This window comes from Phascolarctos cinereus, unplaced genomic scaffold, assembly GCF_003287225.1.
Source record: "Phascolarctos cinereus isolate Bilbo 61053 unplaced genomic scaffold, phaCin_HiC Scaffold_4;HRSCAF=312, whole genome shotgun sequence".
Taxonomy (NCBI): Eukaryota; Metazoa; Chordata; class Mammalia; order Diprotodontia; family Phascolarctidae; genus Phascolarctos; species Phascolarctos cinereus.
The window spans coordinates 646,504,934-646,577,022 of NW_027555847.1; the positions used below are offsets into that span (position 1 = coordinate 646,504,934).

General features: G+C 44.1%; 1 protein-coding gene across 2 annotated transcripts; it reads right to left on the reverse strand.

The window, feature by feature from the left end:
• Positions 1 to 7,889: 7,889 nt before the first annotated feature.
• On the reverse strand, positions 7,890 to 52,244 carry GPR20 (G protein-coupled receptor 20). Of its 2 annotated transcripts, none has more exons than XM_020980143.2 (2): positions 52,063 to 52,244; positions 7,890 to 14,843 (listed from the first exon to the last, which is right to left on the reverse strand). In XM_020980143.2, the coding sequence occupies exon 2, from the start codon at positions 14,841 to 14,843 to the stop codon at positions 13,776 to 13,778; it is 1,068 nt and encodes a 355-aa protein (XP_020835802.1). In that variant the 5' UTR covers positions 52,063 to 52,244; the 3' UTR covers positions 7,890 to 13,775. The 2 variants fall into 2 exon arrangements, with proteins under 2 accessions (XP_020835802.1, XP_020835803.1); XM_020980144.2 differs by having other exon boundaries at positions 52,059 to 52,244.
• Between the last annotated feature and the right edge of the window lie 19,845 nt (positions 52,245 to 72,089).

Sequence of the window (72,089 nt, forward strand, 5' to 3'; positions counted from 1 at the left end):
CTTCATTGGAGGAAATCTGGATGACTCCTCTTGGTGGTGATTTGGGTGGGAGGATGGATTGGACCAGATGGAAGCCTGTTCTGATTGTTAATGAGCTCTCTCTGTCCTCAGGTTACATTGTATTCATTTGTTTGTTTAAATAGCACAGCGCTCCAGTGGAATACAAGCTCCCTGAGAGCAGATAACTGGCTTTTATTGCTAGCACCTCCTATGCTGTCTTGTACATAGTGGGCAGGTAGTTAGCTGGTCAACAAGCATTTATTAAATGTTTACTCTTTGCTAGAAACTGTGCTAAACTCCAGGATACAAAGCAAGGGCAAGAAGGTGGCCCCTGCCCTTGAGGAGCTCACAGTCTAATAGGGGTGACAACAGGTAAATGTTTAGGTGCACACAAGATCTATGTAGATGAGAATTATAGAAGGTGGCTGTTGTTTGTCTTTCGTTCTGGAAGAGGACCGTGACATCAGGAAGGTGACTCCATGACTTGCAAGTGAATTGGATTTAAGGTGAGGCAGGGCTGTGCAGAGTCACCAGCCTCAGTCTCTCCCCTGGAGCCATGTTGGGGTCCAGCATCAAGATCTAGATCAGGACAACTGGAGATGGCCCCCTTATAGAAAGTAACCTCAGAGGGAAGACACTACCAGCTTGAAGGGATGGGAAAAGGCCCTGGTAGGAGTTTGGATTTGAGCTAAGTCTTGAAAGAAGCTAGAAGGCAGAGAGGTGAAGGGGGAGGGGTATTTCAGGTATGGGATTCAGCTCTTACAAAGGCATGGAGTCAGGGGAGGGAGTGTCCTGATTGAGGAATGGTGAGTAGGTGCATGAGACTGGATCATAGAATACTCGAGGGAACCTAAAATGTAAAAGACTGGAAACGTAAGAAGGGGCCAGGGTGTGAAGGGCTTTAAGCCAAACAGAGAACTTTTATATTTGCTCCTGGAGGTAACAGGGAGCCACTGGAGTGTATTGGGTAAGGGGGGATGGCCAGACCTGTACTTCAGGAAAACACTTTGGCAGCTGAGTGGATAAATTGAAGAAGGAAGAGACTGAGGCAGGGAGTCCAATTAGGAGATTCTCGTCCAGACAAGTGATGATGAGGGCCTGTATTAGGGTGTGAAGAAGAGGTGCGTGGGGCAGCTAGGTGGCGCAGTGGATAGAGCTCTGGACTTGGGGTCAAAAAGACCTGACTTCAAATCCGGCCTCAGACACTTGACACTTACTAGCTGTGTGACTCTGGGCAAGTCACTTAGCCCCACTGCCTCACCAAAAAAGAAAAAAAAAGAGGCACATTTTCAAGACATATTATAATGGTAGAACTGACAAGATTGGACAACAGACTGATACATGGAGTGAGTAAGAAGCTAAGAAAGATTTTGAGTCTGCAGGTCTAGGTGACTAGGAGGATGCTGGTGCCCTCTGGGAAGAGGGGAGGGTTAGAGTGGGGGGTAGTCAATGAGTTCTGTTTTGCACATGTTGAGGACTTAATGAATGCCATTTCCATAATTCCTTCAGATGCGTCTTCCTGATTACAGGCCAGGCACTCTATCCACTGCACCCCCTCACTGACCATACCGTGACCACTTGTACCATTGTCATAGCGACAGTTCTGGGCCACCTTTCTATTTGAAGGCTTGGGTAGGGTCTTGACTAGATTGATAGAAAGGGGCAGGATCAAGGTGGGGGCCCAGGGAGCAAGGAGGGCAGACAACATGGGACAACATTCTTTTCTACGGTTTTCTGGTACCCTTCAATGCCTCCCCCCTTCTTCCACTGTGCCCTCATTGTATCTTTTACCACTCCCCGCCTTCCATCTTTATTCATTCCGTCTCCCCTCTTTCCCACTCTCTATGGCTCCTCCTTTTACTCTCTACCCTTGCTTTTCTTTTTCTTGCTGCCTATCTATTTCATTTTGTTTTGCTTTTTTCTGTGAGGCCGTTGGGGTTAAGTGACTTGCCCCAAGTCACACAGCTAGTGAGTGTCATGTGTCTGAGGCCGGATTTGAACTCAGGTCCTCCTGACTCCAGGGCTGGTGCTCTGTCCGCTGAGCCGCTTAGCGGGCACAGCCTATCTATTTCTTCCCCCAGATCTCTGTGCCACTCTGCCCTCTCTCCTCCCTCTCTGAGATGTGCTATGGCGGAGAGGCAGGGGTACGAGCCAGGGAGTCACGAGCAGGGTTCTGCCCCTAGATGATGCTGACTACGTACGTGAACTTGGGCGAATTCCTCGCCCTTTCTGGGCCTTAGTTTCCTCACTGGTCAAATGAAGGACTTGCACTAAATGATTTCTAAGAGCCTTTCTAAGTCTGGCAATCTGTGACTAGAAAACTCTGAGATCCAAGGCTATGGAACAGCAAGATGAGAACCTGTCTCTTCCTCTCTGCCTCCACTCTCCTCTTCCTCCTCTGGACTTGCTCATTGTCCTTCATTCTCCAGGCCCCCTGCCAGCTCTAGTCTCAGGGTGTCAGAATCCTACAGAAAGCAGGAACTTCCCCCAAGGGGGTTGACCCTGTAATTTCCTGCTCTTAATTTCCTGCTCTCTATCTAAACACCCTCCAGCAAATATTTACCTCTGGCTCTGACAGGTGCTGGTGAATGGCAGGCTCTGGGATTGCTGCCCTTCCTGCCCCATCCTATGCTGAACAGGGTAACTAAGGCCAAGAGGAAGCATCTTCTTCTCTGACATCCTTCCAAGGGGACCTGGGAACCTTCAGTGACTCCTCATTGTCTAGAGGAAGGAGAAAAGAAGGGAAAGGAACAAGCATTTATTAAGGACCTACTATGTGCCAGGCACTGTGCTAAGCACTTTATAAATGTCATTTCATTTGATCTGCATACCAACTCTGTGAGGAGGGTAGATGTCCAGGAACAGCCTGATGTATTAGCATGCACACTCAACTGCTAGTCAGGAGGCCTGGGTCCCAGCTTTTCCAAAGGAGGTTTTCAATAAATGTTTGCTGACTGAGACTGGGCCAGAGAGAGTCAGTAACCTTCAGAAAAAGGCAGAGTAATGGAGACTTAGCCTTGTCTGTGGAGTAATTAATAGGGTGAATCAGAAAAACTAGAGTGCTGTTGAGTCATTTCAGTCCTGTCTGACTCTTCGTGACCCCATTTGGGGTTTTCTTGGCAAAGATACTGGAGTGGTCTGCCATTTCCTTCCCCAGCTCATTTTTACAGATGAGGAAACTGAGGTAAACAGGGTTAAGTGACTTGTCCAAGGTCACACAGCTAGTAAGTGTCAAGACTGAAAACTGAGGAAGGATGAGTATATGTTTGTAGAGGTTGCTTGGATGAGGATTCCCAGACTATTTAAGGGTGTATTTTGGCCAAAGATCCCCAGATGTTTGTGGGTGTCTTCAGATAGGCTTTAGGGTTCTCCTTTCAATTTAGGAAAGGGGGAAAGTAAAGTAGAATGTGGAGATCAAGGTCCTCATCCTGTCTATCCAGCCAGCAATATTGAGTGTACTCTGGGTCTTAGTGCAAATCTTCATGGAGTGGTACCAGTGGTTGGGACAGCGATGACAGAGCCCTGGCAGATGTTAGATGTCTAAATGGGAGTGGTTCTGAGCCTGAGGAGGAGTGGGGTGGGGACAGAATCAGAGCCAGGGCATGTGAGTATGAAAATCAATCAATCAATCAATAAACATATATTAAGCACCTATTATGTGCTCAGCACTGTGCTAAATACTGAGAATACAAAAAGAGGCAAAAGACCTGTCCTCAAAAAGCTTACAGTCTGATAGGGGAAACAACACGCAAACAAATATATACAAAGCAAACTATCTATCAACAGGATAAGTAGGGGAAGGCACTGCAATGAAGAAGGGTTGGGGAAGGCTTCCTGTAGAAGGTGAGCTTTTTTTTCCTGTTTGTTTTTTAGGCAATTGGGGTTAAGTGACTTGCCCAGGGTCACACAGCTAGTGAGTGTCAAGTGTTTGGTCTGAGACTGGATTTGAACTCAGGTCCTCCTGACTTCAGGGCCGGTGCTCTATCCACTGTGTCACCTAGCTACCCCAGAAGATAAGGTTTTAATTGAGACTTAAAAGAAGTCAGGGAGGTCAGTAGCTGGAGCAGAGGATGCCAGGCATGGGGGACAGCAAGAGACATCACCTAGAGTAGAAAGGGAGTGTCTTGTTCCTGGCACAGCCAGCAGGCCAGAGTCACTGGACTGAAGAGTACAAGGTGGGGAGTAAGATGTAAGAAGCTTGGAAAGGTAGGAGGGGACTAGGTTATGAAGGTCTTTGAATGCCAAATAGAGCAGCCAGAGTTTATTGAGTGGGGTTGGGGGTGTGTGTGTTTTTCTGACCTGAGTGTTAAGAAAATCACTTTAGTGGCTGAATAGAGGATAGACCAGAGTGGGAAGAGAGTTGAGGCAGGAAGGCCCACCATTGGGCTATTGCAGTAACAAATTGTGAGGTGATGAGGGCTTGTACCTCAGTGGTGGTGGCAGGGGGAGGAGAGAAGGGTATTTGAAAGATGGTGCAAAGGTAAAATCCAGAGGCCTTGGCAACAGCTTGGATATGGGAAGTGAGAGATAGTGAGGGATGCAGAATGACTCCCAAGTTGTGAGCCTGAGGGACTGGGAGAATGGTGTTTTCCTCTACAGTAATCCAGGAGGTAGGAGGCAGGGTACATATAGGGGAAAATTAATGAGTATGTCCCTGACAGTATACCTAGAACTACATCCGAGACAGTATCCCATCCTCCTTATCACATTGGACGTATGAATGGAGGTGGTGAAGAATTGGAGGGGGGGGCGGAGCCAGAGAGGGATCATTTCAGTAGCTTCAGGTACTCTTTGAGGATTTAGCAAGCAGCAGATTTTCTGGAAAAGAAAGTGTGGAATATTTCACTGTCCATGATCTGGGAAGGGGAGAAGACCATTGTATGTTTGTGGGACAAATATCCTCATTTTGGTCCCAAGGTGGGGGGGTAGGTGGTTGTGGTGGTGTAAATAGATGGGTGTCCCATGTCAGGTACTATAAGGCATAAGATGGCCAGGGTTTCTTTTATGAAGTGCAGGGTCATCTAGCCAGTAGGTGTTTTGGAGGCTGAGCTCTGGATAGGGGATAGGAAGGGTAAAGATCTCTAGGGAGGCTCATATGAGGTCTCAAATCATCAAGGTAAAGCCCTTTGAGTCTGCCCATGTCTCCACGGCTCCTTTTTTCTTTTTGATACAAGGGGCTGGGTTGTCTACCTTACTAGATCAGGCCGTGGTTTTCCTGTTCCCCATGTCCTCCACCACTATGGAGAACTTTTAAAATTTCTTTTTTTCTGAGACCAGGCCTGAAGCATTGAGGCCTGAGATGACATTCTGGGTTCTTTCAAGTCCAATATATGACCAGGGGAGAAAAGGAGAGGTAAAGTATTCTGTCTGCCAGAGGGGAGGGATACACTTCCCAATGTCAGGTGATGCTATAGAGAAATCTCATTAGGAAGGAAGTGTTAGAGGAGAGGCTGGGATTTTTTCATGAGCTTAAAGAAGGATTGTTTTATATTTTTATTTAAATAAATATTTTTCTTGAATCACTGTCCTTTCCAATTAGTCTCTGCCCCGTACCCTCACTGCACCCTTTCTCTAAACAAAGAAATACAGAAATTTTCCCTGTCTGACAATGTATGCCTCATTCTTTACCTATAGTCTACCATCTCTCTGCTAAGAGGAGAGAATTCAAACAGAAGTTGAAGAAGAGTTGAAGAAGAAATCTTCAAAGGCAAAGACTTGGGGCGGCTTGGTGGTGCAGTGGATAGAGCTCTGGCATGCCAGTCAGGAGGAACTGAGTTCAAATCTGGCCTCAGACAGTTACTAGCTGTGTGACTCTAGGCAAGTCACTCAACTCCCGATTGCCTCTAAAAGACAAAGAAAACACTTAGGATTTGAAGGAGAAACTTCATCTATTCCTGCGTTCTTTGTGTGTGTGTGCATGGATCTCTTTGGCAGTCTGGGGAGAACTATGAACCCCTTCTCAGAATAATGGTTTGTTACCTATATTTATAATCAAAGGAAATGATAAATTTCCATTAGAGGCTGGTAAAATTAAGGATGGAATTTTTCCTTCACCAACCACAGGAAATCTATACAAATCTATACAATCCATTGGGGTTATCATGGACCCCAGGTTAAGAACCCCTCATCTAGTCAAGCTATAGTGGATAGAATAAAAGGGGCGGGAAAGATATATCAAAAGCATACCATAAGATGTAGGATGCTTAACATCAAAAAATAATAGAAGGATGTGGAAGAGAGAAGCCAGAGTAAGAAGAGATAAAAATTCAAGAGTTGACTGAGAAGATATATGATGCCCAAAGTGGAGTCCACCTATATAAACATGTGGAATATGGGAAACTTTCTGAGGGAACGTCATAAAGTTCATTATGGTGGGTGGTGGTGGGGAGATGGGGAGAGGGAATTCTGGATGGTCCTTTCTCTGAAGAGGCATCAGACATAGATGACTATAGTTGTGATCACTCCTCAGGCTTAACAAGTCAATAAGTCAAGGCAACAAGCACTTATTAAGCACCTACTGTGTGCTGGGTACCGTGCCATTGGGGATGTTCTGGATCCGGTCGCCAGATGAGTAGGCAGGACCAGCCTTGGAGGTAAAGTACTTGGGATACAGAGTGTGGATAGAGAGATAGCCTTGTTCTAGGAGTGAATAGACGGGAAGGTGATTCGCAGGCAAAGCAGAAAGTGAGGAGATTACATGAAAGCTAAAGGAGTCTGAGTGACTGCATATGTGTTTGTGGGGATTGTCTGGGCATGGACCTCTGGGAACCTGAGGGTGTTTCTGATTTGGATACCCAGGTGCTTGTGGGATCCCCTGTCTTCCAGGAGGAAGTAGATCCCTGAAAGACTTGGGTTGCCCATTAGAACAGACCTAAACCTAAGAAGCTTTGGGAGAATGAGAATTAATGAAGCTTGGGCAGGCAGGAACTCCAGCACACCCTTAGACGGTGCATCCAGCCAGCAAGAATGAATGGGCTAGCTGTGTGACCCTGGGCAAGTCACTTAACCCCACTGCCTAGCCACAAAATAAAATTGAATTAAAAAATGAAATAAAGAATGAGTGCGCACTGGGTCCTACAGAGTAATTCCAATTTTGGGGACAGTAATGCCAGAGCCCTGGCAGATGTGAAATAAGTGGCACAATTCTGAGATCCCACTAGTCTCCAGATAGGGAAAGAGATCACTTACTGGACTGGGAAGGGGGACAATGGCTACACCACAAGAAAATCCAGAGCCAAAGCATCTAAGGATGTATGAGAGTGAGTCTGTGATGGCAATGATTCTCCCTGATCTAGCATTCTGTATTCGAAGGTCCCTTTCAGCTGACATTCGTATGGCATTGCATATGCTAAGGCGTGAGTGTTCTAACTGTGACACTGTAGAAACAGCCCTGGATTTGAGGTCAGAGGACCTGGGTCCAAACCCTGGTTCTGCTACTTATGTGACCTAATCTCAGATTTACCTTCTGTAAACTGAGGCGTTTGGACTATCCCTTCTAAACTCTAAATCTATGATGTCTTCTAGTTCTGACATCCTATGTTCTAAAGTCTTTCCTATCTATGACACGTGCCATGTATATGCAATTATGTCTGACTGCGCGTCTCTAAAAGCATTTAAGCATGCATGTATGTATGTATGCATGCACGTTTGTGGGTATATGTGAGGGTATGAGTCCCAGGACATAGGCAGATGTGTAGGAATGTTTGTGTGCCCACACCTATTTTGGAGTGTGTCCCATTGTGGGCTGCTCTCCTCTCTCTTCCACCTAGGGCCTCTCTGGGTCACCTCGACCTGGTCACATTCCAGGAACAACCTGCCGCTCTCCTGCCCGGTGGACCTGTCCAGAGCCCCAGAAGCAGAGGCCACTCAGTCAGAATAAACAGCTTTAATTCAGGACATCTCATTACAGGAATTGCTTACATCTGATATAAATATACATGACATTTTCTTCTACCAAAAAAAAAAGTTTGGGGATGGGGGGAGGGGTAGTGGTTTGCAGATAACTTACCACCTTCTGGCCTAGTGGACAGAGCACTGGCTGGCCTGGGCCTCTGGAGACCTGGGTTCTAGTTCTGACTATGCCACTGTGCTTGCTGTGATGCCCTCTAAAAATCACTTCCCTTTCTAGGCATCTGTTTCCTCTTTGGTAAAATGAAGTGTTTGATTCAACTCAACCAACATGACTTACTATGCTTACCATGGTGAGGGACTGTGCTAGGCACTGGGCACACACAGACAGGAACAAAATAGCCTTTGCTCTCAAGGAGATTACATTCTCCTAGGGGATAGAACCTGTACACAAATAGGTAAATACTACATATATACCAAGAAATGTAAAGCATTTTCAATAGGGAGAGAACACTAGGGCCTTCTATGGGACTTGGAGCTAGGGCCAAGCTTGGAAGGGAAGCAATGCAGGTATTCTACCAGCTGCAGGTTGGACTAGAATTCATATCTATTCATTGTCAGGATGTTTAGAGTGAGGTTCTTAGCCCCATTTTTGAGTGTCATGGAGCCTTTGGGAAGTCTGGTGACTTCCCAAATAATGGGTTTCAATGCATAAAATAAAATACATGGGAAACCAATTATATTGGAATAGGTATTAAATATCTATATCTATATCTATATCTATATCTATATCTATATCTATATCTATATCTATATCTATATCTATATCTATATCTATATCTATATCTATATCTATATCTATATCTATATCTATATCTATATCTATATCTATCTATCTATCTATCTATCTATTTATTTATTTAAACAGTTGATGGGCCCCAGATCAAGAATCCCTGGTTGATAACTTCTAGGGTTTCTTATAATTCTAATATTCTATGTTCTAATGTACTTTCCAGCTCCAAGCTTTTATATTCTATCATTCCATGTTTAATATCTCTTTTAGTTCCAATATTCTATGTTCTAAAATTCTATATTTTAAGGTTCTTCCCAAGTAAAAAAAAAAACCCAAAAAACTACTATCTAATATCCTGTGCTCTAAAGTTCTTTCCAGCTATATGATTATATATACATATACACAAGCACGCACACACATGTATATACACGTGCATACATATGTGGGTATGCATATGCATGTATATACATATACATGTATACATACATATGTATGTGTATGTTTGTGTATTTGATCTTCCATTCTATGTTCTAAAGTTACTACCAATTCTGATATTACCTGAATCTACAAGATTCCAGGTCCCAGAGTTATGGGGCTTTCACCTTGGACATCATAACCAACTTTGTCACATAGCCTCACCAACTTAGCTCCTTTGTCCCCCCCACCCCCTTGTCAATATATCTCAGCTAAACCCATTCACCAACAAGAATGGCCTTGCTCTGCGGAGGTGGGGGAGGTGGGGGACCCACATGAGGTAATGATAGAGACTAAACTTGGGGAAGGAATACCTAAAGCCTGAGTTCCTGGACTCTCATGAGGCCTGTGATCTGGCCTCCTAGAGAAAGCCCTAGTCAGCAGAGGAAAGGCTGTCTCACCCAGTCCAGACCTCATGTCCTAGCAAACTCTTTATCCTTACCCAGGCTCATATCATGGACCAGGAAGCAGATGCTCTTGATACTGAACTAGGACAGGTTTAAAGAGTCCTGATATTGGTCATGTAAGAGACCAGCCTGGAAGATATGAAGCAATCCAGGAGTACTGCTTGGAGGAGAAAGTGGAAGGTCACAAGGTAGAAGAATTTCCCCCTCTCCCTCTTTGTCCCAAAGTGCTCTTCCTCCACCTTCATTGATGGTCACTCTTCGGAAGGATCTAATACAGCACCCTCACTTACGTAAGAAGGGCCTGAAGCCCCAAAGGGAGGTGTGACTTGCCTGAGGTCACATGACAAATCACAAGCAGAGCCAGGCCTGGATGGGAGGAGCTCTCTGGGTCTTTTACTAGGGCAGATTCCTGCTCTTGGGCTCCTCCTCCTCCATCATCATCAATATCACCACTTTTCCTCATTCCTATGGAGTTGAGTCTTAGAGCTCAGGGAGCATTCAGCTCAGTGGCAGCATCTTTCCAGTTCAAAAGGCAATGCAGGTCCCACTCCCAACTCAGGATTCTCCTGGGGGCTCATTTTAGGTCTCAGGGACCCCCTAAATAAACATATCCAGGAGGATTCTCTGCTGCAGGGTCTGCTTGGGCAGTACTTCCATCAATGGAGAGCAGGAGAGTAAACTGTTGGCCAGGGTCACTTCCCTGATTCTGGCTCTGGATAGCTCTCCATTGTCTCTGACGTTCTTCTCCTGAAGACTGGAACACCAGGAGGAATCATCTCTCAGTGCCTCGAGTCACAGGGCTTTTCCAGGGAGGAAATGCAGGGTTAGACAGCCCCTCAAAGGCAGAGTCAGCTTTACAAGGAGAAGGAGTAGGTAGCCACCCTTCTGGTGTGAAGTGGGGGCTACTGGGGAAATCTCCCAGCCTCAGTGCAGGGAGAACATTCTGATCTGAGCACCTCAGGTGAAAAAGGATTCTTAGACACTTAAGATACTGGAATAGCCTTGAAGTCTTTAGACGGTCAGTCAACAAGCATTCGTGAAGTTGTTACTATGTGCCAGGCACTGTACTCAGTGCTCCAGGTACAAATAAAGGCAAAAACATGGTCCCTGCCTTCAAGGAGCTCCCATTCTAATGGAAGAAACTACATGCAAATAATCGTATATACAAGATAGATACAGTGCCAAGGAAGGTAATCTCAGAGGGTAAGCACCGCCAGTGGAGGAGGGGGCAAGCAGGGGCTGAGAAAGACCTCCTGCAGAAGGTGGGGTTTGAACCGAGTCTTAATGGAAAGCAGGAATGAAGGTGAGAAGAGGGAGCACTCCAGACACGGTGGACAGCCATCGCAAAGGCTTTGAGTTGGGAGGTGGGCTGTCCCATTTGAAGAAGAGCAAAGCACCTGAGCGCCCTGAGATGCAGGGGTGGGTATGGGGTAGACACCAAAACTAGGGAAGCAGGAACTGAAGAGGAGACACGGGTATTTCTAAATATGAACTCTGCGATGTCTCCATTTTGTCAAGGTCCAACCTTGCTCAGGAACTCAGAGGAAGAACACAGGATCACGGAACTTCAGTGCAGGAAGGGGTCCTAGACATTGTCTAGTCCGGTGTCCTCATTCTGCAGATGGGGAAGCTGAGGCCCTAATTTATGACATGCTGGTAGTAATTAGGACAGCCTGGATTTGAACCCAGGTCCTCTGTACCTCATACATGGTGTTATTTCCAATGCACAACACTACAAAGTCCGTTTCTGACCCAGGAGAAACTTCTAGAGAGGTCACCAAGTGAGTAGGATTTCTGGAGTAAGCTCCTAGGGCAAGACATTAGAACTCTCAAGAAATAGCTTTCGATAAACAGAACCATTGGTTTTTAGCGGGTAGGGCTGTGGCAAATTTAGGGGGGTTCAGCTGATGACCAATTCACTCCATAGTTTGAGTTTTGCTCCCAGGATTCTCTAGAGAGGCTACACAGACTAGGAGAGGGGTTTTGATCTTTTTGTTTTCTTTTGTCCTGGACCCTTGTGGAAGTCTGATGAAGCCTAATGACCCCATTACAAAATAACATAAAATGAATAAATTAAAATACACAGGATTACAAAAGAAACCAATTATATTAAAATAAAGATATAATTCTTCTCCCCATCCATATTCACCAGCCCTCTGAAGTCCACCCCTGTGGACTCCTTCAGGGTGAATATCTTTGGTCTGGATGTAGTAAAATGAGTATTAGATTCAGCGTCAGAAGACCTGGGTTTGTATTCTGGCTCTGACCTTTTAGCTGTGTGGCTGTGATACACAAGTCCCTCTACCTTGTTAAGCCTATGTTTCCTTGTCTGTAAAATGAAAGGGTTTGACTAAATCATCCTTAAGGTCCTTTCCAGCTCTAAATTCTATAAAAGACACATTTAGTGAGTGTGTCCCACGGCACTTCTTCCCTTCATCAAAGAAACGTGATTTTTTTGGGGGGCGGGGGTGGGGACAGAGTTCATAGGTGCAGAGGATAAAACTATCTAACATTCATACAGCATTTTAAATTTTGCAAAATACTCTACATATATTATCTCATATGTTCCTTACTACAACTCTGTGAGATCAGTGCTACTATTATCCTCATTTTGCAGATGAGAAAACACAGGCAGACAGAGGTTATATCTCTTGCCAAGGGTCATACAGCTAATGTTTGAGGCAGGATTTGAACTCAGATCTTTCGGACTCCAGATGCAGGACTCTATCTACTATACTGCTTCCATGCTATCTAAGACATGGCCTATCTAAGCTACAGCTCAAAGGCCATATTTGGGAAGGAGGCCTCCTCCTCCCTTCCAAAGTGCCCTCCACTTATACTTATACACTTATACAAAAGAGATGTCTCAGATCCGGGTTGAGCAGTTTCTTGATCACTTTCTGGGCTGAGACCTTACCATCAGTATAGGTGAAGCTCCCCCGGTTGAGTACAGTGTACCTGCTGGCTCTAAGATCCTCTGCACACCAAGCAGGTGGAGGTAAGTCAGAAGTTCTATCTGGAGACCCTACCTGGAATTCCCTCAGGGTCTTCCCTCTTTTTATTTGGGTGGGTAGAGGAGACATACATAGGAGACCCAGTCTGAGGGCTACCATCATCAGGCAGGACAGCCCCAATTGGAAGCTCATGCATAGGATGAAGGGAGGTGACCATGTTTAGTAGAAGGATCTCTTGGTTGGGAGCCAGGAGATCTGTGACCTTGGGCAGACCAATTCTCTGCATCTCAGTTTCCTCTTCTAAAAAAAATGGGGACGATTGTCATCATTGGTAACAATGAGCATTTATTAAGGACTTACTATGTTCCTGGCACTGTGCTAAGCCCTAGACAGGGTCCTTTTCCTGTCACCCTCCCAGCCTGTTATAAAGCTCAGATGATAGACTAGATGGGAAAGTATTTTTGAAAAGCTTCAAGTCCTGTGCCAATATGAGGCACAGGGAACATTTTTTATATATTCACCCTGAAGTGACCTTTTCTATCCCTCTCCATTTGATGCATCTGTTTTTCTTTTGTTTGCTCTCTTCTTACTTGGATTCAACTCCTTTCTCTTCTTCACACTTCCTCTACCTTCCCCCCCCCCATTCTCCCTTTCTTGTGCCCAAGGCCTATGAGGCCATAGGGAGACTGTCCCTAGAAACTGATTAACCAAGTAGGGAATGCCCAGAACTAAAGAGATATTTGCTAACTACTGGGTCCCCAGGAAACACTCTTAAGAATAGGATTAAGCAGCTACATCCCATGTCCATTTGCCCTGGCCAGATGTGTCTCTAAGTATCTGATGACCTTAGTTATCACAGGTTGCTCTCACCCTCTCTACTCCCCTATGAGGTAGGAAGGTCAGGCATTATTATCCCCATTTGATAGATGAGGAAACCAAGGCCCAGATAGCTGAAGGGACTTGTCCGAGGTCACACATGGAGGCAGAGGTGGAATATAGGTGGGTGCCCCACCCTGGAACCATCCTTAGGGTGTCATCAGAGTCCAAGTAGGGTCACAGGCTCCTGAGTTGGGAAGAGCATATCTGAGTTTTAACATGAGCTTAGAGTTTGTCTGGGTCAACCTTTTATTTCACAAATGAGGAAACTTTTCATCTCTAGATAAGCGGAAACTTGACTAAGGTCACACAGGTAGTCAGGAGCAGACTGAGAAGTCAAGGTCTGTGACTGCAATTTCAGGACTTTTTCTACGACACCTCATTCATGGTCTTGGGCTCTCCTACGATGCTCTAGCCCCCCGATTACACTTGGGGCCCGTCGGCCAAAGCTCGGGAGCAGGGAACGACGGCGTTGTGGATGGAGCCCTTGGAGGTCTTGTGCATGCTGATGACCTCCCCACTGGTCTGCTCTGGCTCGCTCCTGTGAAAGAGGCCCCGCACAGTGGCCTGGAAGCTGTTGGTCACAAAGCAGTAGACGATGGGATCCATGCAACTATTGAGGCTGCTGAGGGTGATGGTGACATGGTAGGCCACGAGATCCGCTTCTTTGGGGATGGCTTGGGGACGCAGAGAGACGGCCAGCTGGTGGGCATGAAATGGTGTGAAGCATACCAGAAAGATGACGAGCACAGTAAGGAGCAGCTGCACAGCACGCATTCGCCGCTCGCGGCTCTGATGCATGAGGTTGGGCTTGGACAGCGCACACATAATCCTCCCTGTGAAAAAGGTGATGACCACCAGAGGCAGGAAGTATTCAAAGACTGTCAAGGCAAAGAGGCGGCAGCAGGAGCCTCCCTGGACTGCTACAGAAAGGATGGAGAAGGTCACTACCACAGCAAAGACCCAGATGAAGACACAGATGCCTTTGGTACAGCTGGGGTTCCTCCATTTCCTCGAGGCCTCCAGCTGGACGATGGCTAGGTAACGGTCCACACAGATGCAGGTGAGGAAGAGGATGGAGCAATACATGTTGACAAAGTAGCTGAAGACATGCACAAGAGAGCACTTGAGGCAGTCTCGAGCCACATAGTAGATGATGAACCTCGTGGGCAGCGACAGGCCCACCAGCAGGTCTGTCACCACCAGGTTGATGGTGTAGATGATGGAGGTGGTCTTGGTCTTCGTGCGGAAGCAGAAGACATAGAGGGCTAGGCCATTGAGTGCCACACCGACTAGGAAGATGGTCCCATTGACAGCCAGCAGGGCCACCCACAGGCTGGGAAAGCTGTCGTGCAACTCCTTGTCCAAAAGTAAGAAAGCATGGAAGAACTGGTTTTCTCCCGTGCTGCTGTTGGCTGGGGTTGTGGCGTTGGGACTGGCAAGAAGGGAGGACTCCTCAGGGGAGGAGGATGGCATGATGGCGACTGACATCTGAAAGGAAAGTAAGGAAATGGATAGGAATGTGAACCCATGGGGCAGGGAACAGATATCCTGAACCTAGTACATGGCAAATGGGGTTTTGTTCCAGGATGCTGATTTCTTTTGGGGGGTGCTTCTTTAAGGACAAATATTGTCTAGCCTCTCAGTTTTCCTCCAGCCCATATGTGGCACAGCTGCCAACTCTTAGGACTCATTGCTGTCCTACCCCTCTCATAAGACTGCCTTCTCCTCCAACAAGTAACACTACTTTCTGGCTCAAACTTCGCCTCCCTGGCAACTGGTTTTGTCCATGGAAAAAAACTGGCAGCACCATTAAAAAACATTGTGTTAGAGCAGTTAAGATGCGAAAGTGGATAAAGCGCTGGCCCTGGAGTCAGGAGGACCTGAGTTCAAATCCAGCCTCAGACATTTATTAGCTATATGACCCTGGGCAAGTCACTTAACCCCAACTGCCTCAAAAAAAGAAGCATGATATCCAGCTGTTCCTTTTTTATAGAGGAGGACACTGAGGCCCAGAATATGGAAGTGAATTGTCCAAGGTCATCCAGAGAATCATTGGTGGAGGTGGGACGAAGATCCAGGCCTGATGGCTCCTAGTTCAATGAAAAAAAATATTCCAGTTATAGGCCTAGCAGTAAGGTACATAGGATCATAGGAGTTCCTTAAAAATCATGGGAAATCCAGTGTGGTGCATGGGATGGGGGGCAGGGTTTGAAATCAGTAAGACCTAGGTTCAAATATGACCTCTGAACCTCGCTGCCTCTGTGACCACAGGCAACTGGCTTAACTTCTTTAAGTCTTGATTTCTGCATCTGTGAAATGGAGATAATAGCACCCGCCTTCCTAGGTTCTTGTGAGGATCAAATGAGATCATATTTATTTAAAAAAACCAAACTTCTTTACTGACCCCAAAATCTATAGGAATGCCAGCTGTTATTATCCAATTCAATGCCATGATTTACGGATGAGGAAACTGAGGTACAAGGGATTTACCCAAAGTCATGTGACTATTCAACAGCAGAGCTGGTGTCTGAATCCACAGCCTGACCCCAAATGCTGGGCCTTTCCCATAATTACACAGCCTGGCTTGCTGCTACTGCTGGGAACCAAGTGTGGCAACTTGGCTTAAAACTCCCTTTTTTCCTGCCTCCAAAGCTTACAAGACATGTGACCTTGATCATGTATATCATCACTCTAAGCCTCAGTTTCCCTCTCTGTAAAATAGGGATAATAATTGCATTACCTCTCATTTGCTGGGAATGAATCTTGAAGTACCAGATAAATGGGACAATGTTATTTTTCTGTTGATTCATCCCACCCCACTCTGTTCAGTCCTTTTCTTTAGAACCATAAAATACTCTTAGGATTCTCTAGCATCATAAAATTCTCTAGAATCATAAAATACTCCACAGCATCTATTCCAATCCCTCAAAGGAATCCCCTTCCTAGCGTCCCAGGAGCCCAGTCTCTCATAAACCAACCCATCCCATTGTTAGACAGCTCTGATGGTCACCAAGCTCAGCCCCAGTTTGGCTTTCACTTGGCCACCAGTTAGCGGAGTGGGGAAAGTACTGGACCTTGAGATAGGAAGAGCTGAGGTCAGGTCCTGCCTTAGGTGCTTTCTCCTAGTGTGACCCTGAGCAAATTACATAAATCTTTGCCTGCCTCAGTTTCCTCATCTGCAAAATGTGGATGATAATAGAGTTGTTGTGAGAATCAAATGAGATCATAGTTGGAAAAAAGCTTTAAAGCACCATAGAAATACTATTACTGCTACTGGTTCTGCCCTCTGGGGCCAAGCAGAATAAGTGTATCTCTATCTATACCAAGTGGTGATACGATTTAAAATTCAAGCCCTCTCTATAACCCTGCCTCAAACTCCCATCACACATATTTCACAAGTCAGGAAACTGTGATCTCACAGGGATAGGGACTTGTCTAAGGTCACACAGCTTTTCGGGGTCAAAATGAGACTATAACTCAGGGCAATGACCATTCTGTTGTACTCTGCCCTGGTTGGGCCATGTGGAATATTATGTTCACTTCTGGGTGCCATGTTTTAGGAGGGACATTGACAAACTGGAATCAGTCCAGAGAAGCAAGATCGGGATGGGGAGGGGACTGGAAACCATGCCATACAAGGATAACTTGAAGGAACTAAGAGTGTGTAGCCTTAATAAGGAAAGAAATAGGAGAGAAACAATAGGGATAGCAATATTCTTGTACCTGAAAGGCTGGGAGGAAGAAGAAGAAGGATTAGGATTATTCTGCCTGGCCTCAGAGGGGAGAAATAGGAGCAGTGGGGAGAAGTAATACTGAGTCAGATTCTCCTTTTCAATTTAATTCAATTCAACAAGTGTTCATAGCAATCATTTCTGTTTTGGCCAGAAATCCTGAGGGTCTTCCCCTCCCAGATTGATTTTTTTAAAAAATTAATTTTGATTAAGTAAAAGAGGCCACTCTCTCATTTCTTACCTAGCTTTAATCACTGAATGGACTCTGCCTCAGTCAAGCTGAGACCCGTTAAAGACCTTGGCTTAAAAAGGCCAAGGTCTCCCACTCCATCCAGGGCCATCTCCACTTGTCCTAATCTATATTTTGCCACTGGATCTAGATGTCTCTGGAGGAGAAAGCGAGGCTGGTGACTTCGCACAGCCCTCCCTCACTTAAGTCCAATTCGCTTGCATATCATGGCATCACTTTCCTGATGCCATGGTCCTCTTTGAGAACGAAGGACAAACAAGAGCATTAAGCAGCTACTACAGGCACTGAGTGGCTAAGGTGCTGGGCACACTTGTAGGGGATACCTCTCAGTGCCCCCAGAGAGGATTCTTGTTCGGGTAAGGCTCAGACCAGGTGCCCTGTGAGCTCTCTTTTCACTCTCAGATTCTGTGAGAGATTCACCACTCCCTAGCCAAGGTTGTCCAAAGGGGCAGCCATGACTAGGGCTGAGGATTGTACAAAGGGGCAGAGCAGACCTCTCCCAGATTCCGAGCAAACCTAGTCAGATGGAATGAGAGCCTCAGCTGAGAAGAATCCGGGGCCATGTTCCCAGGCAGCCTGGGTGTCATTCAAATAAACACCAGGGTTTACATCTCCTGGCCCCCACCCCCTGGGCCTGAATCCCTGCAGCAGCTGGGCCTGAGGATTGTCCAGTTCCTTTTTACTTCTCCTGGACCCTCCCACACTCCCCAGAGTCTCTGCCTCCTGCCCGGGAATGGCTTTGAGCTCTGTTTACGTTGCTGCCTGGTGGTGTTTAAGCTCCCTCCTGTGATCGCTTCTTTTATTTATAAACCAAGGGTTAAATCAGAGCCTTCGTTGCTGCAGGGACCTGGCTGGCTTAGCTCAGCCAAATAAGGAGTTTTCTTGCTTTTTCGGGGAGAAATCACAGAGGATGCTGGGCAAAGAGTGAAACCAGGATCTCCCCTGCCTTCCTCCCAGGAAAGACTGGTTGGGCAGGGGGAGGAAGGGAGGCAAATTGCCTAAAGAGGCAGCCCTGGTGGCCCCTCTGCTTTCCCCAGGTGGGTGGTCTGGGAGCAGCATAGAATCTTAGATTTGGAAGGGACCTCACAGGGTATCACCTACAACATTATCGACAAGGATCAATACCAGTCTTTGTTTGAAGACCTCTTCAGGAAATTCACCACCTCTCTGAGGCAGTCCATTCCATAGAAAGACTTTATTGAGAGGGGAATGAAGAAGGTGAGGGAGAGGTAAGCGGGGTGGGGAATTTCATCCTTTCCCAAAGAGGGTGGAGGTCAGCTTTAGTGCCATTTCTTTTGGAAAACATCTCTGGACTCTCTGAAAACCCGGACTGGAATTCTATTCTGGACATGTGACTTTGTAATTAGCCACCTCTTAGCGTTGCCTAGGGGAACAGTGGAGTTCATGAATGAGAAAGTGTTTTGGAAATAGGAGAGCTACATATAAGAGGGAGTCTGCTGGAGTGGATGAAGTTGGGTCTTAGAGCCGGAAGACTTTGGATTTAAGTCCCAGCTGCCTCTGAAATGTTATAGCTGTGGGACCTCTCAATGCCCCCAGGCCAATTCTCTCTCAGTTACTGAGCAGTTGCTGGTCTGCTTTGACACAGAGTCTTTTCTTCATTGGGAGTTTCTTGGATCGTGGGTCCAGTCAAAAATGAGGAGCAAGGTGGTTGGAGTTGTCTAATGGAAGTCCTGGCTTGAATCTGAGTCCCGCTACTTACTAACTGTGGCCTTAGACAATTTCCCTTAACTTATCCGGGCCACAGTTTCCTCTCTAGACAGTCCATCCCAGCAATTGTTATTGCTATTGTCATTGTTCTTATTTTCATATCATTCCCTTGCTGAAGAACCTACAGGGGCTCCCTATTTCCTAATCCATCAAGTCCAAGCTCTTCATTTTGACATTCAAGTTCCTCCGTGGTCTGACCTCAGCCAACCTATCTCTCTTTATGTCTCACAATGTCTCTACAAGGATATTTTTTTTTGTTTGTTTTTGTTTGTTTTGTTTTGTTTTTGCAAGGTAATTGGAATTGAGTGACTTGCCCAGGGTCACACAGCTAATAAATGTCAAATGTCTGGTCTGGGACTGGATTTGAACTCAGGTCCTCCTGACTCCAAGGCTGGTGCTCTATCCACTATACCACACCTAGCTGCCCCTCTACAAGGATATTGGACTCTAGGCAGGCCCATCTTGTCTCCTGAAACTAATAAGCTCATTTCTAACCTCTGGGCTTTTAATCATGCTGTTCCCTGGACCTCAGTTTCATCTTCTGTAAGTTGAAGTTGGGGGTGTGTATAGAATATGTAATCTTTGTGGTCCCTTCCAGATCTTATATAGTCACCCTTCCACATGGCAGGGTTTAGGGGCATGGCACACTCACAATCTAGAAAATCTGTATAAAATTTTTTGCCCTTCCCTTTGTACCAGAGAAGTGTAAATTATTATGGTATTAAAAGATAAAACATGTTGATATATACAATACAATGTCCATATATTTTATGTATTTCTGAGTTTCTAAATGTTTTCTGTGTCATCTGGCCTTTGCATGATGCCTGCGGCTTCTGCAAAACTCCCCCCAAATTCCCATTTAAATTCTTAACGCAAACCTGAGATATAGAGAAACGTTGATGGGGAAAGTTGCAATGTGAAGGGATACCTGTATTCTATTACAATACTTAATTCCCCCTTTCCTCCAAATCATCTCTCACCTCTTCTTCAAGGCCCAGTTTAAACTCACTTCCCCCCCAAAATCTTCCCAGATTAACCCTGGCCCACAAAGTGATCCTTCCATTCCTTGGAATTATCTAGTCAGTTATCCACCTCTTACATTTGTTGACATATTGTTTTGAATTTATCTCTTTTCTTCTCAGTTCCACTGACAAGTCCCCAGAGACAGGGACCATATCTTCTCCATGCATACACAATTTAATTTGATTTTTTAATCTGTGTCTTATTCCCCAAATAGAATATAAGCTTCATGAAGACAAGGACCTCAACTTCCTAAACTTTCTATCACCCTCAGCACCAAGACTGGAGCTCTGCATTGAGTAGGTGATTGAGAAACGTCTGTTGAATGAATGAACAGACATTTACTGAGAACCTTGATGTGCTCGATAAATGACAAAAGAGGTTCACAGACTCATAGAATGTCATTAAAGATCTTGGAAAACACCTCATGAAACCCTCTTATTTTACAGAGGGGGAAACTGGGGGTCAAAGAACAAAGACTTGCCCCAAATCACCTGGCTAGCTGTCTGTGGCCAAGCCAGGCAAGACGATTAAGTAGGAGAGCTCTCTCTCTCTCTCTGTCTCTCTGACCATTACTGTACTGCCTGCCATGCCACCAAAGAATCGACAGTTTCCCTGAGGGTGTAACACGGATGTGGATAAATACCTGTGTAGAATGTCAGATTCTCCTTTCCTTTAAACTAGGCCTTGGAAGGAAAGGAGAGACCCAGAGAAAGAAAATCTGCAGGTGGAAAGAAATCATGAAGAGTTTGTTGGATTAAAAAAAAAAAGAAAAAGACAAATCTTTCCCAGTCACTTTGCTGAGCCTTGACCCGGGTGAGAGATTGATTTCTGATATTGATATTAGATACTGATCCTGATGACGAGCAATACTAACCAGGGTCCCAGACTGAGCCCTGACTCCAGACCTAGTCCTGACCTCAATCAAAGACTGAACCTTAACATGACCATAGCTCCACAGACTGAGGAGCCCTGATGTTGATATGAAGGGGAAGAGGAGGAAAAAAGCATTTGTTAAACACTTGTAAGTACTGTGGACAGCTAGGTGGCACAGTGGATAGGGCACCAGGCCTGGAGGCAGGAAACTCATCTTTCTGAGTTCAGATCTGGCCCCAGACACTTACCAACTGTGTGACCCTGGGAAAGTCACATAACCCTGTTTGCCTCCGTTCCTCATCTGTAAAATGAGCTAGAGAAGGAAATGGCAAACCACTACAGTATCTTTGCCAAGAAATGGGGTCATGAAGAGTCAGGTACTACAATGACATATAAGGGTTTTACAAATATTACCTCATTTGATCTTCACAACAATCCTGGAAGGCAGGTGCTATTATCCTTTTTTTTTTTTTTAAAGGCAATTGGGGTTAAGTGACTTGCCCAGGGTCACACAGCTAGTAAGTGTCATGTGTTTGGTCTGAGGCCTGATTTGAACTCAGGTCCTCCTGACTTCAGGTCTGAGGCTCTATCTACTGTGCCACCTAGCTGCCCCTGGCAGGTGCTATTATCATTCTTATTTTACAACTGAAACAGGCAGAAGTCAAGTGACTTTCCCAGGGGTCACAAAACTAGTGAGTGTCTGAGGCCAGATTTGAACTCAGGCATTCCTGGTTACAGACCTCGGGTTCTATCTCTGTTCCACTTAGCTGCCTGTAAAAGGCAGAGCCTTTAACCAGTCACAGACTGAACCCTAACACGGACCAAATGAAGCCCAGCCTCTCTCTGTCTTCATCTCTCTGCATCTTCCTCTATGGGTATCTCTCCCTGTACATCTCTCTGAGTTTCTGCCTCTCTCTCTCTGTGTATCGCCCTCTGTGTGTCTCTCTCTTCTGCCCTCCCTTCCCAAGTCTCTAAATATAGCCTTGGTATTGGCACTTGGGGAAAGTAAAAAGGGAACTTGCCATCTCGCTGTTGGGAGTCCAGCACGGCTTCCCAGGCGCTTGGCTGCTCGCCAAAGCTTGTCTGAGATTTGTGATGTGTTAGAAATGCCTCTTCTCCACGGTCTTCACCAGCCCCCCTCCCTTTCTGGGGCAGTTTCTCTCAATTTTAGAGTGCGGCTAATGAAGATAGTCCAATGCCCTCATTTTACAATTGAGGATACTAAGTCCCCTTCATATCAATGTCAGGGCTCCTCAGTCTGTGGAGCCGTGGTCAAAGTTAAGGTTCAATCTTTGCGGTCAGGACTAGGTCTGGAATCAGGGCTCAGTCTGGGACCATGGTTAATATTGCTTGTCATCGGGATCAGGATCTGATATCAAGAACAGAAATCAACCTCTCACCAGGCTCAAGGCTCAGCTAAGTGACTGGGAAAGATTTGTCTTTTTTTTTTTAATTCAACAAACACTTCATGACTGCTTTCCATCTGCAGATTTTCTTTCTCTGGGTCTCTCCTTTCCTTTCAAGCCCCAGTTTAAAGGAAAGGAGAATCTGACCTAACCAACCATGTGGGGCCATCTCCAGTCATCCTGATCTATATCTTGCCACTGGACCCAGATGGCTTCAGAGGAAAAAGTGAGGCTGGTGACTTTGCGCAGCCCTGCCTCACTTAAATCCAATTCGCTTGCGAGTCATGGCATCACCTTCCTGATGTCACGGTCCTCTTTGAGAATGAAGGACAAAGAACAACAACCCACCAACCAACCAACCATAAAGAATTTTAAGAAGCTTGAGTGACATGAGAGGGAAGAGAACAGGAGAGTTGGGGGAATCCCCCAGTCTGAAAAGGACGGCCAAGACCTGTTGTAAAGGACGACTTAGTCTTAAGAGGGGACACAGCTTCTGACCTCAAGGCGTTCTGGTCTGAAGAAGGGACACAGCCCTTGGGCTATGGGAGAAATTCTGCCCCAGTTCTCAGGGAGCCCCTCCACTATCTCTGAGTGCAATGGTCATCTCCAACTAGATGTTTCACCATCTCAGCATATCCAGAACTAAACTCATCATCTTCCCCACCAAACCTGACCCTTCTTCTAATTTCTCTGCCTTACTATAATAGAGGAGAGACAGCACAACATAGAGTGCTGAGCTTGCAGTTAGGAAGACTCCTGACTTTTATCTTAACAACTTGTATGATTCTGAGCTTTCATTCTGTCCTCTGTAATGAGAAGGTTAGATTAGGTAGACTCTAGGACCATCCTCTTTCAGCCCTAAACTCATCACTCTATGCACCCAGGATCCTAGAATACTCTCAGTGACCCATGCCTCACAGTCTTTGAATCTTTCCTCTTCCTCACTCCCTATATCCAATTAGTCACTAAGTAGAAGAAAGGTGGTGAGTTAGAAAGATCACTGATTGTGGAGTCAGAAAACCTGGGTTCAAATTCTGACTACACCACTTCCTCCCTGTGTGATGTTGGGCAAGTCACAATCTTTCTGAGATTGGTACAAGAGGAATTTCCTCATCTGTAAAGTGAGGGGATTGGATTCTATGGCCTCTAAGGTTCTTTCTAGTTCTAAATCTATGACCCTATGACCCTATTACACTGTACTGTATATTTTTTGGACCTGTGAATTCATTGCTGTGTGGAGCTCCCTGGTGAAGAAATGTCCCCCTCCCCCCATGAATGCAGATCTGCAACCATTTGGTCTACATATTACGGTCTTAGAGAATTGGCTAGGGCACTGGAATACTTACCCTATTACAAAGCCAGTATGTTTTAGAAGGGGGACTCAAGCCTTCTACTCACAAGGCCATGTCTCATTTGTCTCATACTATTCTTGTATGTATGTTATATCCTCTTACCCTATTGTACCGTTAGTTCCTTGGAGGGAAAGATAGTGTCCTTTATCATCATTGTCTTCCCAGTAGTAGGGACAGTGATTTGTACCTAAAAGCTAAGTTGTTTTTCAGTTATGCCTGATTCTCTGTGACCCCATTTGGGGTTTTCTTGTCAGAGGTATTGGACTGGTTTGCCATTTCCTTCTCTGGCTCATTTTACTGAGGAACTGAGACAAACAGGGTTAAGTGACTTGCCCAGGGTCATATAGTTAGTAAGTGACTGAGGTCAGATTTGAACTCATGAAGTTGAATCTTTCTAGTTCCAAGCCTAGTGCTCTATCCACTATGCCCCCTAGCTGCCTAATTTGTACCTAATACACACTCAACAAATATTTTTGAATAGACTAGATGATAAAGGGATGGGATGGGATGGGATGAAAGAAGAGAGAAGAGAGCCCAAAGGGAAACATCTAAAATGGGAGCTATTGTCCCTTCTCTCAAAGATACCCTAGTCCAGGGATACAGAACCTGTGGCCTTGAGGCCTACATGTGGCCTTCTAGGTCCTTGGGTGCAGCCTTTAGGATGAGTCCAAGTTTAGAGAACACATCCTTTTATTAAAGGGATTTGTTCTGTGAAGTTTGGATTCAGTCAAAGGGCCGCACTTGAGGACCTAGAGGGCCACATGTGGCCTCAAGGCCACAGGTTCCCCAGTCCTGGACTAGTCTGATCAGAGAAAACACAGCCTCTGCCTTTAGGACTTCTCACAACTCAGATGGGACCCAAGTCCCTTTCTGGTTTCCCAAAGTGCCCACGCAGCCTTGTTGAAAGAGAAAAGTCAGAGCTGGTGGCTTGGGGCCAGTTGGCCATGGGCCCAGCCAAGGAATAGGCTGATTCCATGGTTCCTAAAGCGCCCAACATATTGTTGGTGCTCCCTGATGCAAATATAGCCTAGGGTAAACAAATTTCAAGCAGGGGCTCTGGTTGGCCCCTACCCAGGACTTCCCAGTAAGAGCATTAGGAAGGATTGGAAGACCACATGGCCTGGGCTGTGGAGTGCCAAGAAGGTCTTCCTGGCCCTAAATACTTACCCTCTAAAGGAAAGAGCTCTATTCCTGCCTAGATCACTAACTTGCTGTATGACCTTCAGCAAATCACCTCTCTGGGCCTCAGTTTCCACATCTATAAAAGGAAGGGGTTAGATTGGAAGATCTCTAAATTCCCTTCCAGCCTAATATTGTATCAGTCCATGAGAAACTCCTTCCCACAGAGATGTTGGGGACTAAATGTACTCCCTTCTCCAGGGATATTAGTATTTTGTTAGGGGGGTATGGGAAAGATAATGTTTAACCCACAGGGAAAAAAGCATGAGTGATAAAATTTCAAGAAGAATGGTAGACTTTACTAAGCAAATATTCTCATAGCCCAGAAGCCTCTAAATTTGTTGCCAATAACCCAATAGCCAGGAGCTGAACTGGGATATTTAAAAAGTGCTCCTGAAGTACCCAAACAAAACATTTTATGTCCTTTTTTCTCTCTAGTACAAGACCTCAGTGCCTTCCAAAAAGCACCAACAATATGCTGGGTACTTTATAGATTGGTCTACTCTCTGTGCCATTGGATAACTCTTCCATGCTGCAAATTCTCTTCTCTCCTCTGGAAAAGTGTTTGGGGAGGGGGGCACTTTGGGAAATTGGTAAGGGGATGACTCAGGTCCCAACTGGGTTGTAAGATATCTGAAGGATGGGGGGGTGTCCCCCCCCCTTAAGTCTTAATCCCTCTCAAACTCTCATACCCTCCTTTGGTATAAATCCTAGAATTGCAGGATGTCGGAAGCTGGAAGTTCTCTTGGGACATAGAACACAGAATGTCAGAGATGGAAGATTCCTCATAATATATGGCTAGAGATCAAAGGAACCTTAGAACACAGAATCTAGAATTTAGTGTGGAAAGAGACTTAGAACCTAAAATTTTAGACAGTAAAGGAATATTAAAACATAAAACGTCAGAGTTGGAAGGAACCTCAGAATATTAGGAATAACCTTAGAATGTCAGGACTGAATGAGCTCTTAGTGGTCATTTAAGTCCCAATGCCCTCATTTTACAGTTGAGGATACTAAGTCCCAAAGAAGAAAACTGATTGATTAAGGTCACACAGCCAGTTAGTGGCAAAGCCAGGACAAAACACTTTTAGGAGAACTAGATCCTAGTCCAATCTCTGCCTCTTCCTAAGAAATGTGACCCTGAACCAGCCACCTCATTTGTTCAAGCCTTAGTTTTCTCATTTGTGAAATGGGGATAATGAGAAGGAAAGGAAAATGGCAAATGCTGGAGGGGCTATGGGAAAACAGGTGCATGAATGCACTGTGATCTTAATCCAACCACTCTGGAAAGCAATTTGGAATTCTACCCCCAAAGCTATTGAACTGTGTATACCCTTCAGCCCAGGAATACCTAGAGTTATACCCCAAAGAGATCAAAGAAAGAGGAAAAAATATACGTACAAAAATATTCATAGCAGCTTTTCCCCCCCAGTGGTAAAGAATTGGAAACCAAGGGGATGCCCATCCATTGGGGCATGGCTAAACAAGTTATGGCATATAAATGTGATAGAATACAACAATTCTGTAAGAAATGATGATGATGGTTTCAGAAAAACCTGGGAAGACTCATGTGAACTGATGCAAAGGGAAGTGACCAGGACCAAGAGAACAATTTATACAATAACAGCAATATTGCAAAGCTAATCAACTTCAAAAGACTTAGGAACTTGGATCAACACAATGACCAATAACAATTCCAGAGGACTTATGATGAAACATACTATCTACCTCCAGATGGAGAGCTGATGGACTCTGGAGTGGAAATTCAACCATATTTGCTTCTCTTTCTTGCTTTTTCTTTTTTTCTTCTTTTAAAAAAAATGTATTTAATATGGGAATTTGTTTTGCACCACTATACATGTTTGTAATGAGTTTTGTTTTTCTTGCCTTCTCAGTGGATGGAGAGGGGGAAAAGATCTCAGAACAGAAAATAAATTAAAAGTGAATTTCTTTTTTTTAAAAAAAGAAGTATTTTTTTTGTTTATTTTTGTCTTGGCAATGGGGTTAAGTGACTTGCCCAGGGTCACACAGCTAGTATGTGCTATGTGTCTGAGGCCAGATTTGAACTCAGGTCCTCCTGAATCCAGGGCTGGTGCTCCATCCACTGCGCCATCTAGCTGCCCCAAGAAGGATGTTTTGAGAGGAGCATTTCAGGTGCCAGCACTTGTGCACCTAGAGGTCTCAGGTTCTTCCCCATGTCACCACCCCTGGTTCAAAGTCTAGTCATCGTTCGAGCTCTGGAATCAGGAAAAGGCAAGACTGGACAGATGAGTCTCCCATAGCAAGCGGGACAGACTTATATAAAAAGTAAATACTTCTTAACAATCTTACAACACGAGAGGCTGCTCTAGACAAAGACAAGGAGTCAGGAGGAGGGAGGGCAGGAGGGAAGAAAGCAGAATATAATGTGACTATTTAGACTCTATAGTGTAATGTAGTCTATTGTAAAGAGTGCTGGACTTTGATGAGAGGAACTCTGGTTCTGATATTTAGTAGCTATGACCCCTGGGTAGGTTGCAGAACCTCTCTGAGCCTCAGTTTCCTCATCTATAAAATGGGGCAACAATAATTTGAGCTATCTTATAGAGTTTTTGTGAAGAAAGTGCTTTCAATAGATGTACAAATGCATAGAAATGTGAGTTATTATTACTACTTTATAAGAGAATCTCAGAACTAGAAGGGACCTCAGAAGCATATGGTCCAAGGTCCTCTCCACGATGTCACTGACAAGTCACCCAACCTTTTCCCCTCCCTCTTTCTTTTCCCCTCTCCCTTCTCCATTCCCACCTCTGATTATCTTTCTCTGTCTAGTGGCACAACGTGCCCTTGGATGTGAAATCAGAGGACCTGGTTTCCAGATTCAGTTCTGTTTCTGGATTTGATTCATAACCTTGGGCAATTCACTTCCTCATCCTGAGTCTCAACTTCTCCCCCATCAAATGGAGGGAATAGTCCTCAACCATCTTCCAGAGTTGCTGCATGTAAGGAACTATACAGGTGATGTATGAGAAAGGGTCTTGAAAAGTACAAAGCCCAAAACAAATGTGAAGGATTATTATTCTTGTAATGACCTGAAATGTTTATCTGTAACCAGGAGCTCATCCAAGAAGAAAACACAAACAGGCACAGAATCACCAGAATCAAAGGTCTGCATGCTACGATTGGAGGGTAATGGTTGTCTCCTTCCTTCTTTTTAAAAAGAGGCCTTAGAACATAGGTGTCAAATATGAGGCTCCCATGCCACTCCTGAGTATCCTGAACCAGATTAAAATGTAATTGGGAAATGTTTAACAAAAGAAATAAAAACACAAGAAAGCACAGATAATTTTAATATGTGGTTTTCTAGTATGTGGGCAGTTAGGTGGCACAGTGGATAGAGTGCTGGGCCTGGAGTCAGGAAGACCTGACTTCAAATCTGACCTCAGATACTCAGTAGCTGTGTGACCCTGGGTAAGTCACTTAACCTTGTTTGCCTCAGTTTCCTCTTCTATAAAATGAGCTGGAAAAGGAAGTGACAAACCACTCTAGGATCTTTGTCAAGAAAACCCCAAGTGGATCACCAAGAGTTGGACATGACTGAAATATTGGCAGATTTAATTAGCAATTCTTCCTTAATAGATCCTGCCCCACTCCCTCCCCCAAGGTTAACAGTGACCTCAAGGTATTCCAGAGCCTGGGGTCTTTTCCCCCTTGAGGACTTATATTCCATTCCTCCACACAACTGAACTGGTCTTTAAAAGTTTGTTTTGAGAGTTCCTTATGTCCAGAAAGGCTAGTTAGAGATCTGACTTACCTGGCACTAAGGTACTGAGGGACACTGTGAGACAGTGGTAAGCTGGATTAGAAGTGAGAGGATCTGGGTTTGAAAATCCCAGGATCACTACTTGCATGCCCTACTTAGGCCAAAGAGCAGGGACTGGAACCTTAGGCCCTCTACACCAAATGCAGCATTTGGTCCAGCTCAGTGAGGTAAATAAAGAAATAATCCCATTTGTTTAGATGGGGTTGCCATGGAGATACTGGGGTGCTGGCCCACTAAGTCACGGGCAGAGATGATACTGACATACTATGTGGAATGGTATTTATTTCCTTGGCCTGTTGAACCAGCTACTGAGAAAGACACCATCATCTTTCATCTCTGGGCTACTGAGACACAGCTCCGTCCTTTGCTTTGAACGTCTTGGGGTGTGTGGGGATATATTTTAAATCTGACGCAGGGTCAAGGTGTCCAGTTGGGAGCATGTGGAGGCCTTACTTCCTATTGGTTATTCCTGCCAGCTTACCTGGAGATCAGTGACTTTCTCCTCCCAGAAAGGCCTTATACTCAGAGAGTTGGGGATGTGTGAATCGGGACAGGGGAGGAGAGGGAAAAAGGAGATGGATCATAGGACTTAGAGCTAGAAGGAAACTTACAGATGATCTAAACCAATTCTCTTACTTTACAGAGGAAGAAACTGCTGACAAGTGACTTGCTCAAGGTCATGGGACTAATAAATAGCATAAGTAGTCTTGGACCTGAGGGTTGCCAGGGAAGGGATTTTATAAGTTGCCATGTGTGGGAGCATCTAAGGGTCCTAATCTTTATCAGGAAAGGCAGGAGAAAGCCAAGAAAACAAGCCTCCTGGAGTCAAATAGTCCTCATAACTCAGTATTGACTCATGCTTTGCAGCTTTGGAAAGGGATGGGGTCTATGCCTGGTGAGAAGACATTAAGGGCTGACATTACATTCCTGAAAAGGACCAGAATTTTGGTTGGATCAGAATACTCCTGGCTATGAGCCTCGGTATTTTTGTTGCTGCCTCCTATACAATATTATGAACTTCTGTCCCTAGTTCTTCAGTTACTCTATCTACCAGATCTAATCCCTTAAATCCATTCATCACTTGTACTACATGTTCATAAGGGATGTTATTTAGGTCATATCTATATGATCTAATGGTCTTTCCTACTTTCTTCAACTTAAGTCTGAATTTTGCAATAAGTTCACGATCTGAGCCACAGTCAGCTCCAGGTCTTGTTTTAACTGACTGTATAGATCTTTTCCACCTTTGGCTGCAAAGTATATAATCAGTCTGATTTCGATATTGACCATCTGGTGATGTCCATGTGTAGAGTTGCCTTTTGGGTTATTGGAAAAGAAATCTCTTCAAGAAATTAGAGATATTAAGGGGACATTTCATGTAAAAATGGGCATGATAGAAAACAAAAATGGTAGAGAACAGAAGTAGAAGAGATTAAGAAGTGGCAAGAATACACAAAAGAACTATATGAGAAAGATCTTAACATCATGGATAACCACGATGATGTAATTACTGATCTAGAGCCAGACATCCCAGAAATGAAGTCAAGAAGCATTGTTAGCAATAAGGCTCGTAGAGGGGATGGAATTTTAGTTGAACACTTGAAAATTTTAGAAGATGATACTGTTAAAGTACTACATTCAACAGGCTAGCAAATTTGGAAAACTCATCAGTGGTCACTGTATTGGAAAAGATCAGTTTATGTCCCAGTCATAAAGAAGGGCTATGCTGAGGACTGTTCAAATTACCTAATAATTGTGCTCATTTCACACACCAGCAAGGTTATGCTTAAGATGCAGGCTTAAGATGCAGGCTAGGCTTTAGCAACATGTGAAATGAGAACTATCAGAGGAACAGGCTGGTTTTCGAAGAGACAGAGGAACTAGAGACCAAATGGCCAATATTTGCTGGATTATGGAGAAAGCAAGAGAGTTCCATGAAAACATCTACTTCTGCTTCATCGACTACATGAGAGCCTGTGGGCAGCTAAGTGGTGCAGTGGATAGAGTGTGGGCTCTGGAGTCGGGAAGACTCATGTCCCTGAGTTCAAATCTGGCCTCAGACACTTACTAGCTGTGTGACCTGGCCAAGTCACTTAACCCTGTTTGCCTCTGTTTCCTAATCTGTAAAATGAGCTGGAAAAGGAAATAGCAAACCACTCTAGCATCTTTGCCAAGACAATCCCAAATAGAGTCACAAAGAGACCCAACTGGAAACAACTGAACAACAAAAACAGCCTTTGTGTGAATCACAACAAAAATGTGGCAAGTACTCAAAGAGATGAGAGTACCAGATCATCTTACTTGTCTCCTAAAGAACTGAATGTGGGCCAAGAAGCAACAGTTACAACCAAAAATCCAACAACTGACTGATTTAAGATTAGAAAAGGAGTACAAGACTGTGTGTTGTCATCATGCGAAATGCCAGCCTGGATGGATGAAAAGCTGGAATTAAGGTTGCCAGGAGAAATACCAACAATCTCAGATGTGCAGATGATATCAGTCTGACAGCAGAAAGGGAAAAAAAAATTAAGACATCTCTTGATGAGGGTGAAAGACGAGATTGTTAAAGCTGACTTGAAGTTTAACATAAACAAATTAAGTTCTTGGCAACTGGTCCCATCACTGATCCTGGCAAACAGAGGGAGAAGAAATGGAAGTAGTGTCGGATTTTATATTCTTGGGCTCAAAGATCACTGCAGATGGTGACTGCAGCCATGAGATTAAAAGGTAGCTTGCTCCTTGGAAGGAAAGCTATGGCAAATCTGGACAGCATACTAAAAAGCAGAGACATCACTTTCCTGACAAAAGTCTATATAGTCAAAGCTATGGTTTTACCAAGTAGCAATGTAAGGCCGTGAAAGTTGGACCGTAAGGGAAGCTGAGCACTTCAGAATTGAGGCTTTCAAATCATGGTGCTAGAGAAGGCTCTTGAGAGTCCCTTGGACAGCAAGGAGATCAAATCAGTCAATACTTAAAGAAATTAATTCAGACTATTCATTGGAAGATCAAATACTGAAGCTGAAGCTTAAATACTTTGCTCATGTGACAAGAAGATGGTACTCATTGGAAAAGACCTTGATGTTAGGAAAGACTGAAGGCAAAAAGAGAAAGGGATGGCAGAGGGTGAGATGGATAGTGTCATGGAAACAACAAACACGGATAGACTCTGAAAAAAATGGAGGATAGAAGGGCCTGATGCACAACTGAACAACAAAATGAGCCTTGATGGTCTTCTAAAGAAGTATGCTATCTGTCTTCAGTACGCTTCTCCTTTTTCCTTTTCCTTTTTACACCTCTCACTGGTACCACCTCTCTATGGTGCCCAGGACCCTTACATAAGATGACAAAACCTCCCTATTTTTTTTTTTACAAAACACTTTCATATATATGATTTTATAGCAACCCTATAAGGTAGACAGAGAAATATTATTATTCCCATTTTACAGATGAAGAAACACAAGCCCAGATGGATACTGACTTTCCCAGGACCATATGACTATAATTGGCAGAATCTGTACTCAGAAGTAAGTCTCCTGAAAGAGCAGCAGGATGATCACTGCACACACACACACACACACACACACACACACACACACACGCATACACACTCTTTTTGTTTTCTATATACTTCACGCAGCCTCAGATTGCACTGACTTCTTGGATTGCCATATCACACTGTTGATTAAAATTGACCTCAGAATCCAAGATGAGTACAGCATTGAGCAGCAACCACATTGTAAAACATTTTCTAAACTATGAAGTGCTATGTGAATGTCAGCTAGGAATATTTCATCCAATATTAATTAGTAATAATGAGAGGAAGGAAACCAGCATTTATTAAGCAGCTCCCACATTCCAGATACTGTGCTAAGTACTTTACATATGTTTTCTCATTTGATCCTCACAACAACTATGGGAGGTGCTATTATTATCCCCATTCTACAGCTGAAGAAACTGAGGCAGACAGAGTTTAAGTGACTTGCCTTAGCAAGCATCTGAGGCTGGATATGAACTCAGGTCTTCCTGCCTCCAAGCCTTGGGCTCTATCCATTGTACCACCTACCTGCTGGGAGATGATGGGAATTAGTCTGTTAAATATTGCATCCTTTAGGAAGTCTTTCCTGGTCCCCTAAGTCAGTAATAATAATGATAATTATTATTATTAATAACTCATATTTCTAGAGAACTTTAAGGTTTACAAAGCATTTTCCTCAGGATGATTCAGTGGGAAGCACAGTGCAAATGGCGTATTATAGAGGAGGAAACCGGAGCCTAGGGAGATTAAAGGGCTTGCCTATACAGCCATACAGCTGGCACGGGCAGGAGCCAAATCACACAACACTTTCTCTAATGCCAGGAACGTGTATGCATTATAGTGATCTATGTGCCTCATTGCCTTGCTTGACTATAGAAGGCAGAACCATGTCTTAGCTAAAAGTTGTGTCTCTTTGTGGGAGCTGGGAGGGAGAGAAAATAAGAGCTTGTTAATTTTATAAAATGAAAATGAAATAAAAATTACAAAAAGAAGGGGTCTATCTCCCTCTAGCACTTAAAGGGGAATTCTGCAACCAGTACAAACAGCAGGTGCTTCATAAATGTGTGTTGTATCATATCAGGGACCAGGGTCACGCTAGGTACAAATATTTAGGGAGCATTTTAAATCAGAATCACAAAATGTCTGAGTTAGAAGGGACTTCACAGGTCATCTGGTCCAACTCTTACTTGGACCTCTTGCTATTTGTGTGTGTGTGTGTGTGTGTGTGTGTGTGTGTGTGTGTGTGTGTGTGTATGGGTGTATGTGTAGAGGAGTGAAGTGTATAACTCTGTCTTGGGGGTAACTGACATCATGAAGGAAATAAACGGGATTGAGGGATCAGAATGGCCCGGAGGAATGTTAGTTTTGCTGTTCAGTCATTTCAGTCATGTCTAGCTCTTCATGTCCCCATTTGGGGTTTTCTTGGCAAAGATACTAAAATGGTTTGCCATTTCCTTTTCCAGTTCCTTTTATAGATTAAGAACTGGGGCAAACAGTTAAGTGACTTGCCCAGGTTACACATTTAGTAAGTGTCTGAGGCCAGATTTGAACTCGGGAAGATGAGTCTTTCTGACTCCAGGCTCCCCACTCTACCCACTGTACCGCCTAGCTGCCCTATAATATTAGTCTAGGGAAGCTAAATGAGCTGAGATCTAATGTGGAACTGGGCAGTTTCCTTTAATCTACACTGGTAATCGTCCCTTGATATGTTATTTCTGAATTTGTAAGTTCTTTTATTCATTGTGAATAACCCCTAGAAAATGTGTGCTTCGGGTCTGGAGTGGGCTAATCTAAGTAATTTCCCCACTCTGGGCCTCAGTTTCATTATCTGTAAAATGGGGGTGAAGGCACTTTGATAAAGGCCCTTTGCCTCTAAATGTGGTCATCCTAACTAACCAGTCTGGGGGCATTTAGACATATTCCCAACAGTCAAAAGTCCATGAAGGGCACATGAGATGACAGAGGAAGAGGAAGTGTCACCACTCCTGCCTTTGGGGACAAAGCTACACTGAAGGACTTGTGGTTTTAGAGTTTTTCCTCTGGAAATTTTTCTTGCCCCTCATGATATCTCGGTGCCTGAAATCCCACCATTAGAGCCATGGATTTTAAAACTTTAGCACTGCAATGGATTTTAGAGGTCATCTAATCCAAAACTGTCCCTATTTTACAGATGAAAAAGCTGAGGTCCAGGAGAGAGGAAGTGATTGCCCAAGGTTCATAGAAGCAGGTGAACAATACATCCCAGACCAGAATTTAGGTCACATGGCTTCCAGCACAGGTCTAGTTTTTCATAGTGTGGGTGTGTATGTATGGGGTGGGGTGTAGAAAGTCATAATGGAATGGAGAAAGGTCATTGAGTTGCAGAACTGGAACAAACCAATCTCATTGAGTTCATACAGAGCTCAGATCCTTGGCTTCCAAATCCAGAGCATTTTTCATTACACTGAGCTGCTTTCAGAGCCTTATCCTCCTCTTCCTTTTCTTCCTCCTCCTCTTCTTTCTCCCCTCCCTTTCTCCTTCTCCTCCTTTTCCTGCTCTTCCTCTTCTTCTTTCTCTTCCTCTCCTCCTCCTCCTCTTTCTCTTCCTCCTCATTTTGGCCCCTGTTCCCTTTATCCCCTCTAGGCCAGTGAAGGCAGAGCCACTCCTATCCAGGGATCAACAGGCATAAGTGTTTTGGAGCATTCCATGCTGATGTAGAGATAGCTGGCTGGGCCCTTAGAGGGTGCTAAAAAAAAAAAGTGCGAAAGCTCATGGGCACACACTCAGTCTATGCAGCTCCCTACTATCATGAAAGCAAGGCTAGCTCTGTCCCTCACCCTTATACAAACTACCTCTTCTAGGGATATACCAGAACCTTCATACTCCCTAGGGTCTTTCCTATACCCTGGGAATTTTTCAGGCCTTTTACATCCCCTAAAGATGCATCAGACCCCTTATATCCCCTAGGGATCCAGGCCCCTTTTGACGCCATTGAGATGTCCTAGGCCTTTTATACCCCCAGTAGATATGCCCCAGGCCCCTTATAGCCTATGGAGATGTCCCAAGCCTCTTATATTCCCTAAAGATGCCTCAGACTCCTTATATCCCCTCAGGATGCCTCAGGTCCCTTGTATCCCCTAGGGATGTCTCAGTCTCCCTATACCCTCATAGAGATGCCGCAGACCCCTTAAATCCTATGGAGATGTCCCAGGCCTCCTTTCATCCCCTAGAGATGCCTCAGGCCCCTTATATCCAACAGAGATGTCTGTTCATCCCACACAAGGAAAACCATGTGAAAGGTCTCGATGCTACTTTTTTGGTTATATTATGAAACCCTTCTACTGGCAATGAAAGTTCTCCCTAACCCCATTTTTCCTTCCTATTTCTGCATCTCATCAGCTGCCCTGCCAGCGACTCCAGAAGGACAAAGATAGACTCTCGGTGGTATTTCACTGTGACGCATCTTCCCATGTGCCTTTTCCCGCCCCTATTTCTGCTTCAGCAAACACTCAGCTCTTATCCTGCCTCTTATTCTGCTTGATAGCCCCAGAATCCTGGGCTGCTCTCCAGAATGCTTATGAACCTCTCTGTTCCGCTGTTTCCAAAATGAAGAGCATATTCTTTACCAGTAGCATTATGAATCATCCTGGGGAAATCCCAGGGAGCAAGAGACATTGAATAAAGAGCGCACATCCCTTTCTAGACCCACTATTCTCCTGGGACAGTATCTAGGCTAACAGGACAGGCTAGAACCGCACACAGAGATAGTAAGTAGAGGCAGACATGCTTGTATGTGCCTGTGACTGTGTGTGTGTGTGCGTGTGTGTCTGCTTCTATGTCAGACAGACAGAACATATAATGTCTGGGCTGTAAAGGATCTTAGAACGTAGAGCTCAAAGAGACCAGATTACAGTCTAATCCAACTGCCTTATTTAAGAGAAGAAGAAAGTGAGGTTTTGAAAATCAGTAACTCAATAAACATTTTACTTTATGCTTTTTTTTTTTGCTCTTTGGTGAGGCAATTGGGGTTAAGTGACTGTCCCAGGGTCACACAGAAGTAAGTGTCAAGAGTCTGAGGCCACATTTGAACTCAGGTCCTCCTGACTCCAAGGCCAGAGCTCTATCCACTGCACCACCTAGCTGCCCCTCAATAAACATTTTAAAGCACCTACTATGTACCTGCCCTGTGCTAAGGGCTGAAGATACAAAAAGATCAAAAGATAGTCCCTGCCCTCAAGGAGCTCACAGTCTAATAAGGCAAACAACAAGCAAACAAATATGACAATGACTGCCCCAGATAAAAGAGGCAGAGCTGGGGTTAGAATCCAGGTCTCTAGGCTCCCAGACCCAGGGCTCTGCTTAGTTCCCCAGACTATTTCCATAGTATAGCCACAGAGAAATGACCATACTAAGCAAAGTGCAAAGAGACACAGGATCCCATCAGAAATCAGTCACCACGTGTTGATGAGAGGTGGGTGGTGCAGCAGAAAGACGTGGGCTCAAATCCTATCTCAAATGTGACCTGGAATAGGTCAATTAACAACCGTCTGCCTCAGTGTCCTCATCTGTGAAATGGGGTGAAGAAAAGCACCAACCTCCCAGGGATGTCGTGAGGATCAGATGAGACAAGACATATAAAGTGAAAACCCAGCAAGACCAAGAAAGTGTCCGGAAAGAGCAGATGGTCAACAGTCATATACTGCAGAAGTCAAGAAGGATGAAGGCTGAAAAAAGTCAATTCAATATGGCAGTGAAGACATTGCTGATAGCTTTAGTGAGAGCAGTTTCAGTGGAATGATCAAGTTGGAAGCCAGACTGCAGAGGGTTTAGAAGAGAGTGAGAGGAGAGAATACAGAGGAGGCGCCAAGCAAAGACAGCTTTTCCAAGCAGTTTAGCTAAGACAGGGAGGAAAGATAAGGGATTATAGCTAGCATGCATGCTAGGGTCCAGTGAGGGTTTTGTTTTGTTTTGTTTTTTAGGAGAGGGGAGACTTTGGCATGTTTGCAGGCAGCAGGGAAAAAATCAGTAGATAGGGAGAGAGTGGGGATGGTGGCGGGGGGTGACTTTCTTTTTTTCCCCCTTTTTTTTTTGGAGGCAAGGTTAAGTGACTTGCCCAGAGTCACACAGCTAGTAAGTGTCTGAGGCCAAATTTGAACCCAGGTCCTCCTGAGTAGAGCTGGTGCTCCATCTACTGTGCCACCTAGCTGCCCTCCTTGGGGGGGGGGAGGAACTTTCTGATGAAGAATGTGGAAAGGAATGGCATCAAAATTACTTTTAGCAGGATTGGCCTTGGCAAGAAGGGCCACGTCTTCATCAGAAGTGGAAGTGAATGAGATAATGGAGGTGTCAGTTGGACACAAAGATGAGGAGGGACAAGAGGGAGCTCCAGTGAATGGCTCTCATTCATCTATCTATCTATCTATCTATCTATCTATCTATCTATCTATCTATCTATCTATCTATCTATCTATCTATCTATGAAGCTGAGAGAGTGAAGGAAGACTCATCTTCCAGAGTTTAAATTTGGCCCCAGACACTTACTAGCTGTGTGACCCTGGGCAAGTCACTTAACCCTGTTTGCCTCAGTTTCCTCATCTGGGAAATGAGCTGGAGAAGGAAATGGTAAACCACTCCAGTATCTTTGCCAAGAAAATCCCAAATGGGGTTATGAAGAGTTGGACACAACTAAAAAATGCCCAAACAATAACAACAAGGAAGTGAAGGTTATGGGTAGAATGAGAAGAGAAGAGATTGATAACAACTGCTGTGTGTTAATGGGAGAGGAAATAGATTAGACAGCAGTAGGATTGCCTTGCTGCAGAGAGGTCTGAGTTGAGATTAGGTAGCATAAATGTGTAGAGGTCCAAGCCAGCCATGGTTTGTGGTTTCCTTCAGTTCTATTGAACGGCACATAAGTAGGAGCAACGGAGGCAGATGGTCAGAGTTGGGTTGGAGTTGGGCAAGATGTCATTTGAGATAGGACAAGGGCGCAAGCGATTGAAGAACAAAGGATATTGTAGATTTGAACTGGTTTACCAAGAGGCTGAGATGGGAAGAGAAGAGAATAGAGCCAGGGCAGGGTGATGGCTGGGGAAAATACTGAGGGACTGAGGTTATTAGAGGTACTGGGGGGGGGACAAAACATAGAAGAAGTGAAGGTAGAGGGAGACATGGGAAGATAAAAGATTACAATCTGAAAAAGAAAGAGTTTTGGGGTCTTAATCATGGAAGTATTCCACTTGTGGGTGATGGCAAGAGTAAGGGTAGGACCGTTGCTGTATATAACTTAAGTGGAATGGAAATACGTCATAAAAGTTGAGTAGATTAAGGACCTGAGAAGTTAGATATTTGAGGGAACATTAACATGTTTACTGAAATACCCTAGTATGAGGTCAAAAGTTAGGGTGAAGAGGGAGACTGTGAGCTAGGCAGTGAACTCATTGAAAAAAGAGGACAATGTCCTAGAATCAGTAGATAACAGTTACCAGGAACTAGATTGGGTGATAGATTTTGATTGCATGAATGTCAAAAGGGGAGAGGCTTCTGAGTCATGATAGTAGAGGGAGAGCTTAGGAGTGGCCATGGGAAACAAGGAGTATGCTGATTCCCTCACTATAACCAGTGAGTCAGAGGGGATAAGTAAAAGTGCAAATGGTACTAGATAGGGTGGCCAATGTCGTCTGGAGGGAGCCGAGAGACAGTGAGCACAGAATATAAAAGGAATAAGAGAGGAAGTGTTGTAAGAGGAAAGAAAGTTTGTTGGAGTGGGTGTTCCAGAGGACACAGGGTCAGGAAGTTCTGGAGTGAGGCATGGGGAGGGGAGGAGTAGTATCTGAGGTGTAGGGGATGAAGACAGCAGATGGCTAGAGTTGGGGTCAGGAGGTTGTTCAGCAGTAGGGGTTTCAACGTGGATTGAAACAGTAAGTACGAAATCAGGCATCTCTTGGTGATCACAGAATAGAACAGGACTGGAAAAAGCCCAAGGCAGTAAGACTGGCTTGGCTCCAAGTCTCCACTGGCTCTTACCCACTTTCCTCAAGAGCGGAGCTGATCATCTCCAGGCCAGGGAAGGATCACTGACTAAAGGTCTGCGTATTCCCAAATAACCTCCCCATCAACCTCACTTGGGGGCTAAAATTCCACCATTAGATCCTACCATCCATCCATCCATCCATCCATCCATCCATTCATTCATCCAAAGATTTGCTTTGGATAAAGCCATGCAGCCTCTGTCATCATTGTTTCCTCACCCATTATCTCTCTAATATTCAAAGCTAACCTCATTTCCTTTTATTTTTTGACAAGGTTAATAAGCTAATAAAAGATCAAAGGAATGCAATGGGGACAGTTTATCTAAAATTCTAGCAAGGGAATTGTTAAAGCAGCTTAATCTCATAAAAAAGATGGTGAGATGTGGGTGAGACCAGATTACAATTAGATAGACTAGTTAAATAGCAGGACTCAAAGAGTAGACACTGTTGATCTGGTATCAGCTGGGAAGGAACTTTCAAGTGCTCTAGGGAATCTGTGCTTGGCCCTGCTCTGTGTTAGCATTTTTATCAGTAACTTGGATAAAAAAATAGATGACATTGTTATTAGATTTTCAGATGACATAAAGCTGGGAAGGCTGGTCAATGCACTAGATGCCAGAGTTAGGGAGAGTTAGGATTCAGAAAGATTCTGAGATCAAATGAGATAACTTTTGTAAGATACCTGGCACAGCGCCTATCATACAGTAGGTGTTTAATAAATGCTTATTCCATCGGTATTATCCATCTATCCATCTTGACAAGTCAGAACACTGCATGGAATTAAATAAGATGAATCAATAGAGATGAATGGGAATGAACTTGGATTTAAAAGATTGCCTTTGCAAGTACCAGATAGGGGAAGCATGTTTGGACAGTAGTTTTTCTGAAAGAGATCCGGAAGTTTTAGTGGGGTACAAGTTCAATAGGGTCAACAAATTCAATATGGCAATCAAAAAAACTAATTCAGTTTTTGGTTGCCTTAAGAGAGGCATACCTTCCAGTAGTCAGTTTAACTGTACTCACACAGGACTAGATCACAAGACCGGGATTTTGTTCAGTTCTGAGCACTACAGTTTAGGAAATCAGAAAGCACATTAATGGGGCAGCTAGGTGACACAGTGGATAGAGTACCACCCTTGGAGGACCTGAGTTCAAATTCAGCCTCAGATACTTGACACTTACTAGCTGTGTGACCCTGGGCAAGTCACTTAACCCCAATTGCTTTGCCCAAAAAAGGTACATTAATAAGTTTGAGGGCATCTAAAGAAGGGTAAACTATGAAGAAGGATCTCAAGTTCATGCCATAATAAGGATCATTCAGAGATACTATGGGTGGTTAACCTGGACAAAAGAAGGCTCAATGAGGGACATACCAATTGTCTTCAAAGATGTAAAAGGAATGGGTAGCTAGGTGGCTGGGGGCATAGAGCACCAGTCTTGCAGTCAGGAAGACCTAAGTTCAAATCTGGCCTCAGACACTCGTTATACGATCCTGGGCAAGTCACTTGACCCTATTTGCCTCAGTTTTATCATCTGTAAAATGAGCTGGAGAAGAAAACAGCAAAGTGCCAAGAAAAGCCCAAATGGGGACATGAAGAGTCAGACACGACTAAAACAACTGAGCAATAACAATGTAAAAGGTTATTACACAGAAAAAGGATTAGACTTATTCTCTTTGGCACCAGAGAGGGGAGAGAACTAGGGATAATAGCTACAAGTTAGAAAGAGGTAAATTTAAACATGAGGTAAGAAAAAAAAATCCTTCCTAATAATTACTGCCACCTTGAAGTAAAGTGGGCTGTTTTGGGAAGCAGAGGGATTCCCCTCATTGGAGGCCTTGAATTTTAATTTTTTTTTTCCAGGCAATTGGGGTTAAGTGATTTGCCCAAGGTCACACAGCTAGTAAGTGTCAAGTGTTTGGTCTGAGGCCGGATTTGAACTCAGGTCCTCCTGACTTCAGGGCCGGTGCTCTATCCACTTTGGCACCTAGCTTTTTTTATTTTATTTTATTTTTTCATTGGAGGCCTTTAAGCAGAGACTGGATGACCACTTGCTAGGAGTTCTTGTAGGTGAAATTTTTTAAAAAAAATTTTTTTGTAGGGAGAATTCTTTCCCAGGTATGGAACGGAGCAGTTGGCCTCTGGGATCCTTTTCTAACTCTCAAATTCTATAATTCCATGATTCTGTGACTTCCTGGTCTTGAAGCATCAGTCCAAGAAATCTAAATTCTTCGAATCATAGAATATGAGTTAGGCCATCAAATAGCATCTGGTCCTTCCTAACCTGGCCCTTTACCACCTTTCCAGGCCCCTCTGTATATCCAGTGACCAATGGTCCCCTCGCTCTTCCAAGAACAAGACACTTCATCTCCCAACTCAAGGCATTTTCTCTGGCTGTTTCCATGCCTGGGGGACTTTCCTTCTTTCTCTCTGCCTTCTGGCTTCCTTGGCTTCTTTCAAGTCTCAGAGAAAATCCCACTGCTCTACAGGAGGCCTTTCCCTATCTTTCTAATTCTAGTACCTCCCCTCCTTTGATCATCTCCAATTTATCCAATACACATTGTTTGGACATATTTGTTTGCCATTGTCTCCCCCGTTAGACTGTGAGCTCCTTGAGGGCAGAGACTGTTTTTTTGACTCTCTTTTTATCCTCAGCACTTAGCTAAGTGCCTGGCACACAGTAGGCACTCAAAAAATACTCAATGATTGATTGACTAGTAGAACCCTCACCTCAGCTGGAATGTTTCTCCATTCTTACTGACAAGTGGTCACTGAACACCTCCACTGGTAAGAAACCCACTATCTCCTGAGGGAGGCTTCCCATAATCCTTCTGAGATGAGGGAGAGGATAACCTTTTTTTCATCCATTAATACACACATCTGTATTCAGTCTATCTTTTGTGCCCAGTCCTGTGCTAGCAATGTGTAAGGACAGAGAGGGCACAGTGGGGTGGAAGAAAGGCCCAAGCCTGGACCAAGTCAGGAGATCTTTGTTTTACTCATAGCTCTGCCACTAACCTGTTCTGAGGTTATGGCCAAGGCATCTGACCTCTCCGAGTCTCAGTACCCTCCTTGGTAAAAAGGGGATAATAATACTTATACCCTAACTCACTGGGTTATTATCTGGAAGCTGTAGATACTAATTCTAAGTTCAATTTGGATTTCCAAGACACACTATGTAGCCAGGACAGGCTGCCTGGAGAAGTTAACACTTGGAGACCTCTAGGATACTTATCAGTCAGCCAGCTAAAAGTAAGGTTCAGTGGAAATTAGACATAGGAGGCACGAGAGAGAGGGGCCATCAATCAGGTGACTGGAGAGAGAAGGGAGCATGTGAAGTCACCCCAAAATGAACCATTTCCCAGAAATCAAAGCATTTGGAATCCCCCCCACCCAAGGTAAAACACCTCCTCTGACTTAGAACCAGGGGTACACTAGGGAGCCAACCTGCACGGAAAGCCAAGTGTTAAATTTTCAGTGTGAGCATTTACGCCTCAGAAATCATCAAATGCTACAAATTAGGGATTGATTTATTGTTTTATGGATTGTCTAGATTTAAGAAAGTGATGGAGAACACATTAACAATGAAGATTCAGCTTAAAAGTATGTCAGTCATGCAGTACAATCTCTTCCCCCCTCAAAAAAGAGTCCATTGTTAAACATTTACCAACACACCGATGCTTAGAACCCTAGACTCAGAGATTGTCAGGGGTGGAAGGAACCCTAAACATAGAAAGCTAGAGCTCAAAAGGAACTAACATATAAGTCAGATTGTTAGGAAATAGAACACTAGTCTTGAAAGGGGATTTAGAGACTGTCTAATCTACTCACCTCATAATCAATCAGTCAACAAGCATTTATTGTTGTTGTTGTTCAGTCTTGTCCGACTCTTCCTGACCCCATTTGAGGTTTTCTTGGCAAAGATACTGGAGTGGTTTGCCATTTCCTTCTCCAGCTCATTTTACAGATGAGGAAACTGAGGCAAACAAGGTTAAGTGACTTGCCCAGGGTCACACAGCTAGTCAGTGTCTGAGGCCAGACGAGTCTTCCTGACTCCTGGCCCAGCACTCTATCCATTGTGTCACCTAGCTGCCCCAACAGGCATTTATTAAGTGCCAAACCGTGTGCCTATTCCATGCTAGGTACGGGAGGACACTGGTTAGTGAGTCAGTCAGCAAACATTTATTAAGTGCCTGCTATGTGCAGGCACTGTGCTAGGTCCTAGGGGTAAACAAAGAGGCAAACGACAGGCCCTCCCCGAAGGAGTTCACAATCCAACTTCACAGGATAAATAGGAATAATTAACAGAAGGAAGGCCTTAGAATTAAGAGCGGTCCCTGGGAAAGGCTTCACATAGGAGATGGGATTTTAGTAGGAATTTAAAGGAAGCCAGGGAAGGCAGTAGGCAGAGATGTGGAGGGAGGGAATTACAGGCACGGGGGCAGCCACAGAGAATGTGGAGCCAAGAGATGGAGCATCTTCTTTGTGGAGCTGCAAGGAGGCCGATGTCACTGGACTGAACAGCATGTGTGGGGGACTAAGATAAAAAAAGACTGGAGAGGTAAGAGGGGGCTAGGTTATGAAGAGCTTTGAATGCCGAGCAAAAAGACAAAATGAAGTAGTTCTTGCCTTCCTGGACTTTATGTTCCATTGGAGGAAGGAATACACACAGATTTAAGTATATATCATACATATGCAAGGTGATTGAAAATACAAGGTAATTTCAATGGGGAGAGCATGAGGCACCAGCAGCTGGGGGAATCAGGGAAGGTGGCCTGATGTACACAGTATTTGAGCTGAGTTTGAAAGAAGCTAGAGATGGTGACGAGGAGGGATTTGATTCTTGGCATGGGGGACAGCTTGATCAAAAGGTTGGAGAGAGGAGAAAGAATCCTTTGTATAAGGGAGAACAAGTAAACCAGCTTGGCTAGATTGAGTGCATGCAGGGTTTGAGGTGTAATTAGCTAAGAAATAAAGGTGGGATTCAGGTTGTTAGGGCTTTAAATGCCAGAGGGCTTTATACTTGAACCTAGGGGCAATAGGGAGCCACTGGCACTTCCTAAGCAGAGGAGTGACTGCTCCAGCTTTAGGAAAATCCCTTCAGAATTTGGGTGGAAAATAGAGAAGGAGAGATTTGAGATTGTCATTTTTTCAGTTGTGTCTGACTCTTCGTGATCACATTTGGAGTTTTCTTGGTAAAGCTGCTGGAATGGTTTGCCATTTCTTCCTCCAGTTCATTTTACAGATAAGGAAACTAAGGCAAACAAGGTTAAGTGACTTGCCCAGGGTCATATAGCTAGTAAGTGTCTGAGGTCACATTTGAACTCAGAAAGATGAGTCTTCCTGAATCCAGGCCCCTACTCTATCCACTTCAACACCTACCTGAGATTTGAGATAAGAAAAGCAATTAAGAGGCTTTTACAAGAATCCAGGCAACAAGTGAGGAGGGCCTGACCCAAGCCAGGGTAAGTGAAGAGGAGAGGACAGATGCAAGAGATGTTGCAGAGGAAGAAATGGCAAGATTTTGTAAGTGAACGTATTCATGGGATGGGAGAAACAGAGGATCTGAGAATGATTCGAAGCTTTGAAGGTAGATGACTGGGAGAACGGTGGAGTCCTGGACAGAAACAGGAACCAGCAAAGGTATAATGACTCCCAGGGTTGAGGTACCCACTACCTCCCAAGGCAGACTCTGGGACACCCTTATTAGCAGAAGTTAGCCTTACACTCACATCTGCCTCTGCAATCTCCTCCTGCACCTCTGAGTCCAAGGTGACCAGTGATTCCTTTGGCCTCCTCAGGGTGGAAAGTCCATCACTGGAGGCAGAGGCCTAGACCCAATGATCTTCTGAGATCACTTTGACAGGGGAGCCTTTCATTTCCTGTTAACTTAGCTCCTTAATTAATCCTGGCCTTTTCCCTTTCCCAGGAAGCTCTCTGTCTTTCTACAGAAAGGGTCATGGTCACCTCTAAGAAGGACTCTGACAACTTCACTGAGCAGTAGTGTCAGCAACAAAATACACAAATATCAGAAGCATGGCGAGGCCAGAATTCACCAGGAAAGGCTTCTTAGAGGAGGCCAAAAACTCCCATGGGAATTTCAGGGGAAGGGGGAGGTACATTGCATGGCAAAGAGAAAACAGAGTGTCAAAGAAGAACAAAATTTTGGAACTAGAACAGGGCTTAGAGATTACCTAATCTAACTTTCTCCCATATTTCCCTTCCTTCTCTCCTTTTACAAATAAGGAAAGTGAGACCCAGAGAAGTGATAAGTCCAAAGTCACATGGTCAAAAAGCCTCCTTTTGTTTTTTTCTTTTCCTATATCTATCTGTGATGGCCAATGTCTATTTTAGCCAGTCTACCCTTCTACCAACCTATCTTTTCTTTAGCCACTTACAGCTTATAAAGAACTCTTTTTCCTTTATGAGTCAAATATTTACTATGCCTATTTTATAGAGGTTTAGGAAACTGAGGAAGTCAGCCCGTCAGTCAACTAGCATTTATTAAGCACCTATTGTGTGTCAGGTACAGTGCTAACTACTGAGGACATAAAGAAAGGTGAAATCAGCAGTGTAATACATGAAGGGGCTAGCCTTGCAGTCAGAAAGACCTGAGTTAAAATCCTGCCTTTGACACATGTTATACATGAAGGGGCTAGCCTTGAAGTCAGAAAGACCTGAGCTTTGACACATACTGTCTATGTGATCCTGGGCAAGCCCTTAATATCCTGCCTTCTTCCCACTTTTCTAGTCTCCTTCCATCTTCCTCCCTTCCACATACTCTGTGAAGCAATGACACTGGCCTCCTCACTTCCTCATCTCCACCTCCTGGCTTCCTTCTAGAGTTGGCTGAAGTCTCACCTTGGGTAGGAAGCCTTTCTCTGTCCTCCTTAATCTTCGTGCCTTCCTCTGTTGAGTACCTCCAATTTATCCTGTGCCCTATCTTGTTTGGACACGTGGCTGTTTGCTTGTTGTCTCTCATTAGGTTTGGGAGCTCCATGAGAGCTGCTTTTTTTGCTTTCTTTGTACATCCAGAACTTCTTAAAGTGCCCAGTACAGGGGCAGCTAGGTGGCGCAGTGGAATGAGCACTGATCCTGGATTCAGGAGGACCTGAGTTCAAATCCGGCCTCAGACATATTACACTTACTAGCTGTGTGACCCTGGGCAGTCACTTAACCCCATTGCCTAGCCAAAACAAACAAACAAAAAATAAATAAATAAAGTGCCCAGAACATAGCAGGTGTTTAATAAATGCCTGATGACCAACAGACTGCCAAATCCACAACCTGTATCAGTGCAGTGAGTTTCCACAATGGGAGTTCTCTACAGTTACAGAATCATGGGTTCTCACCTCCCCAACCCACCCCCCTCTAATAAATAAAAGGAAACAGGCTCAGAAAAGCAACTTACTCAAGCTGACACACAGAAAAGGAACAGGAAACCCCAAATATCAGGAGGTGGTAGGAAGAACCTCTCCCCTCCCCCCTTTCTCTCCTTTGTCCTTCTCTTCCTTTGCTCTCTCTTCTTCCCCCCTCTTCCTTTCTGTCTCTGTCCTCCTCCCTTCTCTCTCCCTTCTTCTTTGTCTGTCTCTCCCTCCCTTTCTCTCTCTCTCCCCCTTTCTCTTCCCCCTCTCTCTTCCTCTCTCCTCCCTCTCCCTTCCCTTCTTTCTCTCTCTCTCTTCCCCTGTCTGTCTCACGCAGATGCAGATGCACCACACTTGCCAAGCTATGATATTTTTTCCCCCATATCGCCCTCCATTACCATAGTTCAGGCTTCACTATTTCTAGCCCTGATTGCTGTAATGGCTTCTGTTTATACTTCTAGGTAGGCTATTTGCTTCCCCATTTGTATGTAAGTTTAAGAGGAGGGACTGTTACATTTTTTTCCTTTGTATGCTCAGTACCTAGCACAGTGCTTGGCACATAGTAAATGCTTGTTGATTGATTCTTTTTTGTGTGTGAGATAATTGGGGTCAAATGACTTGCCCAGAGTCACACAGCTAGTGATTGTTCTGTGTCTGGGGCTGAATTTGAACTCGGGTCCTCCTGACTCCAGGGCTGGTGCTCTATCCACTGCATTTGGTGATTGATTCTTAACTGTTCTCCTTGACTCTAGCCTGACTGCGACCACGCACAGGTATTCTGTGACTGCTGTGGCCTCTATCTTACCTCTTTATGTACCCCATGAACATAGGGCCCGGCTATTTCTTCTATCAATCTTATTTTTTCATCTTAGGTGAAGAAATATTGACCCTGTGAGCTTCAAAAGGTCAGAAAAATCACTAGAGTTCCAGGGAAGGGAATCCATGGCAGAGACATCGTAGCCATCACTGCCAAGCCGGGCAAAGAAGCAGCAAGACTCCAAGGTGGGGCTAACGTGACCCAATCCGTTAGTGATCCAGAAAGGAGCTAGTCACCATGTCCTGCATGCAGTGCAGCAAGTCCCGCCTTGGCTAAACTAGCAACCCCTTTAAATCTGAGTCCACTCTCCCCTGGAAGCAAGGTGGTAGAAAGGTGGGTTCCCCGTTTCCTATATCTCTATACTTCTGTTCTTGCTGTATCTTCTCAGTAAATATCTCTTTGTAAAAACTAGTTGATGTTAATTGTTTGTTGATGACATCAAGGATAAATCAATTGACAAAACGTGATAGTAACAGGCATTGGCAAATGATCCTGGGGCAGTAATTACTGGTGATTGATTGTTGAGAGGAACACACCGGAGGGGGTGCAAGCACGGAGCATTAGAAAAAATACCCCCAAGCCCTCAGGGGTACCCCAGAACATGAGGAGGTAGCCAAGCTCTGGAGATCTGATCTGCCAGTTCGAGTTGGGAGAGAGGCCCTGGAGCCAGTAAGGACTACTTTAGTATCATCCAAGGGCCAGCACAGGTTCTGGTATAAGGTAGGTTCTTCACAAATAATTGTTGACTAAAACTGAATAGAATACAAAATGTTAGAGCTGAAGAGACCTTAGAGGCATACGGTCCCAGAAAGCCAGAACTGGAAGATTTCACAAGTCATGAGTCCAACATGTACCTAAAGTGAACATGTAACTTCTGCTTAAAGACCTTCAATGATGGGGAACTCACTAATAATAACAGCTAACATTTATATAGTGTTTACTATGTGCCAAGTACCATGCTAAGTGCTTTACAATAATGAGGAAACTGAGGAAAACAGAGGTTACTTAGTTGCAAGGGATCTTAGAGGCCACCTAGCGCAGCTCCTCATTTACAGATGAGGAAACTGAGGCAAACAGAGGTTAAGTGACTTGCCCAGATTCACAAAGTTAGTAAGTGAGGTGGGATCTGAACCCAGGTCTTCCTGATGCCAAATCCAATACTCTATCCATTTGCACCACCTACTTCATAGGGTTGTTGAGAGAAAAGTAGTTGGTCAACCTTAAAGCACTAGAGAAGTGGGAATTATGATCATGATTGCCCTTTGATGAGGGTGGGGGTCATCTGGTTCAGCCCTCTGTCTCCATGTCAGAGTAAAACTCTAGGGGATCTGGGACGTTGAAAGGGTTTGGAGATGCCTGGAGAATCTCAGTTCACTGGGGCTGCACTGGCTCCTTCCGCTCCCAGTCTTGCTGGGGGTGAGACTGCAGCTGGTCTTTGTCAATAGGATCTCCTCCTCCAAGTCCATTACCCAAACTTGCCTGAGGCCCATGCCTTGGACTGAGGCCACATCCCCACCCTTTCTCTGGCTGAAGACCAAATCTGCTCTCAGCCCCTCATGGCTGGATACCACCCTGCCTCATCTCTTTCCCTTCTATGAGTGCCCATGGGCCCCTTGGGGAGGCCTGTATGTCCCCTGTCTCCAGCCCCCACCAGACTGGGATCTCTCTTTCCCCTGCATTCTCACAGGGCCAACTGGGGACTGTGTTCCTGGCAATCCGCCCCGGGCAGTTGAGGCTGCTCCTGCTGTTGTCCAAGGAGCAGGTCAAAGGGAGCCTGTGTCGATCATGGGCTGCTCCGGGTGGACTCAGTGACTTTCTATGTGCCCTCTGGCAAAGTCATTCCACTTCCAAGCCTCAATTTCCCTAGCTACAAAATGGCAAGGAGGGAAAGAGAAGCCTTGGACTAGGTGATCCCAAGAAAGTGCAGTAGAATGAAAAAGAACAGTGTGATTAGAATCAGACTCTGGGTTCAAGGCCTTGTTCTATTTATGGTCAAGCAAGACCTCAAACAATTCTCCCCAGCTCTCTGGGCTTCTGTACAAAATGAGGAGATTGGTCTAGATTATCTCACAAATTTCTTCCAGTTTCAATGTCCTAGAATTTATGTCAGGCTCACTCAGTGGCCAGTGTCTTATACTCCCTATCTCCCCAGGAAAGGGGCAGAGAAACCTCTTTTCAGGGACATAGGCCTCCCCCATCCGTGGGAATGAAGTGAGTCCCTTAGTTGAGACCCTTGACTCCACCTGGGTTGGGAGTTAGAGAGGGGGGCTGGACTCCATGATCCCAGATGGAGAATGCTGTGCCTGTTATCCTTAATGGGGTACAGTGGGAAGACTGCTAAACTTGGGGGCAAAGGACTTGAGTTGGAATTCTTTACTTCCTGAGTAATCTAAGACAATTCACCTCAGCTTTCTCAGCCTCATTTCCTCATCTGTAAAATGAGATGGTTGGACTGGATGACCACTTCTGACTCTTCTAGCCTTCCCATTCTATGATTCTAATGTTTAAATATTTCTATAGCAGAAGATACTGAGGACTGATGTGACAGAAGACTTTCTGAGCCATGAATATATTTGGCTGCTGGACAGATGCCCTTCTTCATCTCCCACCATCTTCTCTGATCGAGTACTGCTATACCTCCCCTTTCATGGAGAAACTTAGAGAATCCAAGAAATAATCAGAGAATCATAGACCTGTGTGGTTAGAGGGAACTTTAGAATAGAGAACAAGGAATGTCAAGAGATGGAAGGGACCTGAGACACATCTTACTTCTGCCACTTACTACCTGTTTGACCTGGAGTAAAATGGTTAAATTCTCTAAATCTCAGTTTCCTTTTCTGTAAATGAGGGGCTTCGACTAGATAGCTAGAAGCTGATCGGTGATACTATGCTCCTATGTCAAAGCTAAAGGGACCTTAGAAGATGGAATGTTAGAGCTGGAAGTAAGCTTAGAGACATCTAATCTAAGGCCCTCATTTTACAGAGAAGGAAATCGAGGCTCAGTTGAAACGATTAGTCTAAATTCACAACTCTTTCCATTTATGCAAGCTCTTCTGCCCTGAAAAACAATAACTCCTCCCCATACAGCTTTTTACTTTCTTGAAAGCACTTTCCATTACATTTTTCTCATTTGAAAATCACAACAACCCCGGGAGGAAAGGTCACGCATAATTCCCATTTTACAAAAAAGGAAACTGAAGCTCAGAGAGATAAAAGAGCATGGCCACTGAGTCAGTGACAAAGCCAGCACTAGAATCCAGGTCTCCCAAATCCCAAAGCCCTATGTAACTCATCTTCTGGTAAAATCCTGGTCCAAACTCTCCTTCCTCGTCAACAGTGAGCCAATCGACATTTATTATACCTACTATGTGCCAGTCACTGTGTTATGCACTGGAATACAAAAAGAGGCAAAAGACAGCCCCTGTCTTTAAAGAGCTCGCAATCTAATGGGGAGACAACAAGCAAATACGTTCAAACAAGTTATATATAAGATAAATAGGAAATAATTAACAGAGGGAAAGCACCAGAATTAAGAGGGTTGGAGAACGTTCTCTGTAGAAGATGGGATTTAAGTTGGGACTTGGAGTCCCCTACAACTTAAATTTGTAAAAAGAGCCTTGGTTTAGGAGTAGGGGATTTGAGTTCTAAACCATCCCACTGCTGACTTGGTAGATGAACTTTAGGCAAGTCCAGGCCTCAGTTTCCCCATTTGTAGAATATAGGGGGTTGGACAGGTGGCCCGGGAAAGAGCACTGTCTTCACAATCAGAGCTCTGACACTGACTTTAGGCAAGTCATTCATGGGCTTTAACTTCCACTGTAAATGTGTGGGTTTTTTTGGGGAGAGGGAGGCACTAGATGGCCTCCACGATCCTTCCAGGTCTAGATCTAAAATTCTATCTATATATAGTCTCCGAGGACCTTTTCCATCTCCAGCATTCCAGATTCTAAGTCCAAGCTTCCTCCTGGTAACACCATTCTATTTTCTATCTTCTTAAGGTCCCCTTGTAACTCTTGCATTCCAACTTCTGACTTCCAATGGAGAAAAGAATTTTTGACTGGACCTAGGATTTCCTTCTTATAGAGAACTGTGGACAGGCACTTCCTCTACCAAGCCGAGTCCCACTTTCTTTGCAATTTATGGCTTTAGAGAGTCGTCTGGGGCATTGGGAGGTTAAGTGATTTGCCCAGGGGTCACACAGCCAATGGGTGTCAGGGGTGGGATTCGAACCAACATCTTCCAGACTCTGAGACCAGTACTTTATCTATTTATGTCAGGCTAGTTCTCATAATGAATAAAGGTTTGCAAAGCGCTTTCTGAACATCAGCACTTTTGAACCTCACAAACCCTGTCCCTCTTGGGAACTGCTTTGGGTCTACCCTTCTCCTCCAAACCCGGACCCGCACTTATTTCAGCTTGGCTCCTCCGTCCACACCCTCTCTAGCTCACCAGGGATGGGCGCGGGACCTCTGTCCACCCTCTTCTGACAGGGGACGTCTTGACCCCAAAGCCCTGGCAGGAGTCCCCCGTGTCTACCCAGCCCCCGTCTCCACTGCCTCCCCATGCCAGGCGGGGGAGCCCCGGGACCAAATCCTGCTAAGGGATAACGGACCGATAGATGCTTGCCCACTCACTCACTCCCTCACTCGCTGGAAGAGCTGCAAGGAGTCCGCTGAGACCCCAACGCCCCTTGCGGTCCCTCTCCCCTGCCGGTCCGGTGTGCTTCAGTCCCCTGCCGGCCGTGTGTCAGTCCCGTCTGTCTCTGAGGCCACTCCGGGAACCGAAACGGAGCCGGAGCAGGACGTCAGGAGTTTGCTGAGTCTCCCCGGCCCCTTTTGGGCAAAGGCGGCTCCCGCTGGGGGCGAGGAGGCGGGGCGGGGGCTGGTGGTGGGGGAGAGGGGGAGGCGCCGCAGTGGGGCTGTCCAGGGGGAGTGCTGGGGGCTGGGGGCTGGGAGGGAGCATCCCTCCGGTCTTTGTGCAAGCACATGTGCGTGGGAAGGCAAGGTGTGTGCCCCTGGGTGGAGGAGAGGGAAGGAGACAAGGTGGTATGCATGGCAAGAATGCCCTGTGCTGTGTGCCAGCCTGCACGAGTGCCTGTGTGCATGCCAATAGTCAACAGTGAAGAAACATTTATAAATACCTACTATGTGCCAGGCACCGTGCTAAGTGCTGTGGAAACAAAGAAAGCCCCCCACCCCTGAGAAATAAAAGAAAATCCCTGCTCTCGAGCTTACTCACAAGGAGTCTAATGTGGGCCACAACCTGCAAAAAACTATGTATAAACAACATAGACACATGATAAGTTGGAGATAGTCATCAGAGGAAGGTGGTAAAGATTAAGGAGGACTAAGGACCTACTTTTACAGAAAGTGGAACTTTAGCTGAGACTAAGTAAGCCAGGGAGAGCAAGAGGAAAGGCATTCTGTGCAAGCCAGGGACAATGAAGATGCCTGGGAGCTGAGGGGTTTTCTCCTTCAAGGAACAGCAGTAAAGTCAGTGTCATTGGCAGAATAAATTGGAGTGACTAATGTGTAAGAAGACTGGAAAGCGGGAAGGGGTTTAGGGAGGTGCAGGCTGTGAAGGGCTCCGAACCCCAAAGAGGATTTCATATTTAATGATAGGAAACCTTTGGAGTTGATTGAATTAAGGATGTCTGGTCAGACCTTTGTTGGATTTAGGAAGATGAATTTGACAACTGAGTTGAGGATGCAGAGTAACGGGGAAAGGATCTGGCAGGGAAACCACCCACCAGGCTATTGAATAGTCCAGGTATGAGGTGACAAAGGTTTGCACAGTTTTGGTGGCAGTGTCAGAAGAGAGGAGGGAACATATGCTAGTGAACTTAGGAAGGTAAAAATCGACAGAACTTGGCAACATAATGCATGTAGGGGAGGTGAGAAAGACAGTGCAGGGGCAAGGATCTCACCTAGGTTGTGAACCTGAGTGATTAGGAGGATGATGGTACCCTTGACAGTAATAGGGAAATTAGGAAGAAGGAAAGGTTTGAAGGGAAATATTTGTTTGGACATACTGTGTTTAAGATGTTTATGGGGCATCCAGTTGTCCAATAGGCAATTGGAGATGGAAACTGAAAGTTAGGAGAAAAGTTAGGGCTGGATAAAAGGACTGGTGAATCTACATAGCCATGGTAATTGGATCCATGGGAGCTGATGAGATCCCCAAATGAAATAATATAGAGGGAAAAGAAAAGAGGGCCCAGGACATTTAGTGAGTGTGACATGGACCAAGATTCAGCAAAGGAAACAGAAAAGGAGAGGTTAGATAATCAGTAAAGGGAACTAGGTGAGAGCAGCGTCACAGAAACCCAAGAGAGAAGAGAGTACCTGACGTGTCAGACACTGCAGAGAGGTCAAGGAGGCTGAAGTTTTGAGGCAAACCCCCCCAAGATTTGGCCATTAAAAAATCTTTGGAAAGAGCAGTTCTGGTGGAATGATGAGGTAAGAAGCTACATTGTAGAAAGTAAAGAAGAGAGTGAGAAAAGGGAAGTGGAGGCAACCATTGTAGATGACCTTTAGAAAGAGTTTAGCCGAAAAAGGGAGGGGAGATATGGGATGATAGCTAGAGGGGAATGGATGGATCAAGTGAGGGCTTTTTGAAGGTGGGGGAGACATGGGCATGCCTATAGGCAGTAGGGAAGCAGCAAGGAGACGGGAAGAGATTGAAGATAAGTGAGAAAGTAGGGATGATAGAAAGAAGGGGCAGAAGACGTTGGAGAAGATAGGATAGGAAGGGATCAGCTATTCATGTAGAGGGGTTTGCCTTAAACTTAACTAGGCAATGGACTTCTATTTAGGGCCCTAGATTTGAGGTCAAGGGGACATAAGATCTAATCCTGCCTTAGACTGTGTGACCCTGGGAAAGTTATTCTTTCTCAAGTTCAGTTTCCTAAAGTGGAAGCCTTAGCCTCAATGGTCTCTAAGATCCCATCCAGCTCTAAATCTGTGGTCATCACTGCCTCACAGTTGAGGCTTCTCCAGCTTCTAGACCTGGCCAGAGATCATGCTAATCTAGAAGCAGACTTTGAGAACCCAGGGCCACCCACACCAAAATTAGATACTAGAGAATTTTAGTGTTGACCAAGTTCACACAAGTGGTAAGTGGCAGAGCCAGGATTCGAACCCAGATCAAATATCCTCTTCAAGAAGCCTTCCCTGATCCCTTTCTCTAGTAATTACCCCTCTTCACATCTCACCCAGAACTTTACTTAACTTCTCTAACGTACTTCTATGTTGTGATGTATTCTAGTTCTCTATATTTGCATCTCATGAGTTTCTGAAGAGTAGTACAATGGAAAGACCCTTGACTCTGAAGTCAAAAGGCCTAAGTTCAAGTCTCGCTTCCTCTGTCTATGCTTTAGTCCCTGCAAACAGTCAGTCCTTAATCAATGTTTGATGAATCTGATCTTGGGTCTCTGCCTCCCCATCGGCTTATCTCTCTGTAGCACTGCATTGCCTTCTCCATCCTAGCTCTTGTTAGACAATGTCAAGAAAAGCTGTCTGGTTTTTCCTTGGGCTGGAGGAGATCGGCTTGGAAGTTGGGGTTTTTCTCACCCTTTCAGAGGCAGCTCTCAGGACAGAATGAAGCTGGAATACAATGTTCCCCTGGCAAGGAAAACATCAGGCTCATCTTATACGAGCTGGCAAAGACTGATGAGTAATAGCTGATGGTTTATGGGGCTCGCTGAGTGGGGAATAGCCTTGTTTCCAAGTGGGATGTTGCAGATAAACTCTGTTTTACCTACTGGATAATCAGAGACATAACATTAACACAATTACCTGGAATTTTCCTAAGATGAAGAACTCCTCACAGTGCTCCATCCATTATCATGAGGTCTCTGGTCCTGAAAAAGTAATATAAATTCCAAGCTGTGCACCATGGGAGATGAGTCACAGGGGCTCTCCATACTCTCGGACCCAACACACAGTTCAGGAGACAATTAATAGTGTTAGGGCTCAGTGTGGGACAGGCTGGTGCTTTGCTGAAAGAAAGTTTAGATAAGATCACTGACATATTTGGCTATCCATTTGATCATCCACCCTTTCTTTGAAGATTTTCACTGAGAGTTACCTTCAGAGGTAGCCCTTGAAGAGCTCTAATTGTTAGCAAAATTTTCCTGATATTAAGCCTAACTTTGCCTCTTTGCAACTTGAACATGTGGCTCCTATTTTTTTTTTGTCACCAAGTAGACCACGTCTAATATCACCCTTCAAAGTACTTGAAGACAGCTGTTAACGTCTGTTCTGAGTCCTCTCTTCTTCAGGCAAAACACCTATCCCACTCCTTCAATCAATGCACATATTCTTGGATCTCAAGCTACCAACCTCCTTCATATTCCTCTAACATGTTGTCCTCCATGCCTGGAATGCTCTCCTGCCTCATCTGTCTCCTAGTTTTCCTAGTTTTCTGCCAGTCTTAGCTAAAGTCTGACTTTCTTCTGTAAGAAGCCTTTCCCAGTCCTCCTTAAGCTTAGTGGCTTCCCTCTGGGACTACTCCTCAATTATCCTGTCCACAGCTTGTTTGTACATAGTCATCTGCATGTTGACCTCCCCGTTAGACTGGGAGCTCTTTGAAGGCAGGGACTATTTATTGCCTTTCTTTGAATCCCCAGTTTTAATCATAGCGTCCAGTAGGTGCTTAACAAATGTTTTTTGATTTGATTTGACTATCAGAAAAAGAAATGAAGTTAATTTGGTAAAACTTACTTTTTTTTAAAAAAAGTTTTTTAAAGCCCCAAAACATTTTCAATGTTTAAAATCTGTGGACTTCCCACTCCACAAAGGGCTAGATTAGGAGTGTCTTCTCATATATCTTCATTCAAGCCTTATTTGATCTTTATAATTTTGTTAAATTCACCTTTGACTTTTTGGTGCATCATTGTTGTTTCCATTTATAATGTAGTTACTGTGTACATTGTTTTCTTGGTTCTGCTTACTCCACTCTTCATCAGTTCATATAGATCTTTCCATGTTTTTCTGTATCCATCACACATTATTTCTTACAGCTTAATAATATCCTATTACATTCGTGTACCACAATTTGTTTAACCATGCCTCCCCAATGACGAGCATCGACATTATTTCTAATTTTTAGCTATCACAAAAAGTGCTGCTATAATTTTTTTTGGAGTAGTATGAAGATATTTTTTTTTCTTATTGATGGCTTCCTTGGTGTATAAGCTGGTATGGAGTCTCTGGTTCAAATAATATAGACATTTTAGTTCCTTTATTTGAATAATTACAAATTGCTTTCCAAAATGGTTGTAGCATTTCACAGATTCACCAACAATGTATTGGTGTGTCTAACTTTCCATGATCCCTCCAACATTGATTGTTGCCAATTTTGCCTGCACACACAGGGTGTGAGGTAGCATGACCCATTCTTGATGTGGCCCTACTGACTCTTTGCATTACTTTTGATTCTAGATGTTCACTAACCATCCAATTAATAATACATTCCAGAATTTTGCCAGCAATCAAAATCAAGCTTGCTGGTCTATGGTTTGCAGGACCTTTCTTTCTCTTCTTTTGAAAATCAGGTTAATATTTCCCCTCGTTCAGTCCATTATGACCTTCCTTTTCTCCAGGGTCTTTCACTGACACACAGATCATTGACACATTTCAGTCATCCCCAACAGTTCTTTCATTACCCCAGGATGTAATACATTTGGGCCAAGTGACTTTAACTCATCAAGGGTGACCAGATACTCTGTTATTATTTTGCTACTTACCTTAGGTATCAACTCTCCAGCAGCCATTTTTATTCTATCCTGTCCAATCCAAAGACAATTTACTTTGTCAGAGAACAGGAAACCTCTCTGAGTGTTAATTCATTTGTTCATTGAATATATATTAGAGCAGCTAAGTGGCTCATTGGATAGAGTGCTAGCCTTGGAATCAGGAGGACCTGGGCTTGAATCCAGACCCTGACATTCACTAACTGTGTGACCCTGGGCATGTTATTTTACCTCTGTCTGCCTCAGTTTCCTCATCTGTAAAATGAGATAATAATAGGGCCTACCTGCCAGAGTTATTGTGAGGATCAAATGAGATAATATTTGTAAAGTGCTTTGCAAACCCTAAAGTGCTATATGAATGCTAGCTATTAAGTGCCTACTATGTGTAGGACACTGTGTTAGGCACAGGGAATTCAAAAGTAATTTTCAAAAAAAATTATAATTCTTTTCCTTGAGGAGTATACCTTCTATTGATGGCTATAACATGGAGACGTTTAAGTATAACACAAAGAAAGATCTAGATAAAATGCTTTAGGAAAATTTGAAGAGAGAGAACATACTTTCATATCAGGGAAGTGGAGATCAAGGAAGGCTTCAAGGAGGCAGCATCTGACTCTTGGCTTAGATGAGCCTTGAATGAAGAGAAGATTTTAGCAGCCTGAGATAATGAAGGAGTATGCCCTAGATGTTGAGCTACATGAATGCTCAGAGGAACTAGATAGCTTGGAGATATCAGAGACATTAGAGAAAAGCAAGCAGTCCAGTTTGGCTGGAATGTGGAATGGGTGACATGAAATAAAGGTTGGCAAGAGCCAGGTTATGAGGTTCTAGGCTAAGGAGCTTTAGGTGATAGTGAGCTGTGGAAGGTTTTTGAGCAGAGGAGTGACATGGCACTCTAACACCTGTGTACTAGTATGATTAGAGCAGCTAGGTGGCACAGTGGATAGAGCGCCCGGACTAGTCAAGAAGACTCACCTTCCTGAGTTCAAATCCAGCCTCAGACACTTATTAGCTGTGGGACTCTGGGCAAGTCACTTCATCCTGTTTGCCTCAGTTTCCTCATCTGTAAAATGAGCTGGAGAAGGAAATGGCAAGCCATTGTAGTATCTTTCCCAGGAAAACCCTAAATGGGGTCATGGAGAGTTGGATACAATTAAAACAACTCAACAGTAGCAACTAGTATAATTACTTTTGTAGCTATTTGAGAGAGAGCTTGACAAAGGGAAAGATAAAAGACAGAAAGACTAATTATATTAATAATCTGACAAGAGGTGTTGGAGTGCTAAAGTAGGGTCATGCTCATATCCCTGGAGAGACAGGGATAAGAAAAAGCAGGGGCATACTGGAGGCTCATGAGAGCCAGTTGTTAAATTTTCAGTATTAGCATTTCCATCTCAAAAACTAGCATATGCTAAAAATCATGGCATGACTTATTGTTTTGTTGATTGTCTAAATTGAAGAAGATGATGAAGAAAATGTTAATAAAGCAGATCAAATTTTAAAATGTGTTGAGTGTACTTCCCCTCACCCCAAGCTAGTTGTTAAATATTTACCACCATACCCCTAGGTAAAGAGATGTTGTGAAGCTAGAATCAACAAAACTTGGCAATTGAATGCGTGTGGAGGTTAGGGCCAGAGAACTGTCAAAGGTAATTTAGAGGTTACTAACTTGTATGACTGGGAGAATTTTGGTTTCCTTCACAGAAGTAAGGAAGTTAGTCATTTTCATTTGAGAGATGTTGAGTTTGAAGGAAGTAGAGAGATAAAAGAACCAAGAATCTGACTAGCAAAATAAAAAGAGATAATTCAAGAAGGAGAGAGGGATTGCCAGTGTCAAGTGCTGTGGAGAAATCAAGGAGGATTAAGACTGAGAAAAAACCAGCATTGGGATGAGTAATAGGGTGATTGTTGGCAGCTATTTCAATAGAGTGGTGCTGTTGGAAGCCAGACTGCAAGGGACAGACCAGTAAATGGGTGATGAGGAAGTAAAGACTGTGAGCAGAAAACTCTTATCGAGTTTAACAGTGAAAGGGAACAGACCTATAGGACCAGGAGGTAGCAGGGTCAAGAAAAGGTATTTTAAGAATAGGCGAAGGTCTGAGCATGTTTTTAGGCATCAAGGAGAGAGAATTAAAAGATCAGAGTGAGACAACGGGACTAAGAGAGACAGAGATAGAGACAGAGAAAAAGATGGAGAAAGAGATAAAGAGAAACAAAGTGAATAAGAGAAAGAAGAGAAAGAGAAGAGAGAAGAGAAATAGAAAAAGAGGAGAGAAAGAAGAGAGAAGCAAATGGGAGAAGAGAAAGAGGAGAAAGAAGAGAGAAAAGAGAAAGGAGAGGAGGAGAGAGAGAGAAGAAAGAGAAGAGAAAGAGAGGAGAGAAGAGAAAGAAATGAGAGAGAGGAAGAGAGAGAAGAGAATGAGAGGGAGAGAGAGAGAGAGAAGAGAAAGGGAGAGAGAGGAGAGAAAGACACACACACACAGAGACAGAGAGAGAATGATCATTGGAAAAAGCTCCGGGAGAATACAGGAGGGAATGACATCCATATCACAAGTAGAGGAATTATCCTTGGCTAGAAAGGACAAAAGGCTCCCTTATCTTCTAAGCCTGGAGCAAAAAGGAGCCAATGAATGAACATGTAAAGGGCTTTTGAGTCCTGGGCTAGAAGAGAAGAAGAGGGAGCTTAATAAGGCCTTAGTCCCACCAAATAGGAGTCAGGGCCTTTTATGTAGGGACAAGGTATTGAGGGTAGAGTTGAGGCCTTGAGCAGAGGAAAGAAGGTGTTGAACAATTGATGTGGGGAGTGTGAGAGGGATTCCATCAGAGATGAATACAGGGAGTACAGTACAGAAGTTAATGGATATCAAGGCTTTGTGAAGGATCTAAAGCATGTTTTGTGATTTCAGCCAGTAGCATTCACTGGGCCGTGAATAAACGTGGAGAAAGGTGGTTCTGGGTAGGAGAGTATCAGAGTATGAAGAGTGGAAGAAAAAAGGAGCATGGATTCAGGAATGTAGGCCGGAAGCATTATGACAATAGGAGACAGATCATGAAGGGAGGGTCATGAGAATCAAGGAGTTTGATGAACAAGGAAGGTAGGATGTTAATCTAGGACCATCACTCTAAATATTGAAGTCATCCAAGATGACAGCACATGTTGGGGTTAAGAATTACTGAAAGTGGGGCAGCTTGGTGGCGTGGTGAATGGAGCACCAGCCCTGAAGTCAGGAAGACCTGAGTTCAAATCCGGCCTCAGACCAAACACTTGCCACTTGCTAGCTGTGTGACTCTGGGCAAGTCACTTAACCCCAATTGCTTAAAAAAAAAAAATTGCGAAAGGGAGTGTGTTAGGGATCAGCTAAATGGCTCAGTAGATAGAGTGCCAGGCCTGGAGTCAGAAGAACCTGAGTTCAAATGTGACCCCAGACACTTACTAGCTGTGTGACCCTGGGCAAGTCACTTAACTTTGTTTACTTCAGTTTCCTCATCTGTAAAATGAGCTGGAGAAGGAAATGGCAAACCACCCCAGTATCTTTGCCAAGAAAACGCCAAATGGGGTCAGGAAGAGTCGGACACAACTGAAGTGACTGAACAAGAATTGGCTCAGTGAAGAGTAGGTAGAAAGATGTTAAATTTTTGTTTTTGAAGCTCAAAGAAAACTAAGGAATTTGGAGCTGGGACCTAAAGGAAATGATGAGCAGAGTGGACAAAGTTGGATACAACTTGGTGAAAAGCAGTTAGTCAATAAACATCGATTAAGTGCTCACTGTGTGCAGAGAGCTGTGCTAAGCGAGGGGAATACAAAGAAAGGCAAAAAGATGGTCACTGCTCCCAAGGAACACACAGGGAAACAAAGCAGGGGAAATCCAAGCCTTCATTTCACCCATTATAATTAATGCCCCACCTCCATCCCAATAAGATTTCTTATGATCCCTTTCCGGTTGTTTTGAACCTGTCCCAGAAGGGAAAGAAGTGAGTTGGGGGAGGTATGTGTGTGTCCTGTGGAGCCAGAGTAGTCAGAATGACAAATTTAAAAAGAAGGAAAGTATTTTTAAACAGGAAGTGCTCCTGGGGGGTGGTATTAATTCCTCTCTGTCAAACATATACCCTCTTAGGCCCAAGCTGGCACAGACACCCAAATCAGGAGGCCCCTGCCAGGGGAAGAAGAATGGAGGAGATGAGAGGGAGAAGTATTTTGGGCTGTGGGGAGGAGATTAAGTTCATTTGGCTCCTTGATCTCTGTCCACCCTTGGTTACTGTCACTCCCTTCCAGGCCCCTCCATCCCCCCACTCTTCCCTCCCACCTACTTCACCTCCTGAACAATCCATTCTCCCAGTCAGAAATTCAAGGCCATGATGAGGAACAGGCCAATTTAAAACTGATGGTAGTAACACCCAGAGATTTATGAGGCCAGCTCAGGGAGGAAGGAGAGATCTAACCCTCCTGGAGCCTTCCCCCAGGGAGCCAGAGATATTGCCCCTCTTGAGATTCAGAGACCTGGGCAGAAATTCCAAGGTTAGGGAGGTTTGGGGGAGTCAGAGCGAAAGACTCCAGGCTGAGCCCAACCTCTGTATGGAATCTAGACGGAAGGGACTTTTTGAGAAGCTATCCCTTTCCTTACAAAGCTAATCAGGGATGCCAGAATATATACAAGTGTCCCTCTGCACATTAATTTCTGGGTCTGTAGGATTATCTTTAAGGTAATTTTTTTTGGTATCATGGATCCCTCTCAAAGTCTGGTGAAGCTGATGGACCTGTTCTCAGAATCATGTTGTTGTTTTTTTAAATTCATAAGACATAACACATAGGATTACAAAGAAAATCGATTCTCTTGAAGTAAAGATGTATTTTTTCCCTATTCAGTTTCATAGACACCTTGAAATCTATCCACATATGTGGACCTCAGGTTAAGAACACCTGCCTGCAACTCCCTCCATCGATCCTCTGTTATCTCAAGTCCCCTCTGGCTCAAAATCAATGATCCTGGGGTGACAGGGTGGGTTTGGGAAGCCTGGAGCCTAACTGGGTTCAGGCTGGTCATCTAGTCCAGTCCCCTGAATGGGGGCTAGGGGAAAATGGAAAACCTTGGTGTCTTTTGTTCTCCTTGAAAGAATACCCCAAACTGAGTACGTGTATGTGTGTATATCTATATCTATCCATCCATCCATCCATCCATCCATCCACCCATCCACCCATCCATCCATTATCAGTCTGTCTATCTATCTGTCTGTCTATCTATCTATCTATCTATCTATCTATCTATCTATCTATCTATTTATCTATCTAGACATAGCCAATGACAGAATTTGTTTTGCTTGCATATTTATTTCAAAGGCTTTGTTTTTCTTTCTTTTTTCAATGGAGGAAAGGAGGGAGGTGAAAATGAGAAAAGGTAGATTTTGGTTAACTGAAAAAAATAAAATTTTAAAAGAAGAAGAGCCCCCACAAGAGTACCAGTCAGCCTTATTCCCTGCCCCCAAACCAGGCCAGAGTATAGCCTCCCAGCCAGCATGGTCCAAGGTAAGCCAGAACCATGAGGTGAAAAAAACCCATAAAAATGCTTCCCACGTCAGACTCCAGGCTCCCTTTCTATTTGGCCTTCTTCATCTCGACTGTCCTCTGATGGCTGGCTCTCTGTGTGTCACTGGAACAAAAATAGATGGATCTGCCATGCAAGGCTGTGGGGGTCAGAGGATTTATGGGCTCAGAGACTGAGACTTCAACAAGTCTCGTCAGAGGCTTCATGTTCCTCCTGGCTGCCTCCCAGAGCACCCCAGTAGATTATAAAGGCTGAAAGATTCAGAGCTAGAAGGGATTTTGTAGATTATATAGTCCAATCCCCTCAGTGTAGGAAACGAAGGCCTAAGGTGGGGGGGGGGCGCCAATGACAAAGCCAGGATAGGAAGTTGTCTCAGCAGCTGCCCTTGGGCCTCTCAGTAAGTACCTCACTTGGCCCATTATTTTAGGCAAGTCCTAGACAAGCTTTATTTCTCTACCTACTTCCCAGCCTTCTTCTTACCAGCTGCTTTGTCTTAACCTATGTAACCTTCCTTTCCCCCATCCCTACCCCTCCGTCCAGGTCTGGAACCATGATGAAATCAACTTTGCCGTTACTCCTGAAAGGGATCTGTCAACGCACATGCCTATGGCCCCACTCACTATCCCTCTAACTCTACAAGGCAAAGCATCTCTCCTTGTATCACCACCGCCTTATGGGTTTTGTTTCCCTTAAGTTAGAATGGAAGCTCCTTGAAGGCAGAGACTGTCTTTGCTCTTGTATTCATATCATTAGTGCTTAGCGCAGTGCTTGGCATACGTTGTTGTTCAGTTGTTTGTTTCAGTTGTGTCCACCTCTTTATGACCCCACCTGGGGTTTTCTTGGCAAAGATACTGGAGTGGTTTGTTGTTTCTTTCTGCAGCTCATTTTATAGATGAGGAAACTGAGGCAAACAGGGTTAAGTGAATTGCAAAGTGAACTGACCCTTGACATGCAGTAAGTGCTTAATACTGAGGCAGCTAATGGCTTGGTGGAAAGAGCACCTGACATGTACTCGGGTCCCTCATCTATTCAAAACCAGAGCCCCATCCGGTACCAAGCCAGATGACCCACCAAATCAGTGCAAAAGATATTGAGTTAGAACAGAAATCGAGATAATGAGGAAGCAGATCAGGTCACAAGCATTCTCTGTGCCTATAACGATATGAAGTCAGAAGAACTGGATAGGAAAGGAAGGAAGGAAGGAGGGAAAGAAGAGAAGGAAGGGAAAAAGGAAGGAAGAAGGGAGGGAAGGAAGGGTGAGTGAATTTTAAAAGCATTTATTAAGCACTTTGTTGTTCTTTAGTCATGTCCAACCCTTCATGACCCCACGGACCATACTATCCAAGAGATTTGCTTCACAAAGATACTGGAGAGGTTTGCCATTTCCTTCTCCAGTGGATCTTTTTGCCAGGCTAACAGAGGTTAAGTGACTTGCCCAGAATGACACACCTAGGAAGTGTCTGAGGCTGGATTTGAATTCAGGTCCTCCTGACTCCAGGGCCGGTGATCTATTATGTCACCTAGCTGCCCCCAGGGGTCTCTGTCTTTAAGGAGCTTAGAATTGAGTACAATTCTACTGTAATTCTAGGCACTGTGGAGCACTCAGAGCTTGATCAGATGGTGAAGACACCAAGGTCATCCACTGCATCTTGAGTCATCTCCAGTTGTCTTGACTTTTGTCTTACCTCTGAACTCCAGTGACTCTGGAGGATGAAGCTAATGACTGAGTAACTCTGCCTCACTTAAATCCAATTTATACTGAAGTCAAAAGACATCACCCATACCATTTCACCATTTTTACCTCCATCAAAGCCCTGTGGCAACAGGCAAATGGCAAAGCAGCAGGTGCAGATACACTGAGAGCTGTAGTCACAACTCTGCACACAGATAACCTGGACCATAGGGTTGCCTTCTCACTGGACTGAAGCAGCAGTGGGATTCGGCAGCCCTTGGGTATCTGAGCAGCCTTTTGAGGACTGCACTGCTCATTTCTTGGCATGAAGAAGAGATTAGAAAAGGTGCCCTAAAAATTGTCTGCTTCACCCAACTACGACCTGCTTATTGTGGCAGGCAGAGGACCAGGGTGGGGGGAGATTCCCACCCTGGGGTCAAAAGACAAAAAAAGTACATTTTTTTGCAAATATGATTCCACTCACCTCTGGTACATGGAATGTGCACATGCTTATGGACAACATGAAATCCAGTAGACCTCAAAGAAGACTCTTGTGAGAGAACTCAGCAGGTATTGCATCTAAAAGGCAGCGCTGAGTAAAAGAAGGTTGGCAAATGAAGACCAGCTTACCAAAGTCAGAACTGGACACATGTGTTTGATTCTGGCCAGTCAAAACTAACTAGTCAACAGGCTTGTACACCTCCCAAAAGGAGTAAATGACAGGCTCATGACAACGCAGTTGCCATTTGCAGGAAAATGCTACAACACCATCAACAGTGCCTATGCTCCCACCATGACAAACCCTGATGAGGTCGAAGAAAGATTTTATGAAGACCTGGAGACCTTCATCATCAATGTGCTGAAAGAGGACAGGCTTGTAATTCTGAGTGACTTTAATGCCAGACTAGGCACAGACTATCAGACATAGCAGGGGATCCTTGGGAGGAATGGAGTCGGGAACAGCAATAGCAACGGTCACTTACTACTGAAGACTTGTGTGTCTCATGAGCTTCTCATCACAATATTGTCTTCCATTTACCTAAACACAATAAAACTGTGGATTCACCCTCACCGCAAACATTGCCATTTAATAGACTGTCACTGTAAGGAGAGACAGACAGGATGTGAGAGTGATGAAGGTGATGTGTGGCCCAGAGTGCTAGACCAATCATAGACTTATCCTTTCTAAGCTAATCATTCACATTCCACAAAAGCAGTGGCCGCAAGGCAAGATGGCTAGCGGAAGACTTAATATCAGCAGATTAGAGTACTTCTCCAAGCCTGAACAGTTTGAAGAGAAAACTGAGCCAACACACTGTTGGCAACAATGGAGCAAAAAAGGAGGGGGCAGCTTTCAGAGATTTGAGGTACTGTACTGCATTTACTCGTCTAGGCCAGAACACTCACAAATATCAAGATTGGTTTGATTACAACGAAGGGGAAATTCAGAAGCTGCTCAATGAAAAAACGAGAACTCCACAGGGTTTACCAGCAGGAAATTAGTCATCTCAAAGAAGGTAGCACTTAACTCCATCAGAAGTAAAGTGCAAGTGAAATTTAGAGAGATGCAGGATTCTTGGCTCAGTAAGAAGGCAATTGAAATCCAGTTTTACGTTGATAGTAACAATCTAAAGTGCTTTTATGATGCCCTAAAGGCTATTTATGGGCCAGAGACCTATGGTGTAGCTTAACTACTCAGTGCTGATGGAGCTACATTGATTAGTGATAAGGACATGGTTGTGGGGAGATGGGCTGAATCCTTCTATGGTGTTCTCAATAGACCATCATCAATCAATGCTGAAGCCATTGACTGTGTGCCTCAGGTTGGAGTCAATCCCTCTGTGGCTGAACTTCCAACTGAAGAAGAGAATTTGAATGCCATTAGGCTCCTCTCCTGTGGTGAAGGTCCTGATTCTATTCTAGCTGAGATTTACAAAGCAGGGGGTCCACTGTTTATAGAAAATCTGAAATTTTCCAGGTTATATAGCAAGAAGAGTTTATCCCCCAGGAATTGAGGGATGCCTCCATTGTCCATCTCCATAAAGGAAGGGGAAATAGGTTGTCCTGTGACAATCAGAGGAGGGTCTATCTCTCTTAGTCGTTGCTGGTAAGATTCTTGCCAGAGTCCCCCTTAATAGCCTGATCCTTCACCTAGAAGATGGTCATCTACCTGAGAGCCAACGTGGCTTCAGACAGGGCTGAGGAACAGTCACTATGGTGTTTGCTGCCCATCAACTCCAGGAAAAATTCAAGGAGCAAAACAGGTCTTTATACAATGTTGGTCAATCTGACCAAGGCCTTTGCTACTATCAGTCATGAGGGCTTGTGGAAAATCATGGCAAAATTTGGTTGCTCGGGGCAGTTCATTAGTATTGTATACCAGTTTCACGACAGCATGCTTGCATGGGTTCTGGATAACTGATGATGCTGTTGAGCTTTCCCCATCACCAATGGAGGAAAGCAGGACCATGAACTTGCTTCCATGCATTTTAGCACGATGTTTTCAGCGATGCAGTTAGATGCTTTCAACAAGGACAAACACAGCATCAAGGTTAGCTACTTCACTGATGGTGAACTATTTAACTTGAAGAGGCTACAAGCCAAGACTAAAGTGGAGGGAGAGTTGGTGCATGAGTTTTTTGTTTGCAGGTGATAGTGTACTCAATGCAGTCTCTGAGGCTGAGATGCAACAGAATATGGATTGATACTATGCTACGTGTTAATTTTGAGCTGACAATTAGTGCCAGGAAAACAGATGTTCTCCACCAGCCAGCACTGCACTGCCATTCATATGTGAAAACATGCTATGGATGAGCTCACGCCAGGTCTATCCACAGAGATGATAAAGTTGATACATGCATTGCCAGAGCTAGCTCAGTGTTTGGGAGGCTCCAAAGGAAAGCGAGGGAGAGAAGATGTACTGGACCAAACTGAAGGTCTACAAGGCTGTTGTGCTGACCTCATCATTGTATACCTGTGAAACCTGGACAGCACAACAGCTCCATGCCAGGAAACTGAATTGCTTCCATCTGAATTGTCTTAGGAAGACTCTGAAAATCACCTGGCAGGATAAGATACCAGACACTGAGGTCCTTTCTCCAACTAAACTGCCAAGCATTTATACTCTGCTGGGTTGGCCATGTTGTTTGAATGCCAAACGTATGTTTGCCTAAAAGACCATTTTATAGAGAACTCATACAAGGCAAGCACTTACATGGATATCAGAAGAAGAGATAAAAGGACACTTTCAAGGTCTCTCTGAAGAAGTTTGGAATTGATTATATGACAATGGAGACACTGGGAAAGGACTATGCAAGCATGGCATGCCCACATCAAAGAAGAAGTTGTGTTCTATGAGTGAAGTAAAATTGTGGTAGCTCAAAAGAAACATGAGATATCTCCACTCCAAATATTCATGTGGACTATTTGTGCCTAACCTGTGATAGAACCTTCCAAGCTCATATTTGTCTGATGAACCACGGTCAGACACACCGTACCTTGACTCCAACATAGTGATATCATTTTGATCCTCTTCAAGAATGAAGGACAATAATTAATCAACCTATCATTCTAATGTTCTGATGTTCTATTATTCTAAAAGTGTAATATTATATAATTCCAATAGCCTGACTCTCTGGTTTTATGATTCAACTTGTATAAGATTCTGTGAGTCTATGAGTCTATAATAATTTGCAAAGTGCCTTACAAATATTCTTATTTGTATTCCCACAACAGCCCTGGGAGGTTGGTGCTATTATTATCCCCATTTTACAGGTGAGGGAACTAAGATATAAAGGGGTCAAGTGACTTACCTAGGGTCAACCAGCTAGTAAGTGTCTGGGGCAAGATTTGGACACCAGTCGTCCTCACTAAAAATTCAGAACTCTACTCACTGCTACCACCTAAGATAAAAAAACCTTTAATACTATGATCTCACCAATGTGTGTACTCTCTCAAATGAAACAGACCAGCACCCATCCACACTTGTCTGCCCTGTGCATTTCTTGTCTATTCACTCCCATAAATCTGCCATGGGTAATCCATCTGCTGTGCTGGGGGCCTTCCTCCAGATCTCTTGACAGAGTATGGGTACACTTATACCATATGGGCTGGTCATTCCCTCAACTGTGCAATGGAGGTAATAATGGCACCTGTCTCCCAGGGTTGTTGTGAGAATAAAAATGAACAAATATCTGTAAAACACTTAGCACAGCACCTGGCACTTACTTTTGATGGTTTATTTCCCTTTTTCCCCCCTTCCATTAGTTTATCCCTCACTCTTGCCACATAACTGGCTGCTTCGCCATGCAATTTCTTATTAATTGAGTGTTTTGACCCACTCACACTCACCAGATACTTCTCCGCTGCTCCTGGATGATCCTCAACGTTAGTTCTTTGGAAATTGTGATGTTCCACGACTCAAAGTCATACAATATCTTTGGAAGAAGAGTAGTGGTGTTCAAAAAAATGAGCTTTTGCCATTGATTAGGGAATAGCTAAACTGACTGTGGTATGTGAGTGAAATGGAAGATTTGGGACCATATGAAATGATGAATCTGAAGAATTCAGAGAAGTGTGGGAAGACTTAGATGAACTGATGCAGAGGGAAAATGGCAAGGATTACAACCATATAATGCAATGTTGTTGTTGTTTTAAAAATGAAACTGAATGCTGTATAAGTATAGTGACTAAACTTGGCCCTAGAGAAGACTTGAGAAAATACGACTTCTTTCTCTTTTTACAGGGGTGGTGGGGGGGACGGGACTATGGATATAGAGTATTTCGTATACTTTCAGACATAGTTGCTTGCGTTGCTTGATTTTGCTGAACTGTTATTTTTTTTTAAATCTTTGTTATAAGAGACTGCTAGATTAATGGGGAGGAATATATTAAAAATGAAGGTAATATTAAAACAATGTATATCAATAAAATGAAATTTAAACAATTAAATAGGTCTTTTGTGGAGAAGTTTGGGACTTTTTTTGAAAACTGAACATTCATTTTTTGATGACTGGGTTTGTTTCGCTTGACTATCTGTCTATCTATCTATCTATCTATCTATCTATCTATCTATCTATCTATCTATCCATCTATCTACATATAGGCACACATACACACATATATGCATACATATATATAATATATATATATATTTTTTTTTTTTTAAATAAGAAGAGAATAAAAGGGATGTGGGGAGGATAATAGTGTTGTCCTTTCCTCCCAAAAGGGAGAAAATGTAATTTTTTTTTGGAAGAATTCACAATTCCCCCAAAGCAGTCCAACCTGCTTTCTTCTTGCTGTTTGATTCTGTGTTATCAACATCTATGTGTAGTTTTGGTCCAAGATAAAGTTGTACTAATGTTTGAGTTCCATTTTTTTTTTGTGAGGCAATTGAGGTTAAGTGACTTTTCTAGAGTCACACAGCTAGGGAGTGTTATGTGTCTGAAGCTGGCTTTGAACTCAGGTCCTCCTGACTCCAGGATCAGTGCTCTAATGTTTGAGTTTTAAGTATTATCTATCCAACTATTTATAGTAGTCTGGACAATGGATATTCTACATCCTCTTGGTTTTTCCTGTGTGGCTACTTAGGCTAGATTCTTTGAGTCACGTAAGATGCTCTGTAATGTTCTGGGGCTTGCTGCAATCAGCACAATGGCATCTGCGAACAGGAGCGTCTAGAGGACTTCATTCTCTATAGCAAATGCTTATTTACTTGGGCTTTGTCCTGAACATCGTCCATGACGCTGGCAAACCTTTTGTCAATTGCAGTTATCCCTTCCACATTGGGACTTTCCTCTCCATGGTTTTGATATATTGGGCGGTGGGGGGACTGGCATAAGAAATTAAATGGGAATTTGGAGGGAGTTTTGCGAAAGCCACAGATAACACATGAGGGATAGAAGACAACACAGAAAAAGTTTAGAAACAGAAAAATGCATAAAAATACATATAGCATTGTATAACATCAGCATATTTTATCTTTGATACCGTAATAATTCAGACTTCTGTACTACGAAGGGAGGGTCAAAAAATTTTACATGGATCTTCCAGATCACTCCAGTGATCCAGTGATCCAGAACTCCTGTGATGTGGAAGGAATAACTGTATACATAGCTCTGCTTTATTTCTTTCTATGATATTAATAACCAGAAGGCCATTGAACACCATTGAACCACCTTGATGGTTACATCTCTCAACTAATCTTGTATGATTTTGATATCTGCATAGGAGACACTTTGTTCAGGGGAGATCATTTAATGCAGCATTTTTTCTCCCTACCAAATTGAATCTTTTTTTTTAATAGTCAACAAATAATAGGCATAATGGTATTTTATATTTTTTCTACCTTCAATTAATTGTGTTTTTGTAAAGATATGATCTGCTATAGAATATTTTCTTTGAAAGCCTGCTTATTCCCTTCTACTACATTCATCAAGAATGCCTGTGATCTTTATGTTCATTATTCTAATAAAAATTTTATAAAGGTAGGAAAATAGGTATATGGGTCAGTTGGGTTAAAGATTAGATCTTTGATTTTATTGGTATAGGGAACTCTCATGTTCCACCCAATGAATGTTAGGATCTATTCTTAAATGTATAGTCAGATAGAATCAAGTCAACAAACACCAGTGCTAGTTGCCAGGAACTGCATACAAAGAAAGGCCCACCTATTCACCCTTGCTTCTTCCAGACAAAGAGTCTTTGCTCTCAATGAGCTCACGGTGTAATAAGGGAAACAACGTGCAAACAACTACGTACAAACAAGATATATACAGGAGAAATTGGTGATGATCTCAGCGGGAAGCACTAGCCTTAAAGAGGCACCAGGAAAGGTTTCCTGTACGAAATGTGACTTTAGCTGAAGTTTGAAAGAAGCCAGGGAAGCCAGGAGGTTTAGATGAGGAAGGAGAAAATGCCAAGCTTCGGGGACAGCCAGTGAAAATGCCAGGAGTCAGTCTTGTGTGAAGAGCAACAAGGAGGCCAATGTCAATCATGTCCAACTCTTTGTGAAGTCATTTGGGGTTTTCTTGGCAAAGAGACTGCAGTGATTTACCATTTCCTTCCCCAGCTCATTTTATAGATGAGGAAACTGAACAAAGTGAGCACCAAATAGCATAACGAAATATGGTGTTAATTATGTTTTAACAGGAAGGAAACAACTTGTTATTGATATGACAGTCATTCCCAAATCAGTTGTATTTAGTCAGATCACTCACTTAAGCAAAGATTAAAATGAATACAAAACTAGAGGAATAAAAATGATAAAAATATGTGACATGCCATTAAAACAACTGCATCCTGACCTATTTATACAAGCTATTGACCCCCCCAAAAAAGAGAAACGGATGGAAGAACTGACATCGTCAACATTTATTTCCTTAGAAAATTTAGCTGATGTAAATCAATTGCCATAAAGAGAAGACTGAAAGACCCTAGAATCTGCTTCAGGCAGCAAACACTTGGTAAAGTAAGTGTCTGAGGCCAGATTTGAGCTCAGGTCATCCTGACCTCTCAAATGTTCTCAGAATCGCATCAACTCCAGGGCAAATCATCTTTGGGTATGCTTTATCTAACTCAGCTTCTCTTCCCACCTTTATTTTCTTTATTGCCTTTTGTCCTTTCTCAGTACAATCAGTCTGAGACTATGGCATTATAGTCCAAATATGTTGGCTTCATGATGGTGAAAAGAATAATAAGA

Bases quoted from the DNA above. Each gene is read 5' to 3' on its own strand.
- GPR20 (XM_020980143.2), bottom strand. From the start codon at position 14,843: ATGTCAGTCGCCATCATGCCATCCTCCTCCCCTGAGGAGTCCTCCCTT.